At 39.9% G+C, this 72,089-nt stretch overlaps 2 protein-coding genes and 2 long non-coding RNA genes across 4 annotated transcripts; 3 read left to right on the top strand and 1 right to left on the bottom strand.

The window, feature by feature from the left end:
• The first annotated feature begins 22,188 nt into the window (after nt 1–22,188).
• LOC126375954 (uncharacterized) lies at nt 22,189–26,852 on the top strand. Its single transcript, XM_050023063.1, has 3 exons — nt 22,189–22,377; nt 25,438–25,640; nt 26,513–26,852. Exons 1-3 carry the CDS (start codon nt 22,318–22,320, stop codon nt 26,553–26,555), a joined length of 306 nt encoding a protein of 101 aa, XP_049879020.1. The 5' UTR covers nt 22,189–22,317; the 3' UTR covers nt 26,556–26,852.
• Nucleotides 26,853–27,993: 1,141 nt separating this feature from the next.
• LOC126375961 (uncharacterized) lies at nt 27,994–30,209 on the top strand. Its single transcript, XR_007567658.1, has 2 exons — nt 27,994–28,532; nt 29,327–30,209. It is a non-coding gene; the product is annotated as an uncharacterized LOC126375961 (long non-coding RNA).
• A 2,858-nt stretch (nt 30,210–33,067) lies between these two features.
• On the top strand, nt 33,068–38,070 carry LOC126375959 (uncharacterized). The gene is made up of 3 exons (XR_007567656.1): nt 33,068–33,262; nt 36,191–36,421; nt 37,877–38,070. It is a non-coding gene; the product is annotated as an uncharacterized LOC126375959 (long non-coding RNA).
• A 17,051-nt stretch (nt 38,071–55,121) lies between these two features.
• Nucleotides 55,122–57,470, bottom strand: LOC126376370 (caskin-1-like). The gene has a single exon (XM_050023694.1). It carries the CDS (start codon nt 57,468–57,470, stop codon nt 55,122–55,124), a length of 2,349 nt encoding a protein of 782 aa, XP_049879651.1.
• Between the last annotated feature and the right edge of the window lie 14,619 nt (nt 57,471–72,089).

The raw sequence follows: 72,089 nt of genomic DNA, 5'->3' as shown, positions 1-72,089 counted from the left end.
AGCTACAAGTGATAGTATGTCTTATTGTTGACCGATTCATTTCGCCTTCTGTTATTGCGCGGGATATTTGCGAAGAAACCTGGCAATTCTGTGTTAGTGCCAGAGTGTGAGCGCGGGTGATCCTTATTAGATAAACGACTTTTTTACTTTTCTAGGTTCAAAGTAATCTTAAAATAAGTACCTACTTTCATAAAATACAATACATTCATTCATTCAAACAATACCATAAAAATATTTTATTGCGCACAAAGAAATAACAACATACTTACCCTTAAGTACCAGGATACTAGCATTCGAAAGAGATAGAAACATGCACACGAAAGTAAACTGTCAAATTATTTGTCAGTGCTTGTTTACTATCCGCGGAGTGAAGTTCGAAATTTGGATTTGTTGTGATAACTGTGATTACTGTGATCAGTGATAGTTCGAGGTGTCTTTGAGTAATGCAGGTTATTATGAAATGATGATATGTGTGAGTGCCGGCGATGGCAACTTGAGTGAAGCACGGAACTTGTATCGTCAGCGATTCATAGAAGGTAGACCAGCTGATGAAGCCAGGCAACTGCCTTCACTGCGCTGCTTCAGGCAAATGGTCAATCGCCTACTGCATTTAACGGGCTCCTTCCACGCGTCATCCGAGACTGGCCGCTCGGCGACCCGTGATCCGGAGTTTGAAGAAGCCGTACTAGCCGTGCAGCCAACCCAAGGACTACCACGCGAACCTTACCACATGCAACGTACGCCCGAGCTCATTCCTGCTGATTATTTACCTCGTGTGGCATTCTGCGAATGGTACCGAGCTCAAGTGGAAAGCTCACCAGACTTTGCTTCGAAAGTGTTGTGGACAGATGAAGCGTCATTTGTAAAAGAGGAGATTAGTAATATTCATAATGAACATTACTGGTCGCACACCAACCCCCACCTGTCCTCCCAGTCGTCGTTCCAACACCAATCATGGAGGATCAATGTTTGGGCTGGTATTGTTGGAGGTGTGCTTATGGGGCCACACTTTCTGGATCAACACCAAGGGAGCAGTTGCAGCAGCGCATCATTGAAGCGTTACTAACGGTGACGCCGGAGATGTTGCGCAATACCAGGGCATCTAGCTAAAGGCGAGCAGGTCTGTGCATCGAACGGGGAGGACGACATTTCGAACCTTTCTAGTAAAACGTAAGTCTAATTATTAATTACCTACCTACTTACCCACACTTTCACACTTTTTTTTCCTATTTACTATTAAATTAAATACCTTACCTAAACAAATAGGTAATTTTAACTTATTTTACACGTCATAAAATTATGTGAGAATAGTTGTCAAAGCAAAATGACTCCAATTATTAGACGCTTTAGTGTCATTATTGTTTGTTACAGTCGCCGACTCGGATTGTTCCAATCGGCCGCCGACTCCTTTTGACGTTGCCGCCAAAGCCGCCGCCCGCTCGAATTTCGTACCTATCGCGCGGCCGTGCGAGCGCCACGAGTACCAGGCGACCAGGACGCGCTAGGAGATTTGTGTAGTGCCAATATTTGAGTGGATTAAGAACAGTGACCTCAATAGTGCTGTGCCGCGTTTTTTACATGCTGGGAATATTAAAATATTTTTTTTAACTGAAATTGAAAAAAATATCAAAAGTGTTTTTTTTTAATTGAAATTTCGCAGATAAGATCTACATAAGGTATAGTTTTGTCCCCTTTCGGCTTGATACCCCCGTTCCGTTACACCCTGTATATTATGATATACAAGTACTCAACAAAAATAAACTTGCTTGACATGTCAGTCGACTGCATAAAATCACTAAATCGTTTAAGGGACAATGTATACGTTTTTACAATAAGATTCACATTGGCATTCAAAATTTACCTTTTACCAGTTTTAAGACAGTAATTATGATAATGTTAGTGATTATAAAGAAGATATGAATTCTTGGGATTAACTGTCTGGGAACTAATATTAGGCAGCCAGATTATTAAATTGTATAATAATGTTTTATGATTAAAAAATATAGAACGTCTAGGACTCTGTGCCGACGTTTTCTTTGCAGCTACTTTTCCGCGGCTACATAAGTTGTGAGAAGCTGCAGTAGTTTTAGGCAGATGAGACGTTTCTTATATAAAAATGACGATTCAATGTGAAACTATGTGACCTACTGAATAAAGATAAATATTTTTGAATTTAAATTTATTAGTATTGGAGATTCAATCCTGCTGATAAACTATTTTTAAAACAGTTTGAAAGGCATTGCTAAATTGTGTATTCAGTATTAAGAGTTAATAAATAAATAAAAACTTAACTCTACACTATCAAAAACAGAATTTCTACAGGCGTCATATATTATCATACTAATATGAACGATTGGTGGCCGTGAAAGTGTTAACTCTTAATTCCAAACTACTGAAAATTTTCTTTCGCGGCTCCACACAAATTACGCTCGCGTATGTTTCCAACAACCCCAACAGCTAATGTTCGATTCTTGACGTATTCAGAATGTGATCTTTTTGTGTTGCACGGTGGGTAGCTAAACGATCTGCGTTATTGATGTCTTTTCTTGAGATAAACATGTCGGATCTTATTGCGGTTTCGAAATGCCATGTGAATGGGGAGTTCAGATGTGATTTTTACTTTTAAAGTCTGTTCGTGTGGGTGGGTTTGGAACGAAATGATTCGATGTTTTGTAAATGTGTAGCAGTCTTGTTTCGATCTCTTTAGCGTAGTTTAAAAAAAAATAGGACCCACTACCTACATGAGTTTGGATCATAAATGAATATCGCGAGCGGTGAAGGAAAACATCGTGAGGAAACCCACATCGCTGAGAAATGCATTTTCAGAAGTATTTATTGTGACTTAACCTGTATTGTGCTGGTTTTCCCTTCGGGTTGTTAGGTCAGACAGGCAGTCGCTTCTGTAAAAAACCGGACGGACTCTGTGAAAACTAGATAGCGCTAATGAGATAAATCATAGTATACTTACGCATTCCAGAATAAGATACAATCTTATCATTCTGACCACGTAGACGACCACATAGTTCAAGCTACTGAACATCTCTATATCCTCAAACATTCTCCGGACGTCATTCGTCACTTTTATTCCCGTATATTTACCTGGGGAAGTAAACCCAATAGATAGAGCGGTGAATGCATAGAGCGAACAGAGATAACATAACACCATGCCTGTATCAACAAAGAGGTAGGCAGAAGTGTATAGTTTTACACCCAGTCCTATGTAATAGAGGTTCAGCCTCTTGCCATTCTCTCTCCCTTTATTTAAGAGCTGCGCTATTGTCGGTGGAGTAATCGCCATTTCTCTCTTTTTCCCGCCAAATCCTTTACCTCCTGATACGACACGACCTGCACCTTCTCTTTCAACCTTCTTCTTTTTTGTTTTTTTTTTCTATTGCCATTAACCGAACACAAATCCTGGAAGCCACGTGATATCAATTCTCTATGATCCAAACATGAAACCAAACTCATAAAATCGAATTCAGTGGTTTAGAGCGTGAGTCGGGATTCAAATCAGTAATACTACAATGTAAAAATAAATAAATAATGACTCGGCGACTCAGCAAGGCATGGTGGATGGCCTAGGGCGACGGTAGAGGGCAAATAGTTATCGTCAGCCAGACACATCATCTGACCTCTCCTTCAGTCGTATCGGATTTCCATTCCACTGAAGCAAGGAGGGGTAAGACGAGTGTGTGCGCCTGCGTTTTGCGCGAACGTCTGCGCACCTTTAATATATCCTGCGTACCTGACCGCTTCCGTTTGTCGAAGTGGTCGCCATGGCCGAAATCGGTCGGAGATCATCATCATCATCATCAAATAAATAAATAAGTCACGCTTTCTCCGAACTGAGCTATTACGGACATCCACTATTTATAGTCATAAAAACTATAAGATGTAGGTGTAGGGATGGAGGCAAGAGAGGAATGGGAAGACCAAGAATAGCTTACATAGAACAGATCAAAGAGAAGATGAACGTCGTGTCTTATAAGGTAGTGAAGGAATTGGCCTTTGATAGACAAGAAAGGAGAATACTACGCCGACAAGAGCGTGGCTCTGAAATTATTAATGAGGTACAAGGATCTGGGGGCACGGCAGTGCCGCAGCCAAGACTATCCAAGCGAAGCGCAAGGGCAATACCTAACCTTTTCTCGAAACGTTTCGTCAATTTTTTGAACCGTCATATCTCTTTTTCAGGTCTATACTTTCTCACGTCTGCAGGTAAGACGGGAAAGTATCACGTAGCAGGCATTTGGCAAGGGTACGGATATATGGTTTATTGTGAGGAATCGTGACGGATTTTACGACGGAATCTGCCGTCATATCGTGGCCGACGAACAATATTTTTGTGGCCGAGATTTTTTTTATTATTATTCCCACATACCCGGTTTTGTGTTTAATACATAAGTATATAATCTCCTAGTCTGTCTAATATTGTCCCGTTTTTCACAGGGTCCGCTGACTTAACCTGAAGATTTGACAGGTCCGGTTTTTTTACAGAAGCAACTGTCTGTCAGACTTTCCAACACGAAAGGACAACCAGTCCAAAACAGGTTAGGTCACCCCACAGAGGTCACCCCATGTACTTATGTTTGTATGTATTTATTATTATTTAACTTATATTTTTTTAATTCGTGATTATTCTGTTCATAAAACGCATATTCGGTGAGGTTGGTATTCTACCTCACAACCCACATGATAAGAAGATACAACGCGTGACTTTTATCGCTAATATCACAGGTTCGAATCCAGGATCAGGTCATTAAATTCGATTTTATGAATTGGAATTCATGTTTGGATCTTAAGTAACTGACATCAGGTGGTTTCCCGGATTTGTTGCCTATGCTCGCCCCCTATTTTATGCCACTTTTTGTCCGGCCAAGTAGTTAATGCCATCTGCGGCAAATCTACAATAAGTCACGTCAAAAAAAAAAAAATATGCCACTTAAAGTATATGTAACTTCAGGCGAATTACTGTGTTAGGTATGTTATGTTGCTTATTTTTGAAAACCGCGCAAGTTAACCGTTCCATCTGGATTTATTCCGGATTCTATTATCCCTATAGATAAAAATGTGGGATAAAAATGTGGGAGGGCTGGTAATAATATAATTTGGGGTAGTGCATCGACACATAAGACGGAGGTGGCGACTGTAAAAACGCCACAAACCGTCGAACGACGAATTGACAGTGCTGTAAATGCTAAGGACCCTTTACACTTGTTTGGAATATTCAAAATATCTATACACGAAAGCACACACTGGACCTCGTTTTAGACACTACACATTGACGTTATCGTATTTGAGCATCTTTGTATGTGACGTTTGACGCCATACGAGTAAAGACTAAAGTAAGACTGAGGGGGTGAGTTAAACCTAGCTCAGCCACTGGTGGGGAGCGGAGAATTGCCGTTCTATGCGTAGCATTATTCCTTATTATATGACAATAGGTAATAAAGAGAAATTTTAAATCATTTTTATTTTCTTAAAGTAATATTAGTACTCAATATTCTAGACAAATGGCGCCGCCGGTGTCAGCTTAATGACGATATGCTTATGAGTTGTACTTATAGTTTGTACCCGCAATCTTTCAATTATTATTGTTTACATTTTACCTCACCTTATGGTTGCCTGGAAGAAATCGCTTTAAGCGATAAGGCCGCCATTTGCCATGTACTTAATTAAGAGACTTTTTGTAATTATTTATTTTTAGTTTGGTGCAATAAAGTGTATTTGTATTGTATTGTATTGTATTGATACCTGGATCGAAAGATTACGCATGTACAAGATGAGGACCTGGGGCCTGTTTAATAAAACTTACAATTGTAAATTACAATGACAATTTGATGTACATTACGGAGTGTGTGAGCACGAATATGTTGCAGTTTCATATTCGCTACGTAATGAACACCAAATTGTCGTTGTAATTTACAATTGTAAGTTTTATAAAACGGGCTTCTGGTGGTGTAATGGTTAACTCGCTTGTTCCGGCTTGACAAGAGCTGTGGGTTCAAGTCTCGTCCGAGCCAGAATTTTTTTTTTCGATTTAAATTTTCTTTTTGTGAGTTTCCCTAAACACGGGTAAGTGCTATAAAAACAAAAATCAATAGGTAACAACACCCGTATTAGTCTCTAAAGAAAAAATCCTCATGCGAGACGGCTTCCGTGGTCCAGATGTTTCAGCGTTATGCTCAGAACCCGGCTGGAGCTCTGAAACCACTGAATAAATTGAAACCAACGTTATGAGTATGAAATTTTGAATCATAGGTAATTGATATCACGTGGTATCACGGATAGGTTCACCGTTTACACATTGCATGGGACTTAAACATAGCATCCACTCCTTAGTGGATGCCTACCCCTTCGGAGATGCAGGCGTGATGCTTTTTTGTGTTACAGAAATCAGAAACAAAAAAATATTGAATCTAACAGAAGTTACGGTCACGAGCATTAATAAATGTATACAGTTTGGTACCATGTCACATTAACTTTTTTGACAAATTGAACTGTAAGTCTCACTAAATGTCAAATATGTTAGTGCGACAGAGTCCTAAAGTGGGTACATTATATTGCTCATGACTGTACATCTGCGGTTCAGCCGCCACGTTCGATCACCAAGTGAACAAGGTCCCTTACTGCTATTTAAGCACCGTCACATTGATAGAGATATAAAATCACTAAGTGAAGTCAGTCGTATACAGACAGTACTCAGCTGCTTGCCCACTGACATCGTAAAATCTCCCTTATTTCACGGCAACTTTATAAACAATAATGTCTTCACGCTATTTATACCTTTCAAGGTAGATAGTAGTAAGTATGATGATGTGCTTATTTACCACGATAGTCAAATTTTTAATTATACTTCTCGTAAAAAAGTAACAATTTAAAAACAAAAAGTTAAAGAGACTTCATAATCTGACAAATAAAAAGTAAGAATTAATATTTAGTTCTCTCTCTCTTAATTTAAGAGCTGCGCTCTTGCTGGTGGAGTAATCGCCATTACTCCATAGATAGGGCGTGTAGAACGGTGGTTGCCCCAATCGCCTTCCGTTCCGCAGTACACCGACCAATTTCTCAATCGGTGTTGTTCTAGCTAGAGCCCTACCAGAATCCATTTCCTCGGCCTACAACAAGTACTGATACCGCTGCTGCCCGGCATCAGGGGTGCGCTTTTGAAGTAGCGGCGCCTACTCGCTACGTCACAAGATCGTCATAGAACCTCATATTTAGTTACATTTAACATAACATATAAGCTCACGACTATATCCCAATTGGGGTAGTCAGAGGTACATCCATCGCAAGATGAACAAGTACCCACACCTCATCGAGTTTTCTGTTAGCCATTTCGCCGTCTATAATGGTTACAGTACAAATTCTGAAATCGGCGCAAATAGAAAGACCGAACTGGTGAACTTACAGTAAGAGGCAAGCGTTTTTCCAACTAAGCTAACACGGTTAGCTTCTCCCACCATCTTATGAATTAAAAAAATCTGAATCACTAATAAAAATAACATACATACATACTTAAACTTACACTTATTTCGCACCGGAACGGCCTCCGTGACCTAGTGGTTGAGCGTTGGGCTGCTGAGCTCAGCCCAACGGCTGACGATCCGGCGATCCTGGGTTCGAATCCTAGTGGGGACATATCACAAAATCTCTTTGTGATCCCTAGTTTGGTTAGGATATTACAAGCTGATCAACCGAATGTTCGAAAGTAAGATCCGTGCTTCGGAAAGCCGTTGGTCCCGGTTACTACAAGAGCCATGTCAGCGGCCTTTGGCGGCTCAATAGTAAGTTTGACACCAGGGTTATTGAGGTTGGTATCTACCTCACAACCCACACGATAGAAGAAGAAGATTTCCACCTGGGTAAGCAGAAACTATAGAATTCCATTCGCGATCCTGACTTACTTCTGTTGACCGATATTGTGGTAGACCTTGAAAAAGATTTCGTGATGATTTTGACTGTATCGGAAGGACTGGACGGAGCTCTACTGAGACTTGTGGAAAGACCAGGAGGAGGCCTTTACCCAGCAGTGGTGCGTATAGGCTGTTTATATTATGTGTGTGCTTCTATGCTGTTCTGGGAGCAAATAAAAAACATAGAACACGTTCAGCTGCTTATCTTCCCGGGCATGTCGTAAAATCCGACAGAGGGATGTGTCCTCTAACATGATGGACTAATCTTCTTCTTTGCGAGTCGATGGCGATCGATACTAAATTTTTGCTGACCAATAATTGGCCACGCTTACGGCTTTGTCAGTGGCTTCGTAAAGGTCTTTAATAGTGCAGGTGTTAGGGCACAGTACAAAAGGTGAGCCATAGTTGGACTAATGTTATGGGCGATAGGCTGATCCCTTATCACCATAAGGTTCATCATATCCAGCTTACGACATCGTATCAACAGTGGCTGCAAGTTGTCTTTGATTACTTGTGGCTCTGCCCACCCCATTAGGGATTACGGGCGTGAGTTTATGTATGTTCGAAGTCAAACGAATTCTACACAGTCGCTTCTGACCCTAATACAATGTAATAATACTACTGCACTCAGGTGGGGAGGTGCTCGTCGTAATCAAACAAATCAGCAATTCTCTTGAATAATGTCATATTTTCATAACTCTTCATAACAGATTACCGCAACCGAACAAAATTCCCATCACCGCCTTTTAAAAAAGGCGGAAAAACATTCCTGTTCGAAAAAAAAGAAATCAAAATAAAAACAAATGAAATAATATGCCAGTTCCAAATTTAAACTAATAAAGTCGTGACACAGATTCACGACTTTCTTCCGTCTGTTATTAAGTTATATAATCTAATTATAATTAAATAATAAAATAAACATTACGAACCCTGACAATATCTTTATGTCACTTCGGCAGAATGCACCATAAAAACAATGCCAAATTTGTGAGCAATATGTGTGTAATATAACCCACCTTTAGGTATTATGGGCTTCATAAAGTCGCCTGGGATTGACCACCACTTTGACCAAGAAAATAGGCATAGTAAACATTTTTATGTCTTTACCCATCTTACTATATTTCATGTTTGGTCCCCTTAAATGAAAAGGAAAATTGGTTCTATGAATAATTGAATATTTAAAAGAATATCGCTTTCATGATTGGCGTTGTATGAAGAGAGTAGCAACACGACCTGGCTTCGCTTGTGTATTTTTTTATCCAATACAGGATGTTAGTGACAACGTAACGAAAACTTTTGAGGGATGATTCAGACCTTTATTCTGAATAGTTATCAAGTGGAATTTTCCGTCGCAAAAGTATGGAACTGAAAATAATTTAAAAATAGCACTAGTATTTATTATAAATTTTATATATAAACAATTTGTGTGTACATATATATATCAAATCATAAGATATCAATTAGCAGAAAATAGCAAGACAAAAAAGAAATCATATGTGCTGCTAGACTAGGGTGTTCCTTTAGTTACAATAAGTGCAAGAGAGATAGATAATGACATAAAGACAGACAATGAATGAATGAACAACCACTCTTCTCTCTATCAAAAATATTCCCGGAACAAAGAAGAAGTTATCACTTCGTTACTGAGTTTTTCCACAACTGAACAGTAGGGAAGTAGCAAAATATTTATGTAAATTGCTGGAAAGTCAATCGTGAGGAAAATTGTTTTATCGGAACTTTAGAAGCGTACCGAACGCTCATACTAAAGAGTTTGTACAAAACTGTTTTAGGGATCCCTAAACCAAATACTAGCTGCCACCATATACAAGGTGTTAGTGACACCGTAATGAAAACTACGATGTACGATGATTCAAACAATTATTCTGAGTTGATATCAAGTAGGATTTCCTGTCTGAAAATTGATAAACATATTAGTGTTTTTTTATTTTTTTTCAGTTCCATACTTTTGCAACGGAAACATCCAGTTGATATCAACTCAGAATCATGGTCTGAATCATCCTTTAAAGTTTTCGTTATGATGTCACTAACACCCTGTATAGTTTACTTGTAGAACTTACGTATTTAATGTATAACGGTCAAGCTACATATTTTGACTAAAGTGAGTAGTTTGTGAAGTTAGGGCATGTAGAATTAGGGCGTGTAGAGTAAGGGCGCGTAGAGTTAGGGTGTGTAGAGTTAGAAGCTTGGCTGTACATGACATCTGATAATTCTATAATCTTAACTTTTTGATAGTGCGAGCTAGTATTATTGTCTTATTTTTGTAGTAAGTATGATTAAGTATACTTACGGGCCCCTTTATAAATTTTCAAGTCTGGCAACATCGCCGCTTGATTGATAAAAAAAATTACAAATTCAAAGTAAACGGACAAGCGTGAAAGAGAATCTACCCCCGGGGACGGGGCTGATTCCAAATTTTTTAACACCTTGTACATGAATCTCATATTTTTTAAGTAGGCGTCCCTTTTGATGAAGAAACCGTATCTTAGGACTGATTTTTGAATAATAGGCTAGTTTTCATCTAGTTAAATCAATTACTTATTATTAAACGTCAAAACTACGTGAGGAGCTCGGTAGCGCAGCGGTAAACGCGCTCGGGCTGTGATTGTTGAAGTTAAGCAACTTTCGCAAAGGCAAGTCATAGGATGGGTGACAACAAAAAAAATTCATCTCTTGCTCCTCTGTGTTTCGGAAGGCACGTTAACCCGTTGGTTGGTTGGCAGGTCGTTAATAACCATCAATCCGCACTGGGCCCGCGTGATGGTTCAGGCCCGATCTCCCTATCCATCCATAGGGAAGGCCCGTGCCCCAGCAGTAGGGACGTTAATGGGCTGATGATGATGATGAAACGTCAAACACTAAAATACTATGTAATTTGTATGAAAAAGCAACCAGTGACGTCATAGAAAATGTGATAAAATGTCGGACTTTTATCTCGTTTTTCTAGATTAAAATTCATAGTTAAATAGGCCTCTATATAGTGATCATCATAATTTATCTTTCACGTGGAATATTAATATTACCCAGTTAAGTATTTAACAATGCAACAGCATAATTTTATATTAAAAATTTAAATTTGGAATACAACTGTCTAACGTAAAATTTTGCTAAAAAACCTACCTATCTAGACAAAACACATCATTTTCTCGAATTTAAACAATGAAATTACCCATGCTCTCAAGGGGAGATCTTTTACTGTTCAGCGCCCTATCTCACAAAAAAACTGTTTAATATTCATTATGGATAATTGGAGCCAATCTTGCGTATCAATTCCCTTCCCTTTTTAAACATAAAAATATAGATTTTTAAGGGCTAAGGGAATATTTTTCTTTCTACAGCGAAGTTCGAACGCCTTTACAAATGATATAGCAATTTCGCAGTCCATAATTTTAGCCATGTATGGTTTACAGAAGCATGAATAGACGGCCAACATTTTGACTAATTGTAACGTCAACTAGTTCCAATAAAATCCGTGGAATTCTTTCGTGTCGCGAGATATATTTTAAACTTCGTATTATTCTCTCATTTTGTAAGAATGTGGCAAGAGTTTACGTATGTAGGCATTCGCGAATATTATTCGTATTACTGGAATGGCTGGCCATTCTATTGGTGTTGGCAGGCTATTCAATTTACCATACAAAGGCGTTAAGGGGAAGTTTCCCAACTTGGTACCGACTTGCGTGTGCGCTGTCCGAGCGGAAGCGTCCAGTGGAACTTCCCCTTAAGTTCCAACAATATGTGAAGTTTGTTATGCACTATATTATGGCATTATTCCCTATACCACGTATGGAATGAAGTTTGCTCTTGCAAATGCTTGGTTGTCAGGACTTCGAATTGTTATCACCGACTTTTAGGGTTCCGAACCTCGAAAGGAAAAACGATCCATTTTGTTGTCTGTCCGTCTGCCAAGACTGTTTTTTCTAGAAAATGCGTGGACGTCTCCGTTTAAAAATAATATCCTAATACTTATGTCTGTGGTCCCTTGACGCTGTTCGAGCTTCTAATCAAACATAACCTGAGATACAGCCATTTGAGCCTTATTTTCTAATATTTTGAGCCAATTCATAACCATATACGTAGAATCACGAAAACTTTGCAAGAAGGAAGGTCTAACAGCATCTGTTTTAAAAGAAAAATATCCGAAAATTGTTGTTCCATCACAAAACAAATTACAGTTGGTAAATTAATCGTGAACTATGACAATGTATGAGACAACCAGTTCGTTAATGGCAAAGTCAAAGCCAAAATTTAAGACAGTTTGTACGGAACCCTCAGACTTAAGCCAGACACGCACTTAATGAATAATATGGTCGTACCTATACTTAAATTTCTATGGTTGTTTTAAACCTTAATCTTGTTCATCTTTTCCAATACATCGAAATTGGCTTCATAAGGGTCGATTACACTTTTCACCCCTTTACAGGTCGAAATACAAATTGGGTGTTAAATTGGTCGTCTACGTGACATTTAAAGACAAGAGGGTGAAATCCCCTTTAGATAAATTTCATAGGAAATGAGAATACATTTTTTATCGAGAATCCTCTCCTAACGGCCTCAATAGTCCAGTGGTTGAGGCTTTTGGCTCACGATTCAGAGGACCTTGGTTGAATTCCCGGCTGCAGCACTTAGTGAAACCGTCCTCAAGACATTGCGGCCTGTAATCTCCTGATTGTCCAAAAAAGAAGATTCCGTTCCGTTCTTCAAAAGGCACGTTAGGATACCTAAACCACTGAATTCGACATCATGAGTTTTAAATCATGTTTGGATTTGTGTCCGATCTTTTTCTTCTATTGTATGGGTTGTGAGGTGATTACTAACCCCATCATCCCTGGTGTCAGAGTTAATATTACGCCGCCATAGGCCCCTGACTTACATCAGTAAGAAGTAATTGGGACCAACGGCTTAACGTGCCTTCCGAAGCACGGATCATCTTACTTTTTGGACAATCAGGTGATCAGCCTGTAATGTCCTAACCAAACTAGGGATCACAAAGTGATTTTTATGATTTGTCCCCACCGGGAATCGAAACCGAGACCTCCGGAATCGTGAGCACATCGCTCAACCACTGGACCACAGAGGCCGTCCGGTGATAGAATAGTTAGCGAGCCGTGGGAGTCCAGTTGGGAGAACGTTTGCCTCTCACTTTGAGGTCGCAGGTTCGAATCCAGGACAGGCCTAAACCAATGATTATAGAATTTATTTTCGAATTCATGTTTGGATCATAAATGATCATCACGTGCTCAGCGGTGAAGGAAAACATCGTGAGGAAACCCACATTCCCGAGAAATGTGTTCTGGAGGTATGTGACCTAACCTTTATTGGGCTGGTTTTCCCTTCGCAGGTTGGTAGGTCAGACAGGCAGTCGCTTCTCTAAAAAACCGGACTTGTCAAATCTTCAGGTTAGGTCAGTGGACCCTAAGAGAACGGGATAACGCTAGGAAGATGATGACCTTCATAACAACGTATCCTTGATGTTTTGATCTCTGTAATACTGGTATGCTCAAAAGTGACAGTTAATTAATTACCCACAAATAATGTTTTTAATTTACGTTACAAGGCAATTGTGAACTTTTACTAAAATATTTACTTACATTATCTTCTTCTATCGTGTAGGTTGTGAGGTGAACTATAAACCTCATCCACCATGGTGTCAGGCTTATTATTGACCTACCAAAAGCCCCTGACATGGCTCATGTAACGACTACATACTTACATCAGTGAGTAGTAACCGGGACCAATGGCTTAACGTGCCTTCCGAAGCACGGATCATCTTACTTTCGGACAATCTGGTGATCAGCCAGTAATGTCCTAACCAAACTAGGGACCACAAAGTAATTTTTGTGATATGGGTATCGAACTCGAGACCTCCGGATCGGAAGGCCAACGCTCAACCACTGAACCACGGAGGTCGTTTCAATGATACACAGTATTTTTTTTTTATATAGATGTGGCAAGTGATAGTAATTAGGTACGTTAGTACTGTAATTTCTTGGAATGTTGCAGATATCAATTTAATGGTAACACTCATGTAAAACTAACGTCATCAATTGGCTAGCAATGGCGGCTGTTGGCGTCAGATCTGGCAACCCCCGTTGCCTAGGTATTGTTGATTGTATGGCGCTTAGCAACGGGGGTGTAAGTTAGGTTTTTTACATTATTATAATTTTGTGATCTTTTACTCTTTATTATACATTAATACTGAGTTGGTCATCTTTCATTTCGCTCGCTAATAGCGGCTTTACGTAGGACTGAGCATACCTTTTTTTATTATACCATGTCTGTAATAATAAATAAAGATGCAATCATATTTTATTGGACTCGAACAGTTGCGTCCAAACACTGATAACCTTATCACTGTCTGAAACCGCATGTTTGCTGTCCCTTTCTAACGCTTTGTACACATAGAGGTGGTAGTACGACGCACATGAAAACAAAATTGATAAAAGGTACTTTTTGCCTACCATAGGGAAAAGACATTCATAAAAATATTTAGTCTTGTGCTATTGTGCCTATAGTTCTACGCATAGTCATATTTGGTTTATTAAGTAAATAATATTATAGTTATTGTTAAGTGATCCATCGCGTGATCCAAGTTGTGAAATAAACGAAAAATGGATCGAATTGGCCAATTTCTGAAGGACTACCTAACGCCAGGTAACGTAAAAAATGTTTAAGTTGATTTTTTATTTTTTTTTATAATGTGGTTAACTATAATTGGTTTCACAAAAATTGTACTCTCTTAATTATACATATAACAATGAACTGTTGTTAACCCGAATATGTAAAAAAAAAAAAAAAAAAATTTTGTCTTTCACTCCTGCAATATAACATAATTTAAACATAAGTTCACTTTTCACATCCATTGTAAGATGAACTAAGTACCCACTGCTCACTGAGCGTTCTGTTAGAGCAACGGGTCGTGAGCCCTGTCGCCGTCTATAATGGTCGAGTCAACTGTGTTAATAGATACCCTCCTCGCGGCAAGGACGCGCCGAACAGAAATTGCCCCAGTGAAGGGCAGAGAAGATGACTCTGTCCTGGGGCCGGCCCCAGGGTCTTATACGAAACCAAAAACACCTTTGTTATTTATTCGCTGCTAATCCTTAGAAGCTATTGCTATTTTAATACTCTAAGATCATTGACTCTCTTCTTCTTCGTCGTTCCCTCACTGCTGAGGATCGCGACCACAGGTTATGGTTTTCCACTCGGTACGGCTATACGCTGCGTGGACCGCCCTCTGTATGCTGCCGCCCACGATGTCAGACCACCTCGTAGGCGCCCTTTCTCGCGCACGTTTGCCATCCATTTGCTTAACGATGATCCGCTTCTCCAGACTGTGCTTCGGAGACCGCATAATATCATTGACTCACTCATCACGAAATCTCAGTAACTGCAAGTGCTTGGGATCTAAGATTTTGCATGGGAGTTTCTTTTAGTATCTAGGTGCTCACATAGGATTTTGCAAAATTATACTCCTAAAGATTTAGACAAGGGTAGCAAAGTTTGTATGAAACTTCTATACTTTTAACCTCTCATCTGCTGAGATGCCGGACACAATAAATTTAACATTGTGTCTGGTCGACATCTGCGTTCCGGTATTTGAAAGGTTAATAGTGGGGTTTCACGCAAACGAAGCTACCGGGAATAGCTAGTTCTACTTATATGATATACTATTTTCAGATGTTTCGGATGTAGCACTTGGAATCAGTGAAGCCGTGCCGTTCCAAAAAGCAAGCAACCTGTTGCCACCAGAAGACGACAGCGACTCAGAAAAGAAAGACCAGAGTGGAAAAGAAAAGAAGGATGACAAAGAAGACAACGACAAAAAGAAGGAATAGAAGCCAATAGAAGAACGACAAGAGAAGATTAAACTTAAGGAGATGACACGGATATCATGGGAGATAAAAGGGTCACATCGAAGCAATTCATCCAAAAAAGCAATACTGCTCATTAGGTTCGTTAACTTAGATAGATTGCTTTAATGTCGCCTTTTATAACCACTCAGTAGTCATTAAGGATCTCACACCCATAGAACATAGACTCCTCTGGTGACAGAACTAGGCCAATGCTAAATAAAAAGAGGTAAAACCAAGAAGTGTTAACCATAGACAACTCAGTGGGATTAAAAAGGCCACATTAAAGCAATTTACGAAAAAAAACAATACTAGTTATAAATTTTGTTGACATGGTGCACTTAGTTTTAAATGAGCTAATTCAATATTGTAGTTTCCAACTAATCAAATGAGTTACTTACCTACTTTTTACTAAACGTCAAAACACGAAATTACTATAGAATTTGTGTGGAAAAGCAACCTGTGACGTCATAGAATCATTAAATTTTTATTTATTAAAATTCATAAATAATTTAAATAGAAAAACATAAAACATTTTTGTCACCTTAAGATATGTCTTTAGGGTCAGAATTTCATAATTTATCTTTGACCTAGGCAAATACCCAGTTGTCTACCTATGCATTTGTATGAACAATGATTACGTCATGTAATTCTGATAAAAGATAGCTGCGATAAGCTATCAGTGAATCCAGGTCTCAGGCTTTATTGAAGTACTTATTTCCTTTGTTACTTACTTAGTACTAAAGTGAATAGGAAATAGTACTTGATTAAAAGTGGATTGCTTCTAAGTATTGCTAACACACACAACAATAGGTATTAGTTCACTCGGTCATTATTTATTACTAGCTTTTGCCCGCGACTTCGTCCGCGTGGCGTGTTATAAAAGAGAGATCTTTGTGTGTGTGGGAGTGCATGTCAAATTTCAAGCATCTAAGTTATACAGTTTAGATTTTTTCATACAACTTTTTTCCCGCTAACTCCCATTTTTCAAAATACAGTCGTAACTAAACCTTATATTTACTAAGGTATGCATGTATGCTAGAATGAAAACATTTACTCGTATCTTACGCGGTTTAGATATTTTCATACAAATGTTTATTTCCGTTAACTCCCGTTCCCGTGGGAATTTTGCAATATCCTGTTGCAACTAAGCTTTAGGTTTTCTAAGGTACCTGCATGCCAAATTTCAAGCGTTTAACTTAAGTGGTTTAGATTTTTCATACAAATACATAAATAGGTTGCCTGGAAGAGATTGCTACTTAGCAATAAGGCCGCCTATTGTACTAATTCTATTTCTCTTTTGTTTTGTATTTTGTTTTTTCCTGTTTGTGCAATAAAGTATTTGTTATGTTATGTTATACATTTTCCCGCTAATCCCCGTTCCCGTGGGAATTTCGGGAGTTCCTTTCTTAGTGCACCTCTACGGTACCTAAGCTACGTCCCTTCCAAATTTCAAGTACTTATGTTTAGCCGTTTAGGCTGTGCGATAGTCAGTCAGTGAGTCAGTCAGTTTCTCCTTTTATATATTTAGATAATTAGTAGAGCCACCAGTAATATGAGACGCCTCTATGGTCTAGTGGTTATTGTGTTAGTCTCTCGATCAGGTGGTCCCGAGTCCTAGTTATCCTAATTAATTTTATATATGCTTCTGCCATGACATTGTATTTTGGAAGAATTATGTACCAGAGTAATGAGAAAATAGATAACTATCACGTAGAACGCCATCTATATTGTTATTGGTGAACGTAGCCTGGAAAGCTCTTCATGGAATGGAATTGAATTAAAAAGGCCATATTGAATAAAAATCATCTATGAAAGCAAAATGAACAAAAACCACCAATACCAAAACACCAGCGTCGTGGCCCACGCCGCGACTTATGCTGAGCGAGGTCCTTTTATTCCGGGCGCCACCGCAGATGATTGGGCCGTCAGTGCGTTGCATTTAGAATACTTAGTTTTATTATTATTGTTTTTATGATTTTGGTTTGTTTTTCTTTTTGTTTTGGGTTTTTTTTTGTCTGTGTACTTATTGATTTCCGTGTGGTTTCTGTTCTGTGTTAAATGTAATGTACCTGTCTGTCTGTGTCTGTGGTGTCCGGAAGTAATAAATGTTTCTTTCTTTCTTTTTTCGTTCTTTCTTTCTTGCTTTCTTTCTTTCTTTCTTTCAATATTGCTAATTGACATTTGTTGACGCACTTACATTTATATGGGCAAATCGACAGACAGTCCGCTCTCTCTCTTACTCCTTGGCTTACGGCCTTTTAAGATTAAAGTAAGACCCAGAGGGGGTGAAGTAGGCCCTTGATACAAATTGGTGCGGGGTGAAGAGTTACCGTTCTATGCGTAGTTCCGATTCTATGCATGTGGTTCGCCATATCCACCTTTAGGCTGCGTTTCCATTAACGCAGAGCTGTGCGGAGAGGAGCGGAGAGGAGCAGGAATCGACCAATCACCGTGAGGTAGAGAGTGACAAAGCGTCTTCGTTTTTCGCTCTCTCGAACGCTGGGATTGGTCAAATCCGCACATCTCCGCTCTTCTCCGCCCATCTCCGCGTCAATAGAAACCCGGCCTTGGGTTTAGAAGTTCAGTAAACAGAGTGTATAGGAGTTATCCTGTTTAGACCTTCTGGTACATTGCAGTCAGACTTATAAAAATAAATTAATGATATCAGGAAAACCAATAATAGACATGTATATGCAAGAAACACTTTGTACAGACAAACATCACCAGCAGTGTTGTGGCGTTTCTGGTAATGTTCCCAAAGTGGGAATTTTCCTGTTTATTTATTTATTTATAAAGTACAACCGCATCACATAACGGTTAACGGTATTGTGACTAATATAATATGGCAATTACGGCGTACATAACTTATACAATTAAGGGTACTTAAGTATTTAAAAATAAAGTAAAATTAAAATTACACATCAAACTTAAAAATTAGAAATTAGAAAGATATAAGTATATGTAAAAAAAGTAAAAAATAAGTAAGTAATTAATATCTGTTGAGCTTTAAATAATCTAAAATTTTTCTCATATATATATTCAGCGGATCATGGAATACATCAAGATCTAAGATTTTGTTACAAAAAGAGTTGTAAGTATTCTTTAAAAGTTCTGGTTAACGGGGCTTGAAGACCAAGATAAAACCTGTTGTACAACCTCTTTAACAAAAAACAACGGCCTCAATGGTCCAGTCATTTGCATCCCGGTAGGGACATATCACAAAAATCACTTTGTGATCCCTAGTTTGGTTAGGGCATTGCAGGCTGATCACCTGATTGTCCAAAAGTAAGATGATCCGTGCTTCGGAAGGCACGTTAAGCCGTTGGTCCCAGTTACTACTTACTGATGTAAATAAGTAGTCGTTACATGAGCCACGTCAAGGGCCTTTGGCGGCTCTATAATAACCTTGACACCAGGGTTGATGAAGTTGGTAATTCACCTCACAACCCACACGATAGAAGAAGAAGAATAAAAACTATTTTCTTTCTTATATTCTGATTATGTCTGCCTAAGGGCTAAGCGATAATAATAAATTTCTTTTTACATAACTTTTGTGCATTTTTACTACAACCCTTATTGAGTTTTTTCACTTTCGGCACACCCCGGACACTTCATTTTCACTTCAAACAACCTCATTTTACACAGACAATGGTGCTAATTCCTGTAAATACCATCTAATTTTATTTTAAGTTATATTTGTCATTTTCTTATCCGCCGAAAACGAAAGGGACGGGCAATCGACAAGCATAAAATTTATGGAACACACGTCAATTTTAAGCACAAATCTAAACCAACCGTCTAAAAATTTTACATCCGTCAATAACCCGACACAGTTAAGTAGACAGCACGTCAAACGGATTGCATACCAGCGACGTACCTTTTGATTCGCCCGGGTTATTCATTCATTCACTCATTCTTCCTAAAATTAAGAGCTGTGAATCATCCGTCCCTTTCCTTTTCGACGGATATGAAAATGACGGATATAACTTTAAATAAAATTAGGCGGTGTCTGCAGGAATCGGAGCCAATATACATTGACATTATCAACACGCGCAACTGTGTGCGTGACGTCTGACGGCTGCCAATTACAATACCTAATTTAACTGTCATTACTTACATAGGTAGTCATCATCGTCATCAGCCGTACGACACCCACTGCTGCCCGCATCCAGCGCAGGTAATACTACTTATAAAAGATGTTTTTTTTTATAATAATCAGTTACTACATAAACCACAAACTTTTTTTTCAGTGATTCCTGAACTAATTAATTGCATTCACATTATTAGCATGTTTTGATGAACAATCACCATGAAAAATAAATATTTCTAGGCGCCGCGCTGGCTCGCCTGCGCACAACTACTGTGACATGACAATTACTGTGAGATCAGATATCTGAATCAGACGAAAGAACGTCGGCATTTCAAAATTCGAACATAAAATAAGCTGATAAAAAATAAAAACAATCTTACGTCTAATCTATGTTCGAGGGGAGGTAAAGTGAACTCAGACGCTGGTGGGGAGCGGAGAATTGCCGTTATATATACTTCTTCTATGCGTAGTATTATTCCTTATTTTATGCTTTGGGAATATCACCGGGAACAGCAGAACGCTAATCGCAGAACACGTCCGCACACCCACACATACAATACGTAGACCATACGCACATATAATTATAAAGACCACACACATTTTTTATATGTATTTAAGCCACACAACGCACACATTCATATCATTGTTTATCGTTTATTTTGCAATATATATCGAAACAGTACTTCCACTTGCTTCTTTGTTGGTTAGGACGTAAAAAAAAAGAATACGAACAACAACTGCATAAATATACAGAATTAATAATCTTTCTTTTTCTATCATGTAGGTCATCTCATCACCCCTTATTATAATGAATAATTAAGATACACACGTATACTGAGGTGGATGATTCAGCCCATGATTCTGAGTTAATATCAAATGGAATTTTCAAAACAAAATTTATTTTCCTTATAAAATGTATATTATACATTGTTTTAACACTACTACAGCTTCTCAACCTGTATAGTCGAGGAACAGTAGCTGCAAAAAAACCTCAGCACCGGGCCCTAGACTTTCTGTTACTCTACCTACCCCATTTGGGATAGCAAAAATTGCCCTTAATTAACCATGTACGTAACATTAGTGAAATATAATGATCCTACATTGAAAATATACCTTTTAGTAATTATTTTGTACGATTTATCGTAGAGACATGCGCCGGCGCTTATTTCAGATTTTTCTTTGACGTGACTTTCTATTCCTCTAGAGGGCGTAATTAGCGTGACGTCACATAGCCTATACCCACCGGGCAATCAAGACGCTTCTAGATTGTAGATTTGCCGCAAATGTCATTAACTATTTGGCTGGACAAGTGGGGACCGCTGAGGGCTCTCACCCGGTATACTATTTTAGTGTGATCTCTCTCTCTCTCTATTTGAGAGTTGCGCTTTTGTCGGTGGAGTAACCGCCATTCCTCTCTACTTCCCGCCAAAACCTTCACCTCCCGATACGACACGACCTGCACCTTCTCTTTTATTTGTTTCATAAATGTTATCCTAGGTCTACCCCTTCCTCTCTTCCCTTCCTCTCTTCCCTTCAATTTTTCCTTCTATAATGTTTGTTATAAATGAATCGTGTCGTATCTGGTGGCCAATCATATTTCCTCTCCGGTTCTCTATAGTCTTCAATATGGTTCTCTTTTCTTCAACTCTTTCCAGCACTTTTTCATTTGACACCATTTCAGTCCAGCTTATACCCTCCATCCTTCGCCAACACCACATCTCAAACGCTTCCAACCTCTCTCTGTCTCTCTGTGTCATAGTCCACGTTTCACTTCCATAGAGTGCAATGCTCCAAATATACATACATACATACATACATAAACTCACGCCCGTAATCCCTAATGGGGTGGGCAGAGCCACAAGTAATCAAAGACAACTTGCAGCCACTGTTGATACGAATTCCAAAGATGGATATGATGAACCTTATGGTGATAAGGGATCAGCCTATCGCCCATAACATTAGTCCATCATGTTAGAGGACACAATCCCTCTGTCGGTTTTTACGACATGCCCGGGAAGAGAAGCAGCTGAACGTGTTCTATGTTTTTTATATGCTCCCAGAACAGCATAGAAGCAAATAATAATATATGATGCTCCAAATATATGATTTAATAAACCGTTTCCTTATTTTTAATGATATGTTTTTGGTTTTCAAAATGTATTTTCATTTAGTGTGATCACCGTTCGCGAATACACAGCGCTATCGCGCGACTGCGCATCGGTCCGTCTCACTTTACCTTCTCATGTTAGAAAGAGGTGGCCTATACGCGAAACATGCGTCACGCCCGTTGAAGTCTATATAAGCGCGCGCGCACAAAGATCAACTACACCCCATTCTCATTCCTTGCACAATAATGGTATAGTTTTCGCTGTACCATGTATCCACAATTCTGTCAGTTTCATAGACATTTTCGTAAGGAGACTTTGTTGCTACAACAATGAGACCGTTTAAAAAGAAAACTACTCGTGAGGAGGGCACGCAGACCGATTCAGAAATGGTGAGTAGGATTTCTTTATTTTCAAATCATCTCCCTAGCATTATCCCGTTTTTCACAGGGTCCGCTTACCTAACCTGAAGATTTGACAGGTTCGCTTTTTTACCGAAGCGACTGCCTGTCTGACCTTCCAATCCGCGAAGGGAAAACCAGCCCAATACAAGTTGGGTCACATACTTCCGAAAATGCATTTCTCGGGAATGTGGGTTTCCTCACGATGTTTTCCTTCACCGGTGAGCACGTGACAATCATTTACGACCCAAACATGAAATCGAAAACAAATTCGACAATCATTGGTTTAGGCCCGTGCTGGATTCGAACCTGCGACCTCAAAGTGAGAGACAAGCGTTCTTCCAACTGGGCTACAACGGCTCCAAGGATTTCTTTATCTTTAAATAATAAAGCGAAATACTTATTTGTCATGTACCTAGTTAAGAGTCGTTTTAATTATTTATTTTTATTTTGGTGCAATTTTTTCTTGTTCACTTGATTGTGCATGCTGTGACTACTTGTAATTGAGCTAGCTCTTAATCTTTTTTTTATTGTCTGTAACTTTGCATGTGCAGAGTGTAGCTTGTAAGTTGTCCATAATAAATAAATAAATAAATAAATAAATAAATAAATAAAGTGTATTTGTATCTTTTAAGTAAGAAAGCGGAGATGATAACGTTTATTTATTTATTTATTTATGGATCACTTACAGCTATGCACATTATAACGTTCTAATTATGTGCCCGTAAAGATACCGTAAAATGTAAAAGGAAAACCAATAGTATGGCGTTATAAGTATCGGAAATACCTAGCGAAATGTGCATCATCTTTTAACATACTTAATATAGCATCACGCGTGCACCCCGAAGGGGTAGGCATAGGTCAATGTACGCCCACTCCTTGCCAGCTATAAACGTATAATGTTAAGTCCCATGTTAGGGGGGGGGGGGGGGGAGGGGGGCGAGCGAGCCTATTGCCAGTCTTTTTCACACAAATCTTGGAAACCACGTGATATCCATTTTCTAATCAATATCCATAATCTGTTCCTTGGTAGTCGTTACATGAGCCACGTCAGGGGCCTATGGCGGCTCAATAATAACCCTGACACCTCACCGGGCTGGTGAGGTCGGTTATCCACCTCACAACCCACGTCGCAACATTACACGTCGAAATTTTTTAACTTAACAAAGCAAAAGTTTACCTTATCTGTTACGTAATAATGATAGTAATTCCATACTAAACTGAAAAATGAGAATCGTTGCGTTTAGCTTAAATTTCTGCACTACGTGCGCGCGCCAATATCTTTCAATGAACGGTGTTTAAATATAGAATTGTTTACAATTCTGTTAGCTCTCTTCAAGCAGAGATGTACTGATGATAAGAATTTCTGCTTTTATTTTAAAAGAACGCATTTTTATTAATTGACTCATAATTTAAAAATAAAATAATAATAATAGTTTTGTTTAATATGTGTTTGTTTCAGTCGAATTGGTTTTTATTGTAATAATGGCTGAATGGAAAACTGTAAAAATAAAATAAATAAATAAATTTATATAATATTCTGCGGGAAATACTTGTGCCAGTATTTGGCCAGATAAAATAATTGATTTTTTTTCGTAAATTTCCCGAATATTTCAAAGGTAAACTGGGCACCCTTAGGCCTGTTGTCTTAAATTTTTTGCCAGGTGAGAGCCCTCAGCGCTTCCATTTCTCCGGCCAAGTAGTTAATGCCATTCGGGGCAAATCTGCAATAAGTCACGTCTAAATAAAGAAACTGTCGGTAAAATTATTACTACGCATTATTTTTGTGTATTTTTTGACGGATGATTCATTTTCGGGTTCAACGAATTGACGTCTCGACTATTGTGTATGACCTTCTTTTATACTTTTACTTACGACTGTAATAAAACAGTCAGTTGCTTTGCTCTGTTTTGTTTACTATTGACTGTACATGTTTTATTGCATTGCATCAATACAATTATTATTTCTAGTCGGTATTGGTATTGGTATATTGGTATATGCCGTGGTAGCCCAGTTGGTAAAACACTTGCCTCTCACTTTGAGGTCGCTGGTTCGAATCCAGCACAGGCCTAGACCAATGATTGTCGAATTTGTTTTCGAATTCATGTTTGGATGATAAATGATTATCACGTGCTCAGCGTTGAAGGAAAACATCGTGAGGAAATCCACATACCCGAGAAACGCATTTTCAGAGGTATGTGACCTAACCTGTATTGGGCTGGTTTTCACTTCGCGGGTTGGAAGGTCAGACAGGCAGTCGCGTCTGTAAAAAACTGTCAAATCTTCAGGTTAGGTAAGCGGACCATGAGAAAAGCGGGATAATAGGCTAGTTTCCAACTAGTCAAATCAGTTACTTTTTACTAAACGTCAAAACACGAAATTACTATGGAATTTGTATGAAAAAGCACTCTGTGACGTCATAGAAAAACGTGACAAAATGTCGGACTTATTATTACGTTTTTCTTGATTAAAATTCATAAATAAGTTTAATAGAAAAAAGAAAATGTTTTTCGTTAGTTTTAGATGTGTCTTTATTTAGTAATCAGAATTTCATAATTTATCTTGAACCTAGTACACGACCCAATGCTAGGAGATGATTGGTATTGGTAGTCGCGGGCCGTTTTCTGCAACTCGACGTCTGAGCGTCAATTTTGTGTGATTCCTGAAACGGCTGAATCACTCCAGCTAGCCTAATTCCCCAAGGAAATCTAACGAGCCTCTGATAATGTTGACTACCTCGGAGAGGCACCCCGTCAGGCCAAATTGCCTGGCTTCTAGTCGGTTCTGTTGCCGAAGTGTTCGAAATTAAAGTTGCACTTTACGACTTCAAAATTAGAAGTAAACAAAAAAAATAGATGCATTTAACTGTAAAAGTTCACATAGGAATTGTGTACACTGCTAAATAATAAGTCATTAGTAATGAACTTCCTCTTCCTAGCATCATCCCAATTTTCGACCTCAAAGTGGGGGGCAAGCGTTCTACCAACTGGACAGCCACAACTCTGTGTATAATCATGAAAGTATTCTCTATAACTTCGCGCTTTTTTTCAGACCAGTTTGAATCCGACTACCAACGTCGGCAACGGCCAGAAGGCTTCAGAAGGCGAGAAGCGTGACTTCTGGTTCTATTTCAAGCAGTTGAAGTGCCTCCTGGACGCAGCCAAACTAGTCATGGCTTGCTACGAGTGCGTTACCGACGAGTCTACCTTAGGAAAATTACTTAACTTAGAACTGTTGAAGAGGAATAAGCAATGGTAAATCAAAGCAATTATTTCGTAATACAAATCGTCAATAATGTACATTGAAATAACGGAAATCTTACAGACTAAAAGGGGGGTTAAAATTGCCGCATCGATGCAATTCATCTAAGAAAGCAATATTGCTATTTGACATTAGTTTGCATTGCAAACTTACTTTTATGTGCACAAATGTCAAATTGCAATATTGCTTTCTTTGATGAATTGCTTCGATGTGGCCATTTTAACACCCCTGTTATTGCAAAAGATATTACACAAAGAAACATCTTTACTTAAATCACATAATATTGGCAATCCAGTGCTAGGCAATCAGATTGTCCAGCCTCTCCGCTATCATATTTAGAATGGTGTTATACAGTCATTTATTTCAAAATTTAAGCGCTGGGGGGTTAAAAGGGCTAAATATGCAATGCAAACAAATGTCAAATAGCAATATTGCTTTTGAGATGAATTGCATTGATGTGGCCTTTTAAAACCCCTAAGCTCTTGTCAGTGGTGTTCTTCCCAGATTTGTCACAAAATCACCCATGGTCTGTCGGTCTAGGAGTATAAGCAGCTGAACGCATTCTATGGTTTTTCTTCATTCCCAGAAACAAGAAACATTTATTCAGCTCAGCCCAGTTCAGCTGAGATGTAGAAGAGTAGTTATTTGCTGGATGCTTCTCCAACGGGTAGCGCAAGTTCGAACGCCGGCACTTACACCAATGAGTTATTAATTTCTCTTAAGTGCAGTTTTCCCTAACACCTATAACGTTGGTCTAACAAAAACCTCAGTGAGGTGTGGGTACATAGTTCATCTTGTGATGGATACTACTGACTACTTCTGACCTTATGTTATGTTATACTGACTTAATTTTTTATCGTACCAGGACAACAACCTTCAAACAACTTGCGCTTGCGGCCTCTGGTTAATCCGATGACTTCGCTACGAAAGGCAACGACGCGACGATCCAACGAGCTTCAAGCTTCGTGCTGCCGCTAACAGTTCGCGCCAAAGTCTGCGCTCTAAACAAGATGGCGTCACATTCCACCAATCACAGCTAGCGGTGTCGCGGTGACGTGATAACCGAGGCTCCGGATTGGCGGATTAAAAGTCGCTTGTGGATTAAACATCTCGGACTGATGTGTTAGCCCTCACCGTTCAATTCCATCCCATCCAAACATATTTTGGCCAATTCATTTTCAATAAATTCAAAATTTCAGACATTATTATTTGTTTTATTTTATATAACATAACGTCCCACTGCTGTACACATGACATGCCTCTCACTCATTAAACCGGAGACAGTATGGAGCATACTCTACCACGCTGCTTCTATCGGGTTGGTGGAGGTGTTAGGGCTAGTAGCCCGGGACCAACGCCTTAACGTGCCTTCCTAAGCACAGAATCATCTTACTTTTTCGCAAAATCAGGTGATTCTGCCTGGAATATCCCAATAGTCCAACAAAGTACACTCTCATTAAGTGATTTCGACATTGCCCCCATCGGGTACTGAACCCAGACCTCCAGACAATGAGTCTAACGCTCTTATCACTAAACCATGAGGGCAACGGCAGAGAATCATACAGGTCGACCTTTGATAAGCAACTATCAGATCTACCTTTCTTTAAAGAAATGTACAAACGCCTGCCTAAAAATACATTGCAAAAGCACAGGATACATACTTCATACAATATAATATATTTTTTCTAGAATCATTCAAGGCGCCCAATGACCATATAGAAAATGTTTTTAATCCGGCCAACATTTCTGTTATGATTTGATATGACACATATTTTAGAGATCCGTATTTTAGAAATAAAAGCTTTTGGAACGCTTATTCTTATAATATTGATCAAATTTTACTCAACGGGGTAGGTAGAGAGAGTAGGAGTGTAGAAAGTTATCTCCGAAACTACACACCCAATTAAAAAGGAGCAGTTTTCGGTAGAGAGTTAGCTTCACATTGCAAACGGCGGTACGGCTCACCATTGGTCTAACAGAAAGCTCGGTGAGGTGTGGGTAGTTAGTTCATCTTGCGATGGATGAACCTCTGGCTATCCCAATCAACATACATATACAATAATTAAGTAACATTTAAAAGGTGTATTGTTTTTCACATATTTACACTTTTATTGTTATTATTCATATTTTATAAATCACCGTGTTTTTTATTTTTTAAATTAAATTTCTAACACATGAAAATATTAATTATTCATCAATTTCTGATGCTAAAAAGGAAGTCTCTATCTTTGTCTATGACAATACCTTTTTTATAGTAACCAAAACCAGAGACATTATTACATTTTGTTGGTGATCAGAACAGTATTAAGCTTATGTGTGGTTTTAGGATAGACATAGGTACGCTGTACAACAGGACAGCTATGACAATACGGAACCTTCAGAGTGAGTATACTACTCGCACTTCATGCTTATCTTTGTCATTGCTCTTTATCGATTGATAAAACTGCATGAAGTACATATATAGATAAACATTATCTATTTTATGTAGTACTTATTATGTCTTTGATATGAAAGTGTAGCAAACGTCTAATGTAAACCGTATTAATATTTGAATATAAATGCACGTAAATGGCCAAACACAAGATAAAGAAGACAAACCAGTTGATTATAATATTAAGACAGATAACAGAAAATTAAAAAAAAAACATAAGTTTGATGAACTGAATTTGATGAAAAGACACTTCCACAGACTGGTGAACGACGAAGGAAAGGAAATAAGGAAAAGTCAAAAGGTTATCTTATCAAGAATAACTAACGGCTGCAGAAAACACACAAACAATAACCTGAATGACCAATAGGCAAGGAAAACTGAAAAAGTGTTTTTTTTTTTATCTAATGCTACAACACATTGTTATCTAGAATGCCAAAAATAACTGATAACGAAGGTAAGACTTTCAATTTTATAAATATTATTGCTTGAGTAGAATACTGTAAAATTTTAACATCGGTGCAAATTGAGTGTGAATTGTGAGTGCACAAAAGCGGTGAAATAGGACCCTGATGACCTGGGGTGTTAAAATGGCCACAGCAAAAGCGCAAAAAAGTAAAAAAAAGTACAAAGTAAAAGTATAAAAATCAAAATGTCTAATAGCAATATTGCTTTCTTAGATGAATTGCTTCGATGTGGCCATTTAAAAGCGTGATTACTCTTGTTAGGAACCAATGTCAGGCAGCCTAATTACTGGAATTGTATGACAATATTTTCTTAGAACGTCCAGGGTTCTGTGCCGAAGTATTTCTTGCAGCTACTGTTCTTTTGGGTATACAAATCAGAAGCTGCAATAGCATAAGGCGGATCAGATGTTCGAAACCAAATCAAACGAAAAGAATTGTTTATTAATATAAGATTTATTAATAAAAAATGATGATTCAAATTGAAACTATGTTACAAACGAATAAAGAGATTTTTCAGTTTGAATTGGCACATTTATCTTCCAAAAACAAGAACTATCTATTTGGGCTTATCAAGATTGAATGCGGGTTATCTGTATCATAGTCTTCGGCTCTGCCCAGCATGAGTTTATGTATGTAGCAAAATAACGCCACCATCTTCTGGTCACTAATTAATTCGCTCGTAATCGTGTCTTTAACTTGATGTCTTTTGATTGTTGCTTACATTTCTGTGTTTATTCTTTCTTTCTTTCAATCATTTGTATGAACGAATGTATTTCATTTTCAGGACCAATAAACAGAGCCACAGTTTACGAATATGCGTCTAACTTACTTCCTCCAGAAGACATGAATTTTCCAATACCACCTCCTCCACCGCCTATAGATGAACCTACAGAATCAAAAGCAACTGGATGGATGACGGAAGAACACAAATATCAAGCAGAAACAGAATTAAGCTCTCAAATACCATCATTATCACTATCATTATCATCACCACCAACAACACCTCCACCATCACCATAACCTTCACCAACAAAAGATGAAATTGAAGTGGTAGCCGATGATGAATGTGATGATAATCAATAATCACTGATGTAGTAAATAAAACATCCTATATGGCCTGTGTCTAGCAAAGGGTCTGATGTCGTTATATGAGTCATGTTAGGGGTCTTTGGTGGCTCAATAATAACCCTGACACCAGGGTTGATGAGGTTGCTAATCAACCACATAACCCACACGATAGAAGAAGCAGTGGGACGTATATCTATAGGCAGTTTATGTTTATGTAGTATATGGTTTATGTATGCCTGTAGTAAGTAGAATATAATGTAATTGAACTCGGGAATGCTACTAGCATAGTGGGAACCTTTGGGAAGAGCGCGTTCCGCGGTGGTTTTTTTATATATATTTAATTTATAATATTGTGAACAATATGTAAATTGAATATTATGTACTTAATAAAAATAGGGTATCAGTAACTGTCAGTACTATTCAGAGGCGGAGGACAGGAGTCCTAGTAAGGCTTTGAAATAGACTAATACAGCGCCATCCCACTCGCGTCAGACAGAGTACTGCGGAGCACTGCCCTATTTTTCCCTAAACAAGGAGAATGCTTCGCTGGCAAGAACGCTGGAATTAGTGATGATAAATAAAAATATTGTAAGACATAATGAACTCGTTTTTTTTTAATAATCGCTCGCGTTAATAAATTAAATCCCTTTTTTTACAATTGAATTTGGTGAAGTCATCATTCATATTTATAACTGGTGAACGAAAAGAGCAGAGTATAAACAATAATAATAAACCAAAGTGAAAAGTGGAAAAAAGAAATATACCTAATTAAGAAAAATAAAGTGACTGACTGTCTGACCATCCGACCCACGAAGGGAAAACCAGCCCAATACAGGTGAGGTTACATACCTCCAAAAATGCATTTCTCGGGAATGTGGGTTTCTTTACGATGTTTTCCTTCACCGCTGAGCACGTGATAGTCATTTATGATGCAAAACATGAATTCGGAGACAAAGACAATCACTGGTTTAGGTCTGTCCTGGATTCGAATCTGCGATCTCAAACTGAGTTGGCAAGCGTTTTACCAATTGGGCTACCACGGCTCTTACAGTAGAGTCAATCGTCAATAAAAAAAGGTTTACATTTATTTACATTTTATAAAAATACTAGCAACCCGCCCCGGCTTCGCTCGAGTGCAATGCTGAGGAAAACTGAATTTTTTTACCACATCACATTAAAAACTTTAAAAATAACAGTATTTCTCCACTATTTAATGGATATTATTATACATATAAACCTTCCTCTTGAACCACTCTATCTATTAAAAAAAAACCGCATCAAAATCCGTTGCGTAGTTTTAAAGATTTAAGCGTACACAGGGATATAGACAAAAAAGCGACTTTATTTTATAACTATGTAGTGATAAAATAAGTACAATTATAATTGTGTTTTTCAAATAGGCTGTGGCGTTTAAATATAAATACCAGGCATTTTTATTTACGTAATCAAGAAAACCCGTCTTTGGCTTTAGCTAAACAATCAAGATAAAACTTGTTTCAGTGTTTCCCACATGCATACATAACCTGTCCTTCTGAATATATTATTAATAATATATATATACAATCCCTCCTGAGATAGACAGAGTTTTAAAACATTTTGAAAAAATATTTTTAACTTATGTATTTTAATATATAATAAACTACCGGATTGTCTGAGGTCATTGGAAGGAAGCTGTTTTAAGAAAACATTAACAAATTGGTTGTTGGAGAATTGTTTTTTTGATTTAAATGATTATTTGTCTTTTAAAACATAAAATTTTAAATTTATTATGATTGGAAGTTTTGTTTTAGAATTGTTAAAATATTTGCATGCCTAGTTAAGGTTGAATACTATGAGATACTGTAATACTATACCATCTTTTGTAAATTGTATTCTGGCAAATAAAAAATGATTGATTGATTGATTGAAATCCATAAGATGGTCGTCTACCTCCTGTCTTTATCCCACTCTAGGTGGGGTCGGCACAACACATTTATTCCTCTTCCATTCATTTCTGAAATCCATTAGATGTTCTAATGCGAAAAACAAATATCTAACAATAATTTGTTAGATATAAAAGTGGTGTTTGTTATAAAAGTGGGCGAGACCGGCCCCCTATTTCGACTACAGACTGGACTTGAACTTTGACTTTTGTACATACATAACATAAACTGCCTATATACGTCCCACTGCTGGGCACAGGCCTCCCCTCAATCAACCAGAGGGGGGGGGGGGGGGGGTTGACTTTTGTGTAACGTTAAATTAATAATAAAAGAGTGCTAAATTGCACTGGCTTCTTCTTTTGGCTCACGTCGCGACTTATGCTGAGCGAGGTCCTTTTATTCCAGACGCCACCGCAGATGATCGGGCCGTCAGTGCGTTGCATTTAGAATACTTAGTTTTATTATTATTGTTTTCATGATTTTGGTTTGTTTTTATTTTTGTTTTGGTATATATTTTTTTTGTCTATGTACTTATTGATTTCCGTGTGGTTTCTGTCCTGTGTTAAATGTAATGTACCTGTCTGTCTGTGTCTGTGGTGTCCGGAAGTAATAAATGTTTCTTTCTTTCTTTCTTACTGTATATTATAATTTTATAGTTTCCACATAATTTATTTGTATATACTATTTTGCTTTCAGGTCGCAGGTTCCAATCCCAGCACAGACCTAGAACCTGGGGCCCCACGACACACACACACACCACCACACCACACCACTCATCACCGGTTCCTGCATTTGGAGCATCGATGGCATCCACAATTCCACATGCAGCAATCGTGAGAGGGCATCAGGGACGACATTATCCTTCCCTCCTGTGCTCGATTGTAAAATTAAATTGGGATAACCTACAACCCCACTAAACCAATGTATGTCGATTTTTTTTTCTAATTCATGTTTGGAACATAAATGATTATCACGTGCTCAGCCTGCATTGGGCTGGTTTTCCCTTCGCGGGTTGAAAGGTCAGACAGGCAGTCTCTTCTGTAAAAACCGGACTGTCAAATCTTCAGGGAGATGATGATGACTTTATGAGCTATTTTTGAGTTTGATTACCTGGTCCAGATATTTAGTCAAAAAAAAAACAGATTAATTAATCTTCAGCCCTAGCGTCACGGCAACCATGCCGCGCGCGGCGCGAATTATATTGCGGGTTTTGACCAATATAATAGCCGTTCGGCGTCTATCAATATGTAGATAGGATTGGCTGCGTTTATTGCTCGAAGCCCTCTACATAATCAGCGTCGCGCGCATTCTCATGCAGACCCTGCTGAAAAGACCTACTAAACATTTTTAGGACATCCCCAGTAAAAATAAAACATTTAAAAACACATTCATAGCTACAGATTTTATTTGTGTACGTTAATGTGTGCGCCTGAGTTGCAGAAACAGGTGCCTGTGTCATGCGGGGAAGTACTGGGAAACTGACGCAGAATTTAATAATAATGTTCATAGCATTTAAAAGCACCAAACAGAGTAGATTAGACTTCAGTTGCGGTCGGTTTCTCCGACGATTCGAACGCATTGTGATATGTACAAGAATTAAATACAAAAATAATACTTTAACAGTAATACCTATTTAAGTATATGTGGTTTTATTAAAAGTGAAAGTATTAGTTAGACACTTACAACAATGAATCCAGAAACCGGAATGTTACAAAGGAAAAATTTTACAGGTAAGTTTTTTTTTTTTTTTTTTGATGAAGTAGGTATATACTTCGAAGATAAAAAACAGGATACGTTTAGCTGCTTGTCTACTCAGGTATGTCGTTCCGACAGAGGTATTGTGTCCTAATGGGTTATAGGCTGATCCAACCATAAAGTTTGATTTTGGCAATAGCATAGAATAAAGAGTAATACTACTTATAAATAACGGACTCCACGGTCCAGTGGTTGAGCGTTGGGCTCACGATCCGGAGGTCCCGGGTTCGAATCCCGGTGGGGACATATCACAAAAATCACTTTGTGATCCCTAGTTTGGTTAGGACATTACAGGCTGATCACCTGATAGTCCAAAAAGTAAGATGATACGTGCTTCGGAAGGCACGTTAAACCGTTGGTCCCGGTTACTACTTACTGATGTAAGTACTGACACCAGGGTTGATGAGGTTGGTAATTCACCTCACAACCCACACGATGGAGAAGATGGACATTCTCCACCCCCACCAATTTGTATGGGTGCTAAGTTAGATGTACCTCACACCCTCGCTGGGTCCACTTTACTCTAAATAACCGTAAGCCGTTAAGGAGTAAATGAGCGCGCACATACTGTCTGTCTCGCTCATAATTACACGGTAACAGTAAGAACGAGATTCTTGTATGGAGTGTCCGGTCTGTGGCAATAGGCGACAGACTCGGAAACAACAGGATACTGACAAAGGTCAGTTCAATAATTTGACATAACATAGCATAACGTTTGTATCTACCCGCAGATGTGTTTTTTTTTTTGACGTGACTTATTGTAGATTTGCCGCAGATGGCATTAACTACTTGGCCGGACAAATGGGGAGCGCTGAAGGCTCTCACCCGGTACAACGTTTAAGACAACAGGCCTGAGGGTGCCCAGTTGGGCGCGAACCTCGGCTCGCCGCAGATGTGTGACTTCATGTACAATCAAAGAGAAAAAGTGCAGTCACTGGGCCTGGCGAATTATTTGTAAACAGTGGTGAAATTATGAACCATTAGTTGTCATAATTATAAAATTCATGTTTTTGTAAGTGTTTTGGTCTATCACAGAAACGACATGGTAACCAGGTGGTCTTAAGTGTAACCAGTTACTATATTACTTTGCAAGAAATTGATTGGACTTTTGCACCTTATCGTATATTCGCCACAAGATGCACTAAGTACCCACGCCTCACCCAGCTTTCTGTTTGATCAATGTGGTAGATGGTTAGCCTTATCGGCGTATATAGATAATGGTCGATCCCAAGTCCTATTCAGCGCTTATCGCTATCGACCCACTAGGGTCGATTAATTCTTTCAAATATTTTTCCTCTCAGACGACGCCCTGAGCCGAGGTTCGCGCCTAACTGGGCACCCTCAGGCCTGTTGTCTTAAACGTTATACCGGATGAGAGCCTTCAGCGCTCCCCATTTGTCCGGCCAAGTAGTTAATGCCATCTGCGGCAAATCTACAATAAGTCACGTCAAAAAAAAAACAAAAAAGATCCTAAGTCCAACGGAAAATTCTACTTGATCAATTCAGAATCATGGTCTGAATCATCCCTCAAAGATTTCGTTACGATGTCACTAACACCCTGTATATATAAGAAAACAACATAGCCGAAGGTCCTAGGAGGGCTCAGTATCTTATTTGATAGTATTACGTAGAAAGGAAACCAATGGGGACGATAGCGATAAGTGTTATTTGTGGAATTGAATCATAAAGTGTTTACTTTCGCAAGCTGATTGGCGGTCGTTATGGCTAAACCACTACAGTAATCGGGTCATAAGATGCCCGTGATCCCTATTCCGTTTGATCAGTAATTTAAAAGCTACGCTCTTGTCCGTGTAGCATTCTCAATTCTTGTCTCATCATCATCAGCCCGTTAACGTCCCCAGTGCTGGGGCATGGGCCTTCTCTATGGATGGATAGGGAGATCGGGCCTTAATCCATCACGCGGGCCTAGTGCGGATTGATGGTTATTAACGACTGCTAATTCTGTCGCGGATTGGACTTGAACTCATAGCCGCGCACCTATTGTCAAGCCGGGACGAACGTGTTAACCGTTACACCACCGGGTCCTGATGCGGGGTCCTTACGGTGTCCATGCGATTCGATCTATATCGGCATTAAGCCGATGCCGGCGCCGGCGCCATCAAATTCAATTCAAATTCAAAAATATCAAAAATATTCAACATTTTCAGTAGGTTCAGTAGGTACACTTTGAATCGTCAATTTTTACATAACGAACGTCTCATCCGCCTAAAACTACTGCAGCATCTCACAACCTGTATAGAAGCTGCAAGAAAAACCTCGGCACAGGGCCCTAGACGTTCTTTTGAAAAAAATAAACATGAAATATTGTTATACAATTGAATAATTTAGCTGCCTAATATCAGTTCTCAGACAGTTAATCCCATGCATTCATATCTTCTAAATAATCACTAACCTTGATTATTTACTAACTACTATTACACTAACATCCACCCAATATATATTATATTGAAAACTAATATCTTTTCGATTTAAAAATCTCTTTGTGACTTTCCCTAAACACGGTGTCTGTGAGCGCTTAAAAAAAAAGTAGTCATAAGACACCGCTCAACACTCGCTACTACTTTTTACACGAAGACCTTAGACGAATGAACACTGGACTTTTCACCAAATCTGTTTTTTTTTTCAAACTTGGTACAGTTTTCATACAAATTCCTGAAGGGAAATGTAGAGATGTAGGTACAGTACATACAATGTACCAACTCTTCAAATCAAATAAAAAAATGTGTTTATTATCAGACATAATAAAAAAAGAAGGTATTAATGAGATATTACATTATAAGTTTTGTTCCTCGCCAACTGTGTTTGAGCTTCATTCAACAGGGGCGAGAACTTGGTAACCACGTGGCGTTTGTTTATTTAACCAATTTTTTTTCAATTTTCAGCCTTATCAACCAACGCGACAGTGTTCCAAGAACCATCGAACCTGCTACCCCCAGAACAACCACAAGAACCAGTAGCAGACATTTCTGGTCCTACCGCTGTACCGCTTATCGGCAAATATGTTAAGAAAATAGCCCAACATGACCCCAAAAAGAACAAGAAGACGGAAAAAGATACTTCAGAACCTGACAGCATGATGTGTTAATGGGAACATTTAAGAACTGATGATCAAGGTAAAGTATAAGTTGACCAAATTGGAGATGTCCTTAGAAAAGGTTTAGTACGATCTACTCTGAACTAGCTTGCGTATATGAAACGATTGAAGAATTGTGGAGGAAGCAAGGAAAGTGTGTTAGGATCGAAGCAAATGGAATTCCATAGTTTGCTGCAATGAGTTTACGTATGTATGTATCAAGGTAAGGTTAAAAATAATCAAGACACAATAATTTGTTATTGAGGTTTGGATATTTTAGTTCCAATGACTATGTAACACCCCATTAAACTACATGGAATGCAATAAATAATTCAGTAATTCGATTTTAAAAGGACATTCAGTCTTACGACTTTGAAGTACCCAGGACGAGAGTTGTGAAAGGCATGCTTAGCCGGTTCAGGCATGTAAACCAAATGAGTAAAAGACGATTTATAAAGAAGGAGAAAGTAAGAGGCAATAATTTTCTATATTAACAACAATAGTGTGGGCACCTAGATGGTGTTGGCGATGCGATGAATAATACAGCTGGACAATGTTGTTAACGGCGCTTTTATTAATTTTATATTTTAAAGTTTTAACACACGATACACCTTACGCAGATTCTAGTTCAGAAGAAAAAAAGTATTGCCATACTTAAATAACAATATAATTTTGTTGGGGATGCCAACAAATAGAACACTCATAATATGTCTGTTTTCCATGAAATTAGAAGGATAAACGAAGGAAACTCTTTACAACGCCATCTACCTATATTGTTTTTGAGGAACGTAGCTTGGAAACTTCCTCATCAATTCCGCTAAAATCTGAGGATTACTTCCATGATGCGGAGCATATTTTAAACTTTGTATTAGGAAGGCCAGCCTCCATGGTCTAGTGGTTAGAGCGTTAGGCTCACGATCTGGAGGTCCGGGTTCGATTTCCGATGGGGACATTGTCAAAATCACTTTGTGAGACTGTCCTTTGTTTGGTAAGGAATTTTCAGGCTTGAATCACCTGATTGTCTGAAAAAGTAAGATGGATTCCGTGTTTCGGAGGGTACGTTAAGCCGTTGGTCCCGGCTATTAGCCGTAAAAACACCTCCACCAACCCGCATTGGAGCAGCGTGTTGGAGTATGCTCCATACCCCCTCCGGTTGATTGAGGGGAGGCCTGTGCCCAGCAGTGGGACGTAAGTATATTGGCTGTTTATGTTATGTATTAGGAAGGCGATTTGACAAATGGGGCGAAGTAGTACCCACAATCCTGTTTATTGTTTAATAGCAATTTTTGCTATGCAAGTTTAGGGTTAAAAAAGCTATAGTAATAAATGAGTAAGGTCTGGAACTGTCTGCCGTCGTCTGGGAGTCTTCAAGGCTAGAGTGAATAGGCATTTGCCATCATAGCATACGTAGTCACTTACCATCAGGTGAGATTGTGCTCAAAGAGCCCATTTCATTAAAAAAAAGAGTACAAAATGTATTGTTTTTCTTTTTCAGATCATATTCGAAACAAATGCAGTCCTACAATCAACACCAATCATCATCGTTCTAGCTTGGCCAAATAGTCAATTGATATCCGGCTAAATATAAAAAAAAAAGTTCGAAAAAGTATTTTAAAGACTAAGCTTTATTTATGAATTTATTAGTTATGTTTAAATTAATTAAGTAATTAATAGTAAATAAAAAATTGATATTTTTGTATTTTATTTTCCATTTACATACACACATATAACTCCCGCCTATTTCCCACCGGGGTAAGCAGAGACTATGGAATTACATTTACTTCGATCCTGACACACTTCTCTTGCTTCCTCCAAATTTATCAATCGTTTCATACACGCACGCTGATTCAGAGTAGATCGTTCTGAAACTTTTCTAAGGACATCTCCAATTTGGTCAATGTAAGTCTTTCTAGGTCTTTCTCTGCCAGCCCTACCATCAACCTTCGCTTTTTAAACTGCTTTCGTAATCCTATTACCCTTCATCCGCTCTACGTGTCCAAAACAACTTAACATTCCTTTCTTCTCTCTGTCGTAGTCACTCTGTCGTCTTTTACACCACATCTCTCTCTTATCATACTGTCTCTCACTCTATCACTCAATTCAACACCACAGATGCTACGACCTCATTTCTATGGCATTAATCCTTCTTTCATGCTTCTTCTGCCATACCCAACATTCACTAAGTACCATTACAGGTTTAAAATTTAAAAATAAATTACTTATACGATATTCACTTTGAATACTAATCATTTTACCTACCTGGGCTCGACTTCGGCACCTCTGGTTTGGTAGTGAAATATGCTTTACTTACCTGAAATAAAAATAAAAAAGATTTAAGATTATGTTTAGATCTTCTTATCGTGTGGGTGTCAGGGTTATTATTGAGCCACCAAAGGCCCCTGACATGGCTCATGCAATGACTACTTACTTACATCAGTAAGTAGTAACCGCGACCAATGGCTTAACGTGCCTTCCGAAGCACGGATCATATTACTTTTTAGTGGAATATGTAATCGTGCGTGGGTGAAATAAAAAGGGTCATTTATACCCAAAAACAAAGATGAAAGATGTCTATGTCTATTATCCATGAAATTAGAAGTTTAAACGAAGAAAAAACTGTACAGCGTCATCTCTATTGATTTTGAGGAACTTAGCCTGGAAAGTCCTTTACTAGTCTCTAAATCAATTTTAATTGACCAAATGAGACTGACCATCGACAATGCAATGTCCAGTGACAGTTCTGTCTCTCTTACACTCATTAAAACTATAATTCGCTGTCTCATATCCGCAAAATCAGTTCCTATATACAATTCAACTGGACAAAAAAGACGTCACTGACCCGAATACCGTTATCTTGCAAACAAATAGTAATAACAACAGCGAAAACGCAAAAGAATTTATACCGTTGCCGTTATACAACAAAGTTGAAAATTAACTGTGAACAGTCTGACACATTCTGTCCCGCTTTTTAGCGCAAAATGGCCAATGAAATTCTCATTCAGTTGCAAAGCAATCGTTCTATCGAAAACGCGTTCGAAGTTTGAAATTTAAAAAGTTCCACGTGCTATTAAAAAGTGAATGTTTATTTTTTTAATTTCTTGGATTGTCTTTGGAGGTCGCTGTTTTAGCATTTTTTGTAAGTTTTTTTTTAATTTATTTTGTTTTATTTTTATTCTTTGCAGGGGATAAGTATTTTTAATTGTACGTAGGTATGTTATCGTCTGATTGATAAATCAAATCAGTTTTGAATGTCCTGTATGATGTGATTCACTATTTAATAAAATTAAAATCTAAGTAGGTACTTATATCCTTTATTTCATTACGTAGGTTAATTTGAGGTTAAACTACTTAATTATTTATTTATTTAAAGTTAAAATAAGTACAAAACTCAACGGTCTTTTTATATCTAAATAATTTACATGATACATCATCATCTGTGTTAATTTGTTTTGTATGTTGTGTGCAATAAAGTATATTTGATTTGATTTGATTTGATAATACAATAAGAAACGGGTACCTAAATAAACTAAAAAGTACTAAATAAATACCTAATACAACAAGTAAAAAGTCATCAACATAATAATCAAGTAAATGTCTTCGAACATTAAAACATTTTGTACACTAGCTAAAGCATAGAATTATTATATACGCGATTACGTATATAAAAAACAATGTCTGAGGGGAAGCCCCAGACACGATAAACTTTCTCTTTATAATACGAATAGGTGTACATACAAAAACACACAAGCTCACGCCCATAGTCCGTAATAGGGTGAGCAGAGGCACAAGTAATCAAAGACAATTTGCAGCCACTGTTGATACGAAGTCTAAGGTGGATATGATGAACCTTATGGTGACAATGGATCAGCTGATAGCCCATAACAATTGCTCGTCATGTTAGAAAGGACACGATCTCTCTGTCGGATTTTACGACATACCCGGGAAGCTGAACGTGCTCTATGTTTTTGTTCCCTCCCTGTTCAGCACAGAAGCTACCTTTTAATGTTTATCATCCGTCCCTTTCCTTTTCGGCGGATAAGAAAATAACAGGGGCCTGTTTAATAAAACTTACAATTGTAAATTACAACGACAATTTGGTGTTCATTACGTAGCTAATATGAAACTGCAAAATATTTGTGATCACAAACTCCGCAATGTACATCAAATTGTCATTGTAATTTACAATTGTAAGTTTTATTAAACAGGCCCCAGATGTAACATATACAATACAAATACACTTTATTGCACCAAAATAAAAAGAAATAATTACAAAAAGACTCTTAACTAAGTACATGGCAAATGTCTTATATACATTAATATATTAACTAGGCTTATATTCAGCAATATTAAAGCGTAATTTAATATATTGATGAATATAAGCCATTTGCCGTGTACTTAGTTTTTAGTTTTGTCAGCCTAAGCTAATTCATCGATGTTCAATGTAATTTTGCACGTACAATAAGAACTACTTTGTACATTCCGTCACGTATGATTTAGCATGGAGACATGTCAAAGACATGTACAGTCATGAGCAATATCATATACCCACTTTAGAACCCTGTCGCACTATCATATTTGACATTTAGTGAGACTTACGGTTTAATTTGTCAAAAAAGTGAATGTGACATGGTATTAAAGTGTATACCATTAATACATATTAATGCTCGTGACCGTACGATCGAATACTAAGAAGTCTCCTGCTAGCATCGAAGTAAAATCATGCCTAGGGATACATTGTGGTTCACTCGCTTGCTTCTCAAACGGGGAGCGCCGGTTTAAACCCCAGTACCGAACATGCACCATACATAAACAGCCTATATACGTCCCACTGCTGGGCACAGGCCTCCCCTCAATCAACCGGAGGGGGTATGGAGCATACTCCACCACGCTGCTCCTCTGCGGGTTGGTGGAGGTGTTTTTACGGCTAATAGCAGGGACCAACGGCTTATCGTGCCCTCCGAAGCACGAAATCATCTTACTTTTTTGGACAATCAGGTGATTCAAACCTGAAAAGTCCTTACCAAACAAAGGACAGTCTCACAAAGTGATTTTGACAATGTCGCCATCGGGAATCGAACCTGGACCACACACCAATGCACCGGAACATGCACCAATGAGTTATTAATCTTAAATGCAGTTTTCACTAATACCGTTGGCTCTACCATACGGCTCACCTACCTATCACGTTGGTCTAACAGAAAGATCTTGTATGCACCTCTGACTACCCCAATTGGGATAAAGTCGTGAGAGAGAATATAACATGTGTCATATTCTTCTTCCTATCGTGTGGGTTGTAAGGTGGAATACCAGCCTCATCAACCCTGGTGTCAGAGTTATGATTGAGCCGTTAAAGGCCCCTGACATGGCTCATGTAACGACTACTTACCTACTTACATCAATAAGTAGTAACCGGGACCAACGACTTAACGTGCCTTCCGAGCACGGAGCATCTTACTTTCGGACAATCAGGTGATCAACCTGTAATGTCCTAACGAAACTAGGGATCACAAATTTTGTGATATCTCCCCACCGGTATTCAAACCGGATGAGTTATATTGATCATGTACAGTTATGAGCAATATAATGTACCTACTTTAGGACTCTGTCGCACTAACATATTTGACATTTAGTGAGACTTACAGTTCAATTTGTCAAAAAAGTTAATGTGACATGGTACAAAAGCGTATATATATTAATGCTCGTGACCGTACATAGTACAACATTGTTGTAGACGGCACAATCCCTTTTTAAATCATGCTTGAGCTGATGTAAGCAGCAACGGTTCAATAGTAGTCCTGACACCAGGAATGATGAGCTCAGTTATTGACCTCACAACCCACACAAGAAGAAAGACATACTTTTCTACTGACCTTGGGAATCGAACCAGGACGGTACGGAAAAGTATCGGCGTCCGAAGGACGTAATATACGATCCCGACGACCCGATTACTCTAGCAATAGAGGCAGCCAATCAGCTCGCGACACCAAACACTTCAGGTCCCCGATACCGACCCCGCCGGCGTGGTCGACGATTTCCCTCATTCAGCGCTTATCGCTATCGACCCACTAGGGTCGATTAATTCTTTCAAATATTTTTCCTCTCAGACGACGCCCTGAGCCGAGGTTTGCGCCCAACTGGGCACCCTCAGGCCTGTTGTCTTAAACGTTGTACCGGGTGAGAGCCTTCAGCGCTCCCCAAAAGGGAATCGAACCTAGAACTTGTGATTTGTTAATCATTCAATGTCCCCGATTCCTGCAGACACCTCCTAATTTTATTTTAAATTACACCCGTCATTTTCTTATCCGCCGAAAAGGAAAGGGACGGATGATTAACAACTGTTAATTTTAAAATGAATGAGTGGATGAATGAATAATCCGAACGAATCAAAGAGGTATCTTATTGGTATGCAAAGCCTTTGAAGTATGCTGTCAACTTAATTAGGTCGGGTTGTTGATCAATGTAAAATTTTTAGTCGGTTGTTTTAGATTCGTGCCTAAAATTGACGTGTGATCCATAAATTTTATGCCTGTCGATTACCCGTCCCTTTCCTTTTCGGCGGGTAAGAAAATGACAGGTTTAACATAACATAAAATTAGAAGGTGTTTACAGGAATCAGCACCAATATCTATCTAGCCATTGCACAGACGCCTGTGATAAAAACACAGACGACTAGGTGAACATGATTCAATATTCCCGTTAACTAGTTTCTAGTTCAACAAAAATTAGATAAAAATATAATTATGTTTATCTGTTATCTTATCATTATCGTTTTGATAATAATTGTTGAATTATGACTCTACTGGGTCGTTCTTCTTTTTTATCGACAATGATCTGTCCTTCGCTCTGCTATAACATAGCATGTTTTAGAATTTTATTTAATCTTTCCATTGTCCAAAAATATAGTTATCTTATTATACTTAAAATACTAGCGAAATACTAATCGGTTCCTCGATTAGTGATTAACGTAGCTTGGTTGTTTTTCACAAAATTCTGTGACAGAGTGGTAAATCGAAATGCTGTCTCCGATGAAAAGGGCCACTCTGTCACAATATATTTTGCAATGCGCCTGCAAGGAACAGTATATTACCAAGATAAAGAGAAACACTAAATACTCCTCTACAGACACATCTCTATATGATGTTTTTTAAATATTTATTGCCGTTATAATGAAAGATGTTAAATCCGATATAACGAGAAAATGACTTCTTATTGTCGATAAAAAAGAAGAATGACCCTACTCTGTTTTGTTTTGAAGGTTCGATGTTCTTTGCGGTAGTTATAATAACAATACAATCGTTACTGATAAGAATGATATCAGTAGGTAGCTATCTGTTTCTATATCTATACTTCCACAACAAGACGTAACTGTTTTATACCACTGCCCGCAACCTCTAACGGGATGGGCAGAATCACAAGTACTTAGAAAACAACTTACAGCTACTTGTCACAATTATAATAATCCTAAGATGAAAATAATAATAAAAATATTGGTATAAAAAATAATTTTTGATAATAAAATTATTACTTTATTTTAAAAAATAATTTTTGATGATAAAATTATTATTTTATTTTATATTTAAGATTGTTATTTGTAAATATTTTGTTTAATTTTATTTTTATTTTGTTTTAAATTATATTATGTTGTTTGTTATAGTAAGTTTTTTATTACACTAACAGCTCACACAATACAACGATCTATCGTGTCATAAAGGAACACAATTCCTTTGTTTGTTAATACATTAAGTATTATTTATTATATTTAGTACCGGACCTGGCAAATCTTCAGGTTAGGTAAGCGGACCCTGTGAGAACGGGATAGGAAGATGATGATGACCTTCATAACAGCGTATCGTTGATTTATGTTTTGGTCATAATAAAACCTCATGGTATTATAAAACCTACTAGCAAACACTAGCAAGAAAAAAAAACTCATCTTTTTTTGATACTTGGAAAGAGAAAGCCCTAGATAGGGGGAAGTGGAAGAACAGGAGAGGCCTTTGACCTGCAGTGGGATGGTGTAAGAAATAACAATAACACTAGGGAGATAACGGCCTCTGTGGTCCAGTGGTTGAGCGTTGGACTCACGATCCGGACGCCCCGGGTTCGAATCCCGGTGGGGACATATCACAAAAATCACTTTGTGATCCCTAGTTTGGCAAGGACATTAAGATGATCCGTGCCTCGGAAGGTACGTTAAGCCGTTGATCCCGGTTACTATTTACTGATGTAAGTGAGTAATCGTTACATGAGCCATGTCAGGGGCCTTTGGCGGCTCAATCATAACCCTGACACCAGGGTTGATGAGGTTGGTATTCCACCTCACAACCCACACGATAAGAAGAAGATTAGGGAGATAACGACGTATAACATAACATAACATAACAAATACTTTATTGCACAAACAGGAAAAAAAACAAAATACAAAACAAAACAGAAATAGAATAGAATAGAGAATAGTATATGTATTTAGACACGCGGCTGCGTGTCAAGCCAAGTTCCAGTAACAGAACTGGCGAGCAACACCGTGTGTAATATTACACGAACCATTTGGAGCCACTTTTGACCCCCTCATAATTCAAAAACTATTTCATATAAACATGTCTTTGGCTAATGTATTGAGACTTGTGAAACATTTGCTGCGTAAACTGGTAGCCATAGCCATTTGTGAGTGGTCATTAAATGAGTCAGAGGGTCTACTTTCTACCTGAGCATTTAGACCATAATGTGATGACTCAGACCGACACTGGTCTTTATCGTATTCTAAGAAATGGTAGTTTCTTTTTTTGTCGTCATTTTAGACTCTAGGGAATTCGTCTTTAATACGTCACGAGAATAAAAAGAGATTTAATAGTAAGGAGCTCGGTGGCGCAGCGGTTAACGCGCTCGGTCTGCGATTGTTGAAGTTAAGCAACTTTCACAAAGGCGGGTCATAGGATGGGTGACCACAAAAAAGTTTTCATCTCGAGCTCCTCCGTGCTTCGAAAGGCACGTTAAGCCGTTGGTCCCGGCTGCATTAGCAGTCGTTAATAACCATCAATCCGCACTGGGCCCGCGTGGTGGTTTTAGGCCCGATCTCCCTATCCATCCATAGGGAAGGCCCGTGCCCCAGCAGTGGGGTCGTTAATAGGCTGATGATGATAATAATAATAGTCTGCAGTACTTTTACACGAACCGGGGATTGTCTTTGGGTGTACTCCCATAGTGCATACAGGGATAACCGCCGGTTGGTGTCACACAACTTTTAGATTAAATTGACTTAAGGGGCCTCTATGTGTTGATTTCGGCCCCACGCACGCCTTCTAAAAGTCCGGGACTTGATATTTCTAAAATATGGAAACGACAAACAAATAATAATATTAATAAAAATTATCATTATCTCCCTAGTATTATCCCGTTCGTCCGCTCGCTTACATTGAAGATTTGATAGGTTCGGTTTTTTGCAGAAGCGACTGCCAATCTACGATCTATCGTTCTGTTAGTATATTACAAGATGACAATTATGCTAATGGCTCATTAAATTAATGAGCTTATTTCATATACTTTTTGTTTTCATTGTTGCAAAACTATGATGACGAATGATACGAGTTATTTGTTACTTTCACTCTGCTTCGTAAAAATAACTTTCTATTCTTGTGTATTTAATACATTACACATTACATCACATTATAAACACACATTGTCATCACATTATACATTTTTTCTTGTATTTTTTGTATGTTTAATTAAAGCCTTTCACTACTTGGCCGGACATATGGGAAGCGCTGCGGGCTCTCACTCTTACCCGACTGTAGAATTTATATTTCCCGAAATAAATAGGTACTAAATCTAACTGTATGTCTTCTCAAATCGGTCAATGTGGAAAAAAAACGTTATTTTTATACATGAAGAGTTTGTAATACCGTTAAACGGTGATTATTATTTTAAAACGGAGTTTATGCGTGGGCGCATTATACAGTTATCAGTCCTTGAATGAATTTGCTTAGCAATATCAAAGCTCAATGCATACTAAAGGTGCAGATCAAAATTCTTTGGCACCCTACGCGCTGTCAGAATTTTCATTTTTATTATGGAATTATAATCACTATCACAATACAGAGAAGGTCGATTTTTTCTTTTATAACTTGAAAAAAAAAAATGGCGCCATCAAGTGACATTAAGCGCCGAATTCCATTGATGACGTCAACATTTTTTTTCTTTACATAGTGACAAACGACAGTTAACATCTTCCTACACACGCTTCCTAGGCACGTTAAGCCGTTGGTCCCGGTTACTACTCGCTGATGTAAGTAGTCGCTCTCACTCTCAATAGTAACCCTAGGGACATATCACAAAAATCACTTTGTGATCCCTAGTTTGGTTAGGGCATTACAGGCTGATCACCTGATTGTCCAAAAGTAAGATGATCCGTGCTTCGGAAGGCACGTTAAGCCGTTGGTTCCGGTTACTACTTACTGATGTAAATAAGTAGTCGTTACATGAGCCACGTCAAGGGCCTTTGGCGGCTCAATAATAACCTTGACACCAGGGTTGATGAGGTTAGTACTCCACCTCACAACCCACACGGTAGAAGAAGAAGATCTCCCTAGCGTTATTCTAATTTTTACAGGGTGCGCTTATCTAACATGAAGTTTTGACAGTTAATACGGTTTTTTATAGCAGCGGCTGCCTGTGGAGGTAAAATCAGGCCAATACAAATTAGGTAACTTATCTACCTACCACCGTAATACATTTCTCGAAATTTGGGTTTCCTCATGATAGTTTTCTACAGCTGAAGATTTGACCAGTTTTTTACAGAAGCTACTGCCTATCTGACCTTCCAACCCGCGAAGGCAAAACCATAGGTTAAGTTACTTACATACCTCCGAAAATGCATTTCTCTGGAGTGTGGGTTTCCTCGTGATATTATTCTTCACCGTTGAGCACGTGATAATCATTTAAATTCCCAATATGAATTCGAAAACAAATTGGAGAATCATTGGTTAAGGCCGTGTTGGGGTTCAAACCTACGACCTTAAAGTGAGAGTCAAGCGTTCCAAACGTGGCGTTAAGTCCAGCACATAAACTGAATCAAACTATTTCGCAATATTTCATTAAAGACAACAGATACCTCTTAGACTAGTACCTATTATATACATACCTATATCCGTAGAATCGTTTTCATAGTAGGTATATAAAGGTCAGAGACCTCTAACATATGCCGTGTAGAATATTCAATTCGCGCGCAAAAAATTGTTGCTTAGCAACGGTTATTCTAATGTCATTTTGTGTCACTGTGCCAAATGGTTTAGTGAACATTTTTTTTGCAATCCTAACGATGCTCTACTAGAATAACAACATACTGAAACATATGCTCACAACTATACCTATTTCAATGAAGGACTTTCCAGGCTACTTTCGCCAAATGCAATATAGATGGCGTTGTGCAGCTTTAACGTGATAATAACCTATTTTCTCATTACTCGGGTAAGTACATAATTGCAAAATACAATATAATGGCAGAAGTATAGATAAACATAATTGTTGCTTGATATTTGGAACACATTAAGTATAGAATTATGTTGCTAGGTACGTACCTAAATTGCTTCTCTTTATTTTGACCAAAATAATAACCCCGCGGACCCTTGACACTACATGATGGCACCACCGGTAGTGTCAAGGGTATTATTCCGTGCCCATTGCACCACCGCTACCTATGACTTCTCCAATATGTTCTTCTATCGTGTGGGCTATGAGGTGGATTTTCAGCCTCAGCAACCCTGGTGTCAGGTTTAGTATTGAGTCGTCAAAGTTCATTCATCTTAAAACAAAGCTAAAAGATGCGCATGTCTATTATCCATAAAATTAGAAGGTTTAACGAAAGAAAATGTGTACAGCGCAATCTATGTTGTACAGAGGTACATCCATCGCAAGATGAACTCAGTACCAGTGACGCACCGCTCCGGGGAAAGTTCGTTTTTTAAAAATTTTAAAACTAACTGCTTTTTTAAATTGTTCTTTCTTCTACTCTGATCCTAATCTTTCTAAAGGCTATTTATTAAAGCTGTTTTTACGTATCTTTTGCGCTGTTTTACAGCTAAAACGGTTCCTAGTAATAGCCTCGCTTCCCATTACAAAGGACTTAAACCGACTGAAAGGACTGACTGACACAGCTCTTCGTTTTTGGGGGTTCAGGCATGATTCTATGTTACATTAAAATCCGTGATAGACTAAGGTCAGCCAAGTTAAAAACGTTTTAGAAAGGTGACAGTGATAAAAATATATGGGATTAATTTCTCGGTAGCACAAATTTTAATCATCGACACATACACATATTTAAACTCACACCTATTTCCCACCGAGATAAGCAGAGAGTAGAGAATTCTATTTGCATCGAGAGATCGATACTGACACATTTCTTTTGCTTCCTACACATTCATCAATCGTTTCATCGTACTAAACCTTTTCTAGAGACATAACATAACATAACAACATAACAAATACTTTATTGCACAAACAGGAAAAAACAAAAGAGAAATAGAATTAGTACAATAGGCGGCCGTATTGCTAAGTAGCAATCTCTTCCAGGCAACCTTTAAGACACACATCACCAACATCACAACATCAACATCTTCAATTCGGTCAATGTTCTCTCTCTTCTAGGTCTTCCTCTGCCGCTGCCGATACTCCTTTTGTAATCCTGTTATAGTACAAGTCCTCGAAACCATGTGATATCAATTATATACGATCCAAATATGAATTCAAAGTGACAAAATTGATTTCAGTGGACTAAAACGGCCTCCGTGGTCCAGTGGTTGAGCGTTGGACTCACGATCCGGAGGCCCCGGGTTTAAATCCCGGTGGGGTCTAAAGCTTTCTCGGAATAGGTCTTTTATGGACCTATGTTTATGTCAATAAATGGTTAAGAAGAAATGCTAACACAATTATCATTAATGACTAATAAAATAATGTTTCCTTAATTATGTGCATCTACATAGACATCGTTAAGTAATTAGTGCAAGGTCGACAATAATTATATTATCAATACGTTGTCAAGGTTGCGGTCACGTGGTCTTGACAGTTTTTTTTTTAATTAGTTAGGTACCTACTTGCGGTTTACCGCCATTTTCTAGTCACTTGGCCAATTTGCTTCTGGATATTTTTATCTTGCCAGTCATACGTGTCATAATAATTCTATAGAGAATCTTACGTTACGAAACTTTAAACAATATTACACCATAGGTCATAGAACTCAACATTTTTTGTGGATTTTTTTTTCCTATATTAAGGAAAACGTGAGGTCAAACGATCGAAACGAAGGAAGTTAATGACCCCAATTCTGATCATATGATTCACGTTACTAAAACAAAGAGTCGTATTTCTCAGAAAATTGAAGCAGACAAGGTTATATTACTAACAAAAATACACACATACATACTTAAATAGTTATTATTAGGAGCCATGGTAGCCCAGTTAGTAAAACGCTTGCCTCTCACTTTGAGGTCGCAGGTTCGAATCCAGCACAGGCCTCAATAATGATTGTCGAATTTGTTTTCGAATTTATATTTGGTTCATAAATGAATATCACGTGCTCAGCGGTGAACGAAACAAACTTAACCTGTATTGAGCTGATTTTGCCTTCGCGTGTTAGAAGGTCAGACATGCAGTCGCTTCTGTAAAAAACCGGACCTGTCAAATCTTCAGGTTAGGTAAGCGGACCCTGTGAGAAACGAGACAACGCTAGGAAGATGGCATAGTTATTATAATAATATTATATCTAGTCATTCCTGAAATAAGATAACATATAAGATAAATATAACACATAATATAAGGTGTAAATATCTTGTATACTTTATTCGACATTTCACCATTATGTCAATCCCATACATTATCTATCTGTAACTATATTTCTTTTATTCCTGGTTAGTTATTCCTTATTCTATGTTCCTATTCAGTGAAAACATATATCGTATCATACCTATCGATTAGAAATATTCTTCTTAATTCAAACTGTAAGAAAAATCCACAAAAGAGTTTCATTTCGACTTAACAATAGTTAATCGCCGCTGGAAGAATAACCCATTTAGCAAAGACATAGTTAAGGGGTTCGTCGCACCTTTGTGCCCCAACCAATGAACCTAAATTAACGTCAAGGGGAAAGAGGGGTTAATCGACCATTTTTTCTCGGCCGATTACAAGGAACCTAATATTGACCCCCCCTGCTCAAACAAATGTTAACCCTTTATTCCTCATTCCCCTTTCGGAAAAAAACCCATAAAATATATCTAATTAAAAAATATCCCTAAGACTGACGGTCATAAAGAATGTCAATTAAGGCCTGGGACGTTTTTTCTTCTGGCGCCGCCATTTTTTTTCGGTAATATTTTCTGTCGTTCCGCGGCGAAGGGTTAAGATAGCAAAATTAGTATCGGTATGAAATATTGAGTAATTTAATATTTGCCGTTGGCTCCCTTTGTTTCGCCCTTTTGAAGTTTTTTTTTAATCTGGATTAATGTTTTGTAATAAATGTGGTTGATTAGCTTTTCGTTCCAAAGGAATGCTTCGTAAACGTCCGGATGAAGTCAGCGCTTTGATGGTACCTACCTACTTATTTACTTTATAGTATTTACTTAAATACGTAACTAACCGTTACCTACATTCCCGAGAAATGCATTTTCTAAGGTATGTGACCAAACTTGTAATGTGCTGGCTTTTCCTTCGCGAGTTGGAAGGTCAGACAGCCAGTCGTTTTAGTAAAAAACCGGACCTGTCAAATCTTCAGGTTAGGTAAGCGGACCCTGTGAAAAACGGGATAATGCTAGGTAGATGATGATAATAATGACGTAACTAGCCGTAACCCGCGAGTTACGCGCATGAAACCCTACTATTAGAACTGTAGAAGTTTCATACAAACTTTGCTACCCCTTTTTACCCCCTTTGGGGTTGAATTTCGCAAAATCCGGTCTTAGTGTGCGTCAAGTCCTAAAACCTTGCAAAATATAACTCTTGTAGTATAGATTTCGTGAAGAGCGAGTCAATCAGTCAGTATATAGATACATATTTGTATTTATATTTGTTTCTATTGTACTCATTTTATTTCTCTTTTGTTTTGTATTTTGTTTTTTTCCTGTTTGTGCAATAAAGTATTTGTTATGTTATGTTATATTTTTTACACATTCGACGTTTTGGACGTATCTGTACTACTTACACAAACACGTATGACTATATTCCAATTAGGGTATCCCTTTTTTTTTTTTTTTTTTTTTTTTTGGTAACGAAGGGGAAATCCTCATGGATACCTCGCCACCCGGGGGAGTGACGAGGTTATGTCGGACTCTTACCGACTAAAACCCCTCCGATGGCCCTCTGCTGCGCATGTCGGGAAGCTCCGGGATCTCTAGCGAACGCACCGGTGCTTCCCTCGCGCCTGCTATAAAAAATGCGCGTCCCGGGGTAGGTCCCCACCCCTACGCCATCTCGCATTTACAGCAACGCGAGGCCATGTCGCGTTGCCGTCCCTCCCGGAGACCGTGTGTTGGGCGGTTCGGGCCCCCGCCCTTACCACCCACGATCTCCAGTGTCCCCTTTCAGTCGCCTCTTACGACAGGCAGGGGGTACCGTAGCCCTATTCTTGCACCCGGTGCTACAGGGCGGACTCGGCTAGACAGCCACGGCTACTGCCGCTACCGCGCGTCGCCGACGTCGCCTTCTCCGGGCGGGATCCCTCCTCTCCCGATCTCGCTCCGCAGCCTCCTTCTGGGTCATGACGGACTCACAGAAAGTGACCATGGCCCTCCAGTGACTTTCTCCCGACAACATAGCCGCAACTACTGCTGGGGGAGAAAGATCAGCCCCAATCGTTGAGATCAGGGTGCGTCGTTCCGTGTTCCACGCCGGACATTCTTCGAGCGTATGCTGGGCATCATCCTCATCGTCACTACAGTGATGACATTGCGCTGATGTTTCGCGACCAATCCTGTGTAGATAGTGACCGAAACAGCCGTGTCCGGTGAGCACTTGCGTCAGCCGATACGAGCCGTTCCAGCACTTATCCATCCACGGGGCAAAAGATGGAAGTATTGCCCCGACGACTCGCTGTCGTGAGGGTCGTGGCCCTTCGAGTCGCACTCTCCATTCCTCGAGCGCTTTTAGGTGCTCGTGCTCTTTGAGCCTCTCCACAGCACGCTGAGGCTCTCCTCTCTGGCGGATGCTGCGAGCAAGATGGTACGTTCGCGCATCCATGTCCGCCAAGATGTCTAGAGGCGGGCATCGGGCCAGGAGCATAGCAGCCTCGTATGATATCGTGCGATATCCCCTCACGATTCTGATGGACACTCTCCGCTGTAAACTGTTAAGTTTGTGCCGTTGGTCGCTTGTCAGGCTAGAGGCCCAAACAGGCGCACCGTAGAGTGCCATCGATCGCACTACTCCGGCATAGAGGCGCCGTACTCCCTCTCTCGGTCCACCGAGATTGGGTAGTATGCGATGTAGTGCGCCAATCACCTTCTCGACTCTGGTGTTCAGGCGATTGTGGTGTTCCCAGAAATCCCACCGACCATCCAGGATAAGGCCAAGATATTTTATGTGCCTACCAACCCGTACTTGAGCATCGCCGACGCGAATCGACGAGTCTGGTGGTTCCTCGCCCCGTGAGAGGTTGTGGAACCACAGCGCCTCGGTCTTGTGCGGCGCTACCTGGAGGCCAAGATCATGTATTCTCCGGGTAACACATGCCACCCCCAACTCGGCAAGCCGAGCCGTCGTCTCGAAGCTGTCTCCATTGGCCAGCACAAGCGTGTCGTCCGCGTAACAGACAACGTGCACGCCAGCGGGGAGATCGACTCTCAGGACTGGGTCGTAGGCTAGGTTCCAAAGCAGGGGACCCAGGACGGACCCCTGAGGGACCCCGCAATAGACCGGCCTCCGATGTACCTCTGCATCTCGTCCCACATACGTTATGTGCCTGTCCTGTAAATAGGCGCCAACTATCTCTCGGAGATAGGGAGGTACTTGGTGATACACCAGAGCCTCCCTAATCGCCTGCCAGGGCAGGGAGTTGAACGCGTTGACGATATCTAGACTTATCGCCAACGACACCCCGCCCTGGCATACGGCCTCGTCGGACAGAGAGCGGACGCGAAGAATCGCGTCCACTGTCGATCGACCCCGTCGGAAGCCGAACTGGTACTCCGATAGGTTGGGACCTTCCAGCACCAGATGATCGACGATTCGGTCGGCTACTATTCGTTCGAACAGTTTGCCGACCTCATCGAGTAGGCATATGGGACGATATGCAGAGGGAGAGTCTGCAGCCCTGCCTTCCTTCCTCAGGAGAACCTGGCTCGAGTCTTTCCACCCGGAGGGGAAAAGGCTTTCGCGGAGGCAAGAGGTGTAGAGTTGCCTCAATCTGTCTCCAAGGACGGTAAGAGCCAGCACCCAGGCCCGTCCCGGAATTCCGTCAGGACCTGGGGCGGTGTTCTTGGCTCTTAAGCGTTTGACAGCTCGGTCAAGCTCGTCCTGCGACACCTCAAACTGTGCAGACCAAGGTATAGGATCTGCAGAGGATGGGGTGACAGGAGTGCTGTCCTGGACCCTAGGGAACAGTGAGTCAATCACTGTCCGCAGTAGAACAGGGTCCATTGTCTCCGTTAAGGGAGGTACCCACGGCCGGAGCTTGCCCAGTACTAGTTTGTACGGGCGGCCCCATGGGTCCCTGCTCAGATCTTCCAGGAGCTCTTGCCATGCCCGAGCCTTTGCGTCAGAGACGGCGAATTGGAACACCTTTGTCGCCTCTCTGTATGTCGCATAGGCATCGGCTTTTTCTTCCGGCGTGGCTCGGCGTCTTCTTCTTGTTCGGGTGTACTGGCGTCGGGCTCGGAGGCATGCCACTCGCAAATGCGCACATTCCTCTGACCACCAGTACACCTTCTTCCGGATTAGGGCCTTCACTCGGGGCATCGACGCGTCACATATGGACGTCATCGCGCTCCGAAACCAGGACGCTTCCTGTTCAGGGTCGGAAGCGATCCTTCCGCCCGGCCACAAGGCGACGTTGGCCGCCGCTACAAGGAGGTCCTGGTCAAGTAGTTTCAGGGACCAACGGCGCGGTGGTCCCACGTCACTCTGAGAGCGTTCCGGTTGGCGAACTGAGACATCGATGATGATATGTCTGTGGTCGGAGAGAGTGACCAGCTCCTCCGCCACTCGCCAACCGGACACTAAGCGCGCTGCAGCGGGAGTCGCCCACGACAAGTCGACGATCGACTCCCCCTGCCACCGCACACAGGTGCTTACGGACCCCTGGTTTAGCAAACGCAGGTCTAATCCGTCCGCCCACTCCTGCAGAGTCTCGCCCCTTGGTGTGTCCCGAGCACCTCCCCATTGTCTGGCGTGGGCATTGAAATCCCCCAGCACAAGCACCGGACGAGGGCGGCAGCTGCGGATGCAGTTTGCCACCGAGTCCATGTAAGACTCGAATGCTTCGAGGCGACAATTGGGCGAGATGTAGCATCCGACCACCGCCAAATGCCCCCATTCCACTGCGACGAATCCCTGTCCACTGCAGAGCAGGGAACAGGGAGGGTCGCTTCGTCCTCCTCCCCAGTGTATAGCCACGGAACCGCCATCGCCTGGGAACCATCGAGGATGGTCCGGAACGCGGTAGGGTTCTCCGACAACTGTCAGTGCAATCGACCACTCCGCGAGCGTCTGCAGCAGTAGGTCTTGAGCTGCGCGGCAGTGGTTCAGATTGCACTGAAGGACTCTTAGGGGAGGGAATCTTGGGCCTCCATAGCCTCCGGTGGGCTTTCGCCCTGGCGCGAAGATGGCGCTACGTCACGGCTGGGTTGAGGATTCTGCTGCTGTCCTCTGCCCTTTCTCCTCTTAGGAGGGGTGCACTGCTGGCTACCCAGTCGGTGATTCGACGGTCGCCCGAGGTCTGTACAGACCGGGCACTTGGGCTCGCGTGCTTGACAGCTGCCTGTTTTGTGACCAGTCAGGCCACATTTGTAGCAGCAGCTGCTGCGGTCCTCGGCGTTGGGACATTGAGATCTGACATGTCCCATCTCCAGGCATTTGAAGCATTGCAACGGCCTAGCCGTTAACACCTGGACTCGCGCCGACGCCCACCCCACTCTTAGCCTCGCCGTGCCTGCGAGTTTGCGGATAGCGATGAGCGGGCACTTAACCCAAGCTGTGCCCATCATCCGTGGCGAAAGGCGGATTTCTCCGACTTTGACATCCTCCCGCGAACAGCCCCCCTGGTCCGCGATCGCAGAAGCGATGTCAGCCTGGGTTACGGACTCATCAAAGTCCGTGACCCTGATCTCGCCAGTCTTCACCGGACGCGATATGCGCACATTCATATCCGTGAGAGCGCTGCGCAGGCGCGCGGCGAGGTCATCTGCCTTCCTAGCACTGTCAGGACCAGGGACCTCTAGGATCAGTCCACCGGTCGCAGCCCTCTTCTGCCGAAGATCAGAGATCCCGCATTCTGCGAGACTCACGCGCTGCTTTGCTGCACCCATGACCGCAGCATAGGTGGTGTCAGCCCCTTCGGGGACAGTCACGGCCACAACAGCAGTGTTAGGGGGCCGAGCTGGCTTGGCTCTAACACTGCTCGCCTGTTGGGCTGGCTTTTGTGGCTTAGCCGGTTTGGGCTTTGAAGCAGCTGCCCTCTCAGATGGTCGAGAGGCAGGCTTCTTGCCCGCGACCTGGGCCCATGAACGGGTCTGAAGTCCTGAGGGACCCGCTACTGTCGCTGTCACTGCCGGAGCACCCTTCGGCACTGGGGGCGGCTGCAGGTTGGCACCTTTCTTCCCACCCTTTTTTGCTTTCTTCTTCTTCTTCTTCTTGGGCGCTGCTGTCGCAGGCGCCACTACTGGAGCGACTGGAGCTGGTTCCTGGTTCGGTCTGCGGACCCTGTCCGGATACAGCTCAGCTTTGAAGTCGGCCAGCTTCCTCTCGATCAGGGCTCCAACTCTATCCATGAGGATCTCGTCAGAGCCCCTTCTCGGCTTAGGTGGCGGCGGTGGTGGTAGCGCCGCTGCTGGAGCGTCGCTTGTCACCAGCCTCTTACCCAGGGGCGGCCTGATGGCTCGGCCTGGGAGTAGTTCCGCCTTGAAGGCAGCCAGCTTGTTTTCGACAAGGGCTCCGATGCGATCCATTAGGATTTCATCGGCGCCCCTGGCGGGCTGTCTTCTGTCCTCTTTTCTAGGAGGCGCGCGCTCCCGCTGGCGGAGAAGCTCCATCTCGGCCTGCAGGGTCTTAAGCCTATCCTCCACCCCTGAGAGTTTGGAGCGCAAGTTTGCGTTTTCCCTCTCAAGCCATCCCTCGCTGCCAATCGACGCCGTTCGTTGCGCCATTTCGTCAGCCGCAGCCTTTGCCGTGATCGCCGCCAACCTCAAGGACCGTACAAAATTGCCCTTCAGGTTCTTGGAGTGATCCGCGACTTTGGTGACCGTCTCCATGGATTCGAGGATTCGAGCTCCTAGGTCGGCCACTGGCTGTTCCCTCATTTCCGACGCCAGGTCCTCCACCCTGGGCAGAGTGTCCTTGGATCGTGTGGATGACACTGATACCGAGGATAGATAGGGATCGTTATCATCTATCTCGATCTCTGGTTTTTGCCTAGGTCGAGGCTTGCGCTTCGACTTCGGCGACCCTCCGTTTGTTGCAGGCCCTGGCAGTCTTGCACGCTTTGCAGCGCGAGAGACTCCGGAACCTGCTGAAGCCACCGATCTCATTGAAACGACGGAGCCCTCCGTGTCCTCTCCGTCGCTCGTGGCATCCTTCCTACTCGGGCCGGGGAGCACCATTAGCGCGTCCCGCCCGACCGACAGACTAGTAAGACTGACCCTGGCTTCCTTGTCTGTTCTTCCCGGAACTCTGTCCGATTTTCTCCCACTTCTCAGTTCCCTCACATCCAAACTTTTGCTCAATCCTAAACCGTTTTCGTTGCCTAAGTCGTGTTCACGGAGGCCAGCATCTTGCTGGCCTACGAAGCAGTCTTTGCCCCCCGCCGTATACGATTGGGGCTTGCCCTCCGAAGAGGGGCGGGGTCGCTCGCTTGGAGTGCCCGCCGGCGGACTAGAATTTCGGATCTGCTTATTCATTTTTGTTGTTTGTCTTTTCTGACCGGGGTGACCTCCCCGGGGCGCCCTTGCTGCCAGAACCTCTGACCATTCAGCCCATCGGCAGGCGCCAGACCTTAAGCTTGGGTGATTATTTTATAGAGGTTGTCTTCCTCGCAGCCCCCTCCGCTCAGTGCGGAGGCGGCCCCCGTTCCAGACAGCAACGCGTCTGGTTTACGGGTCGGGCCGGCGGTGGCCGAAGCCATTGCCCAGCATTGCTGCCGGACCCGCCGCCCCTGTCAACGCCGGGCCGAAGCCCCAGGTTGCATCTTCAGTACCCTCTGCGGTCGCAGAGGGATACGAAGAGCAACCACCCTCCCCTGCTGATTTTGGTCCGCGCCGGCCGAAGCCGGTACCCCCCCATATCTGGGGGGGCATTCCCCTATCCGCCACCTGGGGACGCGCCCGATGGGAGATCAGCAACTCCACACGGGAATTAGGGTATCCCTACCCCAAGGCTAACTAACTTACCTTTTAATTCGGCACACGAAATAAAATAGTTATATATATATATATGAATCTTATTATTATCTAAACAATAACTATTTTTTTTTTTTTTTTTTTGTATATGTATAATATATATATACATTAATATATATTCATTAATTCACTCATATATTTTAAAAGCAACCGTTGTCAATCATCCGTCCCTTTCCTATGACAGGTATATCTTAAAATAAAATTAGGAGGTGTCAGAAGGAATAACGGCCATTGAAATACTTGAAAAGGTAAACTTTACGTATAATACAGTAAATGCATTTGCTTTGATTTGATTTAGTACTTATTAAAATCAACTAGCTATAAAATAAATTGGTTTTTTTTTATCGTTGTCGTAACATTCGCTACTAATGAGAGGAATTGTGTCCCGTTTTTTCCTTCGCCGAGTCGACGTTGATAAGTAACAGTATAGATCGCTAATCCAACTCTAAATCCACCCGATTTTTCCATCTTAATGCCCTTCATTAGTGAGAGAGAAAATTTAATTCGCCAATTCGCGACCCCTCCCCCCGACCTAAAAAAAGACAATCACTAATTACCCCCACCTAAGCCATACAAATCGGCAAGAATGTTTTCTAATTTACAAAAAAGGCGAAAAAAATACGTTTCCCAAATGAACTTATTTAGCTGAAGCGGGATTTAATAAAGATTTTTCACGGGTCTACCGTTTCGTCGAACGTTTTTTTTTCCGGTAAAAACGGTACCGGATTTTTTGAAGGCAACTAATCTCGAAGATATATTTTGTTGCTGATTGAATTAGTGAGCGACAAACGTACCTCGTCCGAGAAAAATATACGGTAAATTGTACCGAATTTATTTTTACTTTAACACATATAAGTACCTAGTATCTACGTCACATATAGGTATAAAAATACTTTTTGAAGGAAAATCTTATATGGGTGAATTACCAATCCCGTCAACTTTAGTGTGAGGGTTACTATTTACCTGTCAAAGGCCCCTGACATGGCTCCTGTAACGGCTACTAACTTACGTCAGTGAGCAGTAACCGGGACCAACGCCTTAAAATTAAATGGAAGGGAAGAGAGGAAAGGGTAGATCTAGGAGAACATTTATGAAACAAATAAAAGAGAAGGTGCAGGTCGTGTCGTATCAGGAGGTGAAGGTTTTGACGGGAAGATGAGAGGAATGGCGATTACTCCACCGACAAGAGCGCAGCTCTTAAATAAAGAGAGAGACTATCCCAAACGTGACCTGTGCCTGTTCCATCATCTCTCATCACAATCAGACATTCACAGACAAACATAAATTTCATCTAGCTCTGTGTACCGTTCTTGATAAGCAAAATGGCAGTCGCCCAATGGAAAGTAAATACTAACGCGAATAAATAGATATGTAGTCTCTGTTCAACAATGCGGTCCGGGCGAAAGGTGAGTGGGGATGGGACTTTATTAATATCTCTCTCACTTTGAGTGTGGGTTGTGAGGTGAATTACCAACCTCATCAATCCTGGTGTGAGGGTTATTATTGAGCCGCCATAGGCCGCTGACATGACTCATGTAACGACTATGTACTTGCATCAGTAAGTAGTAACCGGGACCAACGGCTTAACGTGCCTCCCGAAGCACGTAAGGCTAAGGCTGCGTTTCCATTGACGCGGAGCTAGGCGGACCAATCACCGTGACGGAGAGAGTGACAGAGCGTCTCCGTTTTTCGCTCTCTCGAACGCTGTGATTGGTCAAATCGGCATATTTCCGCTCTTCTGGCCACCAGGCCTAAGGATAAGGCTTTGTGGCGTGCCTTGGGAGAGGCCGATATCCAGCAGTGAACTGCAGTGGGCTGAAGATGATGATACGGAGTCAAAACAAGAGATGATATTAAAACACATAATAACGGGTTCTTACCGCGAACCCGAACCCGAAACCCGTTATTATGTGTTTTAATTAGAATAGAATAGAATATGTTTATTTATCAAAAACTTAAACATGTATACATTACTGGTGGACCCCGCACTAGGGAAACCCTGTATCGCAGAGGTCCTGAACATTTGTTATTACCAAACACTTTTAAATAAACCGGCGAGCTAGCCTTTCATAACAGTACTATTATAACATATCAATGTACAATTTAGAATAAACAAAAGTAAGTAATAGAAAACAATAAAAAGTTACATTTTATATGGCACATTTCACGACAAAGAAGAAGATAAAAGTGCAATAAAAAAAAGAACTGAAAACTTAAAAAACTAATTTTTACTGGATTAAAAAAATAAAAACGCGGAGTAAACGGAATAGCGTCTTACTGTGGCTAGCTCGCCGACATAGTTCCCGTAAACTTAAAACAATGTAAGAGATGATATGACAGATTTTTGATTTTGGGTGGCTAACAGTGTAGTGTGTTTTACTTAGTATCAGTCTTTATCATATTCTACGCATTAAGGGCGCATCATTTTATGAGTGTGTGTTTTTCTTTAATTAACACAAAGGAAATAATTAGAGATAACCATAAGGTATCGGTTTTACAAAGTACAATATATTGCAATTGTCTTATCTTTGCAAAGTATGATTACGTTATGTTATCAAATAAAATGTTGTATTAAACTCTAGAAGACTGTTTCTAAAGCATTAAATATATATGATAATGATAACATAGTGCACATATAATATAAGCTCACGATCCGGAGGTCCCGGGTTCGAATCCCGGTGGAGATATACCACAAAAATCACTTTATGATTCCTAATTTGGTTAGGACATTACAGGTTGATCACCTGATTGACCAAAAAGGCACGTTAAGCCGTTAGTCCCGGTTACTACTTACTGATGTAATTTAGTAGTCGTTACACGAGCCATGTCAAGGGCCTTTGGCGGCTCGATAATAACCCTGACACCAGGGTTGATGAGGTTGGTAATTCACCTCACAACCCACCGATAGAAAAAGACGACTATACTATACTAATTGGGGTAGTCATAGGTACAATCAAAGAGCAAAAGTGTAGTCACTGAGCCCAGCGAATTATTTGGAAACAGTGGTGAAATTATGAAGCATTAGTAGTCATAATTATAAAACTTATGTTTTCGTAGGTGTTTTTGGTCTATTACAGAAACGACATGTAACCAGGAGGTCTTAAGTGCAACCAGTTAATTTATTACTTTGCAAGAAACTGATTAGTCTTTTGCACTTTATTGTACATCCATCACAAGATGCACTAAGTACCCACGCCTCACCGAGCTTTCTGTTAGACCAACGTGATAGGTGGTGAGCCGTATCGCCGTCTATAATGGTCGAGCCAACTGTGTTAGTGAAAACTGCACTCAAAATAAATAATTCATTGGTGCCAGTTCGATACCGGCGTTCGAACTGACACTACCTGTTGGAGAAGCAACCAGCAAAGACCTACTCTTCCACATCTCAGCTGAACTGGGAATGAAGAAAAACTATAGAATGCGTTCAGCTGCTTGTACTCCTAGATTGACAGACCATAGGCGATTTTGTGACAAATCTGGAAAGAAGTCCAATCTGACCAGAACTTAGGGGGGTTAAAAAGGCCACATCAAAAAAGGGTCGAACTGGCGCTCCCCGTTTGATAAACAAACCATTGAAAGACAGGATTACATTGATAATGATAACATAATCATTTGTTATCTGTTACAGATAATGAACCAAGAGACTGATTGACTACTTCGGTCGATATTATAGCCTGCTTATGATATCATTATGACACACATACCCACATACAGGGTGTTAGTGACATCGTAACGAAAACTTTGAGGGATAATTCAGACCATGGTTCTGCGTTGATGTCAAGCGGAATTTTCCGTCGCAAAAGTATACAATTGATAATCATTTTCAAAAATACCAAAATTTTCATGACTTTTCCGACAGGAAATTCCACTTGATCAACTCAAAATCATGATCTGAATGATTGGTTTGTATGTCGAATCGTTTTCACAAGGTCCGCTTACATAACCTGAAGATTTGACAGGTCCGCGTTTTTACAGAAGCGACTGCCGACGACCTTCCAACCCGCGAAGGGAAAACCAGCCCAATACAGATTAGGTCACACATCCAAAACGCATTTCTTTGGAATGTGAGTTTCCTCACGGTATTTTCCTTCACCGCTAAGCACGTGCTAATCATTTATAATCCAAACATTAAATCTGCGGTGCTCTGAAGCAATGAATCATCTTATTCTTATTGATTGAAGCCTGCAAGGTCCTAACCAAACAAAGGACAGTCTCGCAAAGTGATTTCGACAATGTCCCCATCGGGAATCGAACCCGGACCTCCAGATCGTGAGCCTAACGCTGTAACCACTAGGCCACAGAGAGGCGTCTCTTATTAATGGTGACTCTAGCCATTATGTGAAATAATACGTATGTATTAGTATGTGTTAGCAATACTTAGAAGCAATCTACTTATAATCAAGTACTTTTTCCTTTTCACTTTAGTAGTACAAAGGAAATAAGTACTTCAATAAAGCCTGAGATCTATGAACTGTGAATCGAAACCGCACCTCCACCGTGAGCCTAACGCTCTAACCACTAGACCACGGAGACTGTTGATGGATGGATAAAATAGGTAAATTTTCGTTTCCCTATGTATATGGGTATATTTTTAGTAAATATGGATTATATTATATCCAAAATCACTTTATTTTCATTTTCTTCGTCAAAACCTCACAACAGACACGCTAGTTTCAATCAGGTAAAAATGAACACCACATTTATCAGGATATTTTTTTTTACCTGAGGTTTATTTTATTTGGTTACGGAGCCCCAAAACTTGAAGGAAAAAGGATTTATGTATTTAAACTTTCTTCGTAGATTATTATATTATATTGAGTATTTATTATATTAACTTTAGTTTCACTTTTAGGTATTTATTTTTGTTGCACCATCCCGCATCCAAGTTTTTTGTAAATGTTTGTTTCCTTTTGGTGGTCGCCTGGAAGAAATTGCTCTAGAGCAATAAGGCCGCTCAAATTGTACTGTATTCATGTGTTATGTCTGATTGTTGAAATTTAGTTCTGTGCAATAAAGTATATTTGATTTGATTTGATTGTAAATTTTGGAACGTCCATGTTAGTGCTTTCGTACTAACAGTGGGTCTCGTAGTAAAGTTGTGCATAGTGTTCTGAACATCCCGATACAGTTGCACCTTACACAAATACCGGCACTTCATATCTAGCCTCAGTCTAGAATCTAGAATCAACTCTACCTAGCACAGAACTAAACTAACATTGTGTATTTGCATGCGCACATCAATGTTTCTAATCCTTATTAGCGTAATTGGGTCGTGCACTGGGTTCAAGAAAAATTATATAATTGTGATTACTAAAAGCCAGACTAGACTATACTATACATTATAATATCGTCATCATCAGCCCATTAACGTCCCCACTGCTGGGGCACGGGCCTTCCCTATGGATGGATAGGGAGATCGGGCCTTAAACCATCACGCGGGCCCAGTGCGAATTCATGGTTATTAACGACTGCTAATGCAGTCGGGACCAACGGCTTATCGTGCCTTCCGAAGCACGGAGGAGCTCGAGATGAAAACTTTTTTTTTGTGGTCACCCATCCTATGACCGGCCTTTGCGAAAGTTGCTTAACTTCAAAAATTTTTAAACATAAACCTAACCCAGCCTTGGGGATTACCCAAGTTACATAATACATTTTTATCACAGTCATTGTCGTTTTTTGGCTAAGACCCTTGTCTTACAAAGCCATCGTCAACATTTAAACCATAAATAATAAATAAAAATCGCTCCCCTTGTGTATCGAGACGTGGGTAATCGCTTGAAAGCCTCCGATATCAAAGTGGCTCATCACCGATCTTAGCGATTCAATTAAAATCTATCCTTTGAGAGTTTTTCAGCCGATTCGGAAAGCAATTCCGGTGCATTCCTACTTCATCGTCACTGATTTAAGAGCTACGCTCTTGTTGGTGTAGCGTTCTCCATTCTTGTCTACCAAAGGCCAATTCCTTCACTTCCTTATAAGACACGACGTTCACCTTCTCTTTGATCTGTTCCATCTATGCCCTACAAGTCACGCAGTCCTATTTACCTAACAGCACCTATTCTAGTGATTAGATTGGGCTCACGATCTGGGTGTCCGGGTTTGTTTCCCGATGGGGACATTGTTAAAAATCACTTTGTGGGATTGTCATTTATACGTTGGTTTAAGTTTACGCGGTTAATATCATAATTAAAACACATAATAACGGGTTCTTACTACGTTTAAATCAGGCATATGAATCTCATATTATTATCTCTGATTTAAACGCGGTAAGAACCCGTTATTATGAATTGTTATTTTTTAAGCTAGGATATTACAGGCTGAATCACCTGATTGTATAAAAAAGATTGATGAAGAGTAAGATGATTCCGTGCTTCAGAAGGCACGTTAAGCCGTTGGTCCCGGGTTACTAGTCCACAACCCACACTGTTTTCACTGTTGTAATCTTATCAAATAATGCGCTAGCAGCTAATATGCAGAAAGGCGCGTACAATGTAAGAGAAAGTTCGTCGTTAACAGGAATAATCCTTTGAATCCTACACCAAAGGCGAGGCATCAAAAGGACGTCAAACATAATCAATTTTACAAATAACCTCCCCCTGTACACGCTTCTTTTTCTTTCATAAGAAATAAATCAGTTCAGACGTTGCCAAAGATGACTTTCGGAACACCCTCTACATCCTAAATCAAATTCTCTCCACTTAAATTTCAACCTTAACTTACAAATCTCACAAGTCATTTTTATAAGAAGCTTTGGCGGTAGATACGGTAGAACTTTCGTTACACCAAAATATGATAACACTGTGCGAAAGTATCGAACTTAACTTTATTAGAACCGCATTTTTCCGGTTCTCGTCCTTCGAGCCGGATACGTAAGGGGGCTTTTGGCGGGAAAGTTGCCATTTTGCGACGTTTCGGTTCTGTTATGACGTCATCAATAGCATATCGCTGTGTATTATCATTATAGCAAGGCATTAGGCGGAATCGTTCAAGGGAAAAATTGCTTAATAAATGTAGTATGGTTAAGGGTGGTGTAGAACATGGATGATGGATTTTCCGCATAAGAAATGTTTATAGATTTATAAACGACCAAGAGGTAAATAGATAAAAGAACAAGGTATTAGTCACCCAGTGCGCGAGATGGGATTTAAAAATAGCTGGTCAGAAGTGGATGTGTATATACCTACCCCTGCCTACCCCTTCGGGGATATATGCGTGATGCTCTCTTTTATGTATGTATCATCATGAATCATGACCTGAATTCATTTGTCCGGCCAAGTAGTTAATGCCATCTGTGGCAAAACTACAATAAGTCACGTAAAAAAAACACCTGACTTCAAATTCAAATTCAAAAATATCTTTATTCAGTAGGTAACATAGTTACACTTTGAATCGTCAATTTTTACATAACGAACGTCTCATCCGCCTAAAACTACTGCAGCTTCTCACAACCTGTATAGCCGGGGAAAAGAAGCCGCAAGAAAAACCTCGGCACGGACGGCCCTAGAACTTGTTTTTTAAAAAAAACATAAAATATTATACAATTGAGTAATTTAGCTCCCTAATATCAGTTCTTCAGTTCTTATAACCCAATAACATACATACATACATAAACTCACGCCTATTTACCATGGGGGTAAGCAGAGACTATACGAGTAGAATTCCATTTGCTTCGATCCTGACACACTGCTCTTGCTTCCTCCACATTTATCCCAACAAAAAACATTTTCATGTAAAATGTGTCAAACGAGATCGTATCATGTAGAGCCAAGCTTCTAACTCTACACGGACTAAATATGTTTACAAACTCAATGTTTACAAATTCTACATGCTAAGCAAAATAATGGATCAAACGGAAGTGAAAGCTAGCTCACCTAATTATCACCTGACTTATTTGATTGGATTAAAAAATCCTTAGAGTTGCTTAACTTTTTTAATTTTTATAAATTTTACAATATTTTCTATTCCATAGAGTTTATAAGTTAGAATTCATTTTTGGATTATGCATTCTTATCTTATCTTATCTTATCTTATCTTATCTGATGTCACGTGGTTTCCAGGATTTGCGCCCGGTTAATGGTAATAGACTCGCCCCCATTACCTGGGACTAAAACATAGCTGGAGGAGTGACTGTATGTACCAAGATGTGTGTGTTAGGTGGTTGATACACAGGTTGATCCACTAGTCAGACTGTTATAAAACCTTTTTATAACCTTTAACCTTTTTATTTAGTATTTCTTAAAATGTATTAAAAAAATGCTAAAAAAATGCGTGGAAAATGTTGCACCGACAAGAGCGTGGCTCGTAAATTGATGATGATGAAAGAACAAAAGACACAGCTGTTTAGAGTAATCTAAAAAAAAAGATCGAATATACGTATAAATTATATTTGAATAAGCTATCAAATATGTCACTTCTAAAAATACACTTATAAAAATTCACATTTATTATTTTCACATTTTTATGAATATTCTTTCTCAAATAATTTAACACAACACAAACTCCAGTAGCATTTGGTACCTACGTGACACTGTATTAAATTCTGCTCTTTCTTTTTTCCAGAGTTCGAAATGCCGCCCTCCAAAGACCACTTCTCAAAACAAGCGTACGGGAGAAATAGTAAGTTAACATATTGATTATATTTCTTATGTATTTATGTATAGAGTACATAGGTCTTAGTGACACCACGGAATAGAAGATAGATTTTTTCCAGTGCTCGTATTGCGACAAGAGACACCCCCTCTCGAAAGGATGCGCAAAAACCCTTCTAAAGGTGGCGAAATTGGGGGATGCCAAACAAAAACTGTAGAAAATTTTGAAAAAACGTAATTTGTGGTACAATTTGTATGAAAATTATCAAACTATTTAATAAAATGTCCTGATTTTTTCCTGAAATCACTAAATTGGGAATTAAAAAAAAATCTAACAAAATTTTTGATAAAAACATTCAGTTCCTGAAAAGTAGTTGAAACTAAGATTTTTTGATGCCGAATGCTGTGGCGAGATAATTAACGTCTTTCTTCTATTCCGTAAATTTTAATGACAACGAAAATTTAATGAATATGTTTTTTTTAATTATTTTCAGTTCTATACGGCGCTTTAAGCTGCATAGAACCCCAATTTAAAATAAAAATATGACAAAATGATTAAAACCCATCAATGTAAAAATCCAACAACGCGAATAGTACATAGTTCAGTACAATAGCAATTGATTGATGAAAATAAAAAAAAACCTATAATATTTTCAGATGGAATGACGAATCAAGCGAGAGTGTACCACCCAGCAACGAATCTGATGCCACCAACTCCACCGCTGTCTCCCACCGGGGTGGGGCAAACGTTCGCGAACTCCATCAGTCGATCGAACTCCACCAGCTCGTGGAGCCGACAGAACAGTCAAAATGGCGGGAAATACTCATGACAAAATGGCAGACGTTGACAAGATGGCGGACTTATATTTTAAATTGGAATGGAACATCGACTTTTGAGTTCGAAAGTACTAGTAAGCTAAAGTGTTTGAATATAATGGATTGTGTAGATTTAAAAATAAATGGATTTAAGTATGTAAGGTTGGTCGCTTTTGGGTGTGTTTTCTTATGAATTTGTCTTTTTAAATGTAACGAACACGTGCAGGAGCAATAGATACCAACCTACCAAGTACTAAGGGAGCGCGCATAGAGTGTGCTAGTTTTCGTAAGTTTAAGTAGGTACAGTCATGAGCAATATCATGTACCCACTTCAGAACCCTGTCACACTATCATATTTGACATTTAATGAGACTTACGGTTTAATTTGTCAAAAAAGTTAATGTGACATGGTCTCAAAGTTTATACATATTAGTACTCGTGACCGAGCGATGCTAATATCCGTATTCTAACACTCGACTCTTCGTCCACTCGACTTGGGTGACCATTTTGGTATTTTAAGCCAACGGTTATTTCCTCGACTTGAGGACTTCACTCACTGGAGTCGAGCATGTCATACTGCCACCAAAATAATACGAAATGAATGACGTAATTAAAACACATAATAACGGGTTCTTACCGCGTTTAAATCAGGGAAATATGAGACTCCCGATATTCAGATGGTTCCGAACATTCCGATATCAAATACATAAACAAGCGGCAAAGAAAGAGGGTAGACAGATATGTCTGCCCGTACAAAATTATTGATCTACCTACTCCACTCCAATCTCATCAGTCATCCCGTGATCATGGCACTGGCAACAGTGTCGAAATATCGGGAATCTCATATTTCCCTGATTTAAACGCGGTAAGAACCCGTTATTATGTGTTTTTATTATGATAATAACCGCGTAAACTTAAAACAATCTATGAATGACGAAATCTATGGTTACGTCATTCATAGATTGTTGACTTTACCTTGACTGGAGCTAGGCGTTAGCTAGGCGTTAGCCTAGCTAACGCCTAGCTCCAGCAATCTCGAGTTAAGGTTGAAGAATGTCAATTTTGAGGTGAATTCGTGGAAGACATTGAGGTCTCTTCAACTGAGGTTGGAGTTAACATCTTAGAATACGGGGTTAATTGTCCTATTTAAAGAACGACCAGACTTATTTAGTGTAATTGAAATATTTAGAAGCAATTTTCGAATAGATAGGGAAATACAAAATTGTATGCAGCCATAGTTAGTTGACCAGTAGCAAGGTACCAGCCCGTATCCCATTATTTTATCTATGTAAAAGTCACTGTGGTTTTGTGTGTCACAGGATTGCCTCTTCAACGGGGAGTGCTGGTTCGATCTGTAGTACGGGACTTGTACCAAGGAGTTGTTAATTTATCTTAACACTTTCAAGGACAGAACGTCTAATGACGTTCCGATTCCAAGGTGTCATATTACCTATTATGAACCATCAATGACCCATGATCTCTGTCCGTGAAAGGGTTAAGTGCAATTTTCAACGGACACAGTGCCTTGACCGTTATTGACCGTATGGTTAAATCATTATTATGCAACAGTAATAATGAACTACTTGATGTCTTTTTATGAAGGAAGCATTTCATCATCTCCCTAGCATTACCCCATTCATCACAGGGCCCGCTTACCTAACCTCAAGATTTGACAGGTCCGGTTTTTTACAGAAGCGACTGCCTGTTTGACCTTCCAACCTGCGAAGAGAAAACCAGCCCAATACCGGTTAGGTCACATACATCCGAAAATGCATTTCGCGGGAATGTGGGTTTCCTCATGATGCTGTTTTCTTTCACCGCTGAGCACGTGATAATCATTTATGATCCAAACATGACTTCGAAAACAAATTTGACAATCATTGGTTTATGCCCGTGCTGGATTCGAACCTGCGACCTCAAAGTGAGAGACAAGCGTTCTTCCAACTGGGCTACCACGGCTCTTATGAAGGAAGCACTTGTCAATGTTAACAAGCAACATAGGTCATTGAAGTATCATTTGTAATACATCTAGCATAAATTTAAAAATAAATAAAACGGTCAAGGGTGTGTCGGACATACATTAAACGAATTATAATGCCGGATATTCGAGTGTTTTTGATATCGTAGATACCTGACAAAGGGAAAATTGAATCGAAAAAATTCTGACTCGGACGGGACTTAAACTCGCAGCTCTTGTGAAGCCAGGACGAGCGTGTTAACCATTACACCACCGGGTCCACCTCCTGTCCATGCGAATTTCTTCGATCTATGTATCGTCATTAAGCCTAAACCTGGGTACCTGGGTACCTGATTGCTGATGTAATAATATTTTCAGTGTTACCCACTCAAAAGGGCATATCCGTTGCGTCTCACTATTTCCATAGAAATAGAAAATATAAAATTGTGGGACAAGCGATATTTTCAATTTTTATCCCATTGTTTCTATTGCGTTAAAAAAAAAACGCCGTGATAGGTAGTGACTGCTGCTGTCAATCAAGAACAGTAATTACAACCTTATTACAACTATGATCAAGAGGTTTTATCTAAAGAAGAAATAAATAAAATAGTTTCTGTATGCACGGCGTCATAAGAGGTGATAATACCCCCTAATGCAGCGTTTTTTTTTTTACGCAGCCGACAGCAACAGTGAAACAATCAGTCTGAATCAGTCTCAGACTATTTCTATCAATAGAAATACCTAATACAAGTAGGGAACACCCGGCATATCATAAATAAGGCAGTGTAAACCTAATTAATGCTCAAAATAGGTATATTTTAATTCTTTAAGTTACTTGGTATTTACTATTTTGTTTTATAGTATTTATATGTACCTACCTATATTTATAATAAATAACTAAGTATGTAATTAAACCAATAGTTGTATGATATTTACATTTTGTTTTCCTTTACAACTTCCCTATATTTCAATAACTAGGAGGAATAAATAGTCGTCTTCTATCGTATGGGTTGTGAGGTGAATTACCAACCTTAACAACCCTGGTGTCAGGGTTACTAGTGAGCCGCTAAAGACCCCTGAAATGGCTTAATAGTAATTATATATTTTATTTATTTTCTCACAAATATATTAAAATGTTAAAACTTTAAAACTAAACATTTGTATAGACATGTAAAAGCTAATAATAAATGTTCGAATATTAAATTAATTATTAAATGCCGCAGCTTCTTTTTGTTAAAAAAATAATATTATAAGTGTTGAAACTGAATTGAATTTTTTTTGAGAATAAAATCTGTAGGAGAAATTTTTGCTCCTTCGAGGCCCCCTGAGGATGGGGGCCCGTGGCACAGGGTCCGGGTGCCCTTAAAGACGATAAAGAAAAAAAAGAGGAGTATAATGCTGTACCGTCGGTGAAAAGTAATACAACTCGAGTTGTATCACTTTTGAGTTATTAGCACACACTTCATGTTCGAAAAATTCTCTTTCTTTCTGTCTAATTCTCATAACTGTAGCTATTATAAATACGGAGATAATTTTTGTGTAAAGTGATATAAGTACTGTTTGTGAAGGATTCATGCTGTTATAACACGTGTAACATAATTCATCTTAACTTGCATCAAAGTGAAATGAAGATTTTCATTAAATATTTTGGTGTAAGTAAATGCAACTCAAGATATATTAAAATACACGCCATGCTTGAATTCTCACGGTCCGTGTTTAATGATATAATTTTAGTTGTAACATCAAACACCAAATTTATTTTTTCGTGAAAAGTAATATAAATTAATATATATCTAAATATTTCAGAAAATACGATCTTGGATATCAATAACATGTCGTGTATAATGATACATACAAGTTCGATTCTATGCGCCACCAGTGTGTATCTTAGGGTAACCTCCGCATAAACCTGTCTATGGGAAGCCATTTTGTCTAGAGCCACAGCAAACCATATCTGATCCGCATTGCGAATGGGTATAGGTTACGTTAGTACTTCAGACCAAACCGTGTTTTTTCTCTTTCTGTTATAACCGCCTTGTAGTACTTAATAATAGTACCTCAATAAGTTGTGAGTCCTGATCATGGCGTCGATATCACCATGGCAGGGTTAGTCAAGAGGTATTTGAGATTTGTCATAACTGTCATTAGTCTCCTTCCCTTAGCTCGAAGCATAGCTGTTTTACATAGTTTTCTTGATTACATGCAGGTTAAGCGGTGGCAGATTGAACGCTGCTTTCATTGCTAAGGAGGTTGTAGACGTGAAATAATAGCTCCAAATATTATCAAGCGCCAATTAATATGCAAGCCATTCAATACACGCTGGTTAGATCTTTGATGCAAGCGCCGGTAGTGGTATTTTTGAACCTACACAGCTGTAGATGATCGTACATACTTTTGGGTTTAAGGTCCCACTGGGATCCAGCTTGGCATCGGCAGCATCGGGATCTGCCACATCTTCTCAAGAGAAGATTACCAGTTTCTCAAACGCGTTGAATGGTGTAAATAATTGGTCGAGCTTTCTCGTCTTTATAAAGGGAACAACTACTCTGAACTCTGTGCACCACCATTAAATTGTTTTTTCTGTATTTTGATTATATAAGAGAGAATTACGCACAGGACCGTGAAAAATGGAAAGAGGAAGGGGAGGCCTTTGCCCAGCAGTGGGATCTTGTAGGATAAATTAGATTAGAATAAATAATTGGCAACACCACGGGCACAACCACTTAATTAAACCAGGTCACATAGTTTGTAGAAATCCCA

This window comes from Pectinophora gossypiella, chromosome 20, assembly GCF_024362695.1.
Source record: "Pectinophora gossypiella chromosome 20, ilPecGoss1.1, whole genome shotgun sequence".
NCBI classification, from domain to species: domain Eukaryota; kingdom Metazoa; phylum Arthropoda; class Insecta; order Lepidoptera; family Gelechiidae; genus Pectinophora; species Pectinophora gossypiella.
Note: the sequence above shows the minus strand (reverse complement) of the source record. Positions and strands in the feature narration are given on the sequence as shown.

Coding starts and splice junctions, on each gene's coding strand:
- LOC126375954 (XM_050023063.1), top strand. CDS start 22,318: ATGAGACCGTTTAAAAAGAAAACTACTCGTGAGGAGGGCACGCAGACC. Junction 22,378..25,437: donor CGCAGACCGATTCAGAAATG/GTGAGTAGGATT, acceptor GCTTTTTTTCAG/ACCAGTTTGAATCCGACTAC. Junction 25,641..26,512: donor TTGAAGAGGAATAAGCAATG/GTAAATCAAAGC, acceptor TTATCGTACCAG/GACAACAACCTTCAAACAAC.
- LOC126376370 (XM_050023694.1), bottom strand. CDS start 57,470: ATGAATAAGCAGATCCGAAATTCTAGTCCGCCGGCGGGCACTCCAAGC.